The sequence below is a fragment of the Capra hircus genome, chromosome 6 (assembly GCF_001704415.2).
Source record: "Capra hircus breed San Clemente chromosome 6, ASM170441v1, whole genome shotgun sequence".
NCBI classification, from domain to species: domain Eukaryota; kingdom Metazoa; phylum Chordata; class Mammalia; order Artiodactyla; family Bovidae; genus Capra; species Capra hircus.
Window position 1 is genome coordinate 89,346,517 of NC_030813.1, and position 72,089 is coordinate 89,418,605.

Genomic DNA, 72,089 nt, shown 5'->3' on the forward strand with positions numbered 1-72,089 from the left:
GTGTGCTCATTTGCTCAGTTATGTCTGACTCCTTGTGACCCCATGGACTGGAGCCCTCCAGGTTCCTCTGTCCTGTCCATGGGATTTTCCAGGCAAGAATACTGGAGTGGGTTGCCATTTCCTTCTCCAGGGAATCTTCCTGACCCAGGGATAGAACCCATGTCTCTTGAGTCTGCTCCACTGGCAAGCAGATTCTTTACTACTGCACCCCGTGCAAGACTGCACCCCAGAGGCAAGGACTGAAGAAATTAAGAGAATAAAGTGTTAGTAACTGCCTCCTTTCTGCTCTATTTTCCCCAGCTACCTACAAGTGGCTCAAAGAGTGCCCTAAGCCTGAGCTTCAGTTTCTCCAAGCTTTTAAGTTAATACTGGCAGGATGAATAAAAATATAAGCATCAAACCAACAAAGCACTTTTCTTGAACCACATATTCTCTCGCCTTGCATTCTGTTGGCAACCTCAGCTTCTGGTCATTTCCTTTTCCTATCAAGTACATTCCCCTACTTGTTCTTTTTATGTATTAACTGAGATTGAATTTCTAGGTACCTCCTTAATTTTCCCCTTGTATTCTGTCTACCTTTGACTCGTCAGAACATCCTCCAGCTTAATTCTAACATAACTTTGAATTTTTTTTAATTGGACCCTAAAAGACAAAGAACATGACAGCCCAAGACAGAGACAGTCTAAGATAGTCTGATTCTATGTTGAGTAGACATAGGTGAGGAATAGTTAATGGAATTTGGGTAAGCTGTACTGGATTCCACAACTTACAAAACAGAAATTCAAATTCAGAGCTGCCCTATATGTGTTTATTACCCTTTGTATTCAAGTTAGGACATTTCTGAGTAATTCTAAAAGTCCCCTACCTATCTATCTACTCTGTTATTTATCTGTCATTTATCCATCATGGGTCACGTGTATTACCTATTGTGTTAAAACTTACTTTTTCTTATGATAAAATATAACACAGTATACCATCTTAATGATTTTCAGGTTTACAGTTCAGTGGCGTTAAGTGTGTTCATGTTATTGTGAAACCACCATCCCTATAATCACTAGAACAATCGCATCTTCCCAAATTGAAACTCTGTACCTGGTAGGCAGTAACTCTCCATTTGCCCTTCTCCTCCAGCCCCTGGTAGCCATCATTCAATCTTCCCACTGCTATGAGTTGGACGACTTTAGGTGCTTACCATCAGTGGAATCACACAATATCTGCCCTTTGTGACTGGCTTCTGTGACTTAGCACTATCTCCACAGGTTCATCTCTGTTGTACCGTGTGTCAAAATTTCTTATCTTTTTAAGACTGAATGATATTCCATTGTATGTACATACATTTTATTCAAACATTTATCTATAGATGGACATTGGGTCACATCCTCCTTTTGGCTATTGTGAACAATCCTATGAATGTAAATTGTGAATAATGCTATGAGTGTTGGTGCACCTGTTCAAGTTCCTGCCTTCAATTCTTTAGGGAATATACCTAGAAGTGGAATTTATGGATCCAGTGATAATTCTGTCTTTTGAGGAAACACCCAACAGCTTTTCCCCATAGCGGCACCATTTTACCTTCCCACCAGCAATGCATAGGATTTCAATTTCTCCAGATTCTCACCAATCCATAATTTCTTTTCCTTCACCCCTCCTTTCCTTCCTTACTTTATCCCTTTTTCCTTTTCCTTTCTCCTTTCTCTCTCCTTTTCTTTCCTTCACCCTCCCTCCCTTCCTTTCTTTTTCTTTTCTTTCTTTCCCCTCTTCTTTCTGTAGCCAGCTTCATCAGTATGAAAGGATATCTCAGGTTGATTTTGATTTCAATTTCCCTAACAATTAATGATATTGAGCATCTTTACCTGTGCTTATTGGCCATTATTCTCTTTGGAGAAATGTCTAAGTCCTTTGCTCATTTTTAAATTGAGTTGTTTTTTTTTAACTGTTGTTGAGATATAAGAGTTCTGCATATAACCTAGATATTAACTGTTTATCAGATACATGATTTGCAAATATTTTCTCTCAATTCCATGGGCTTCCTTTTCACTCTGTTGATAGTGTTCTTAGATGCTCAAGTGTTTAATTTTTATGAAATCCAATGACCTCTTTTTTTATTTTGTTGTTTGTGCCTTTGGTATCATATGTGTTATAACTTTTGTGATACTAGATCTTTCCCCAATTTGATTTAAAGGATTCATATTACCTAATGTTCTGACTTTAAGGGAAATATACTTCTATGAAGAAGAAAAATCTTGAGAGTCAAAATGCAAAGAATACCTGGATCCATGTGGGGATTGTTTTCTTACTCATGAATGGATGTTATATGATACAAAGTCCAAGGACTCATAAGAAGAATGTTGAATTACTAAATAAGCTCTCTGAGTGGCTCAGTCTCTCCCGAAATTCCCCTCCCAAGAATCACTGTGATAAATAAATAAATAAACAAATAAGTTGGTAGGAGCCACAAACACAAGGTGAAAGTCACTCAGTCATGTCTGACTCTTTGCAACCCCAAGGACTATACAGTCCATGGAATTATCCAGGCCAGAATACTGGAGTGGGTAGTCTTTCCCTTCTCCAGGGGATCTTCCTGACCCAGGGATCGAACCCAGGTCTTCCACATTGCAGGCAGATTTTTTTTACCAAATGAGCCACAAGGGAAGCCCAGTTGTGAATAGAGTATCAAAAAAAAAAAAAAAGCCACAGAAAAATGGGTATTAACCTACATAAAGATTTGAAAAGCATTTACAGTTTTGAGTTGGGCTTAGAATGAACCTATTCTTAAGTCTACATTGCAATAGTCATAAAATTTCCCAGGATTCTGCAGTGCTGAGCTTTTCCTCTTGAAGCTTAAAGAGGTCGTAGCTACTGAGAGGATGTACTGCTAAAGTTATTTCTGAATTCTGAATTTCTATGAAAATAGAAAACAAATAATGCCAGATGTTTTATGCGAGCACTGTATTATTGCAAAAGTTAGTGATAAAATTGTTTTTAATAAAATATTTGCTTACTTTCAGTGTAAATAACTATTTATTCTTCCAAAGATAGTAATTGTTGTGTTTCATTTTACATTGAAAAAGAACCATCTGTATTTATTAGCTACTTCACTACTCAGAGATAAGTGTATGGCCACTAAAAGCTGTATATAGATATACTAAAAACTATAATGAAAACATCACATTAAGTTTCCATGGAACCTCTTTTCACAGGGACCCAGGGTCCATATAGCATTAAGCAAAATGATTGTTCAAAATATAAGAAAGATAGTCCTTACCCTATGGATTTTTAGTGTAACAGGCTTACAATCTTTGCAGTCCTCACAATAGAATGTAAATTAAGCACATGTGTTGCATTCAAAGGCTTAATTGAATAAATTAATAAATTACCAATTAGATCTTATCTAACTGGTAAATTTATGATCTCATTCTAATACAACACTTTGAAAAGGTAATAAAATATCATTTTTCAATTGACAAGACTAAAATTCAGAAAGTCTAAGAAACTTGCTGAAGATTACCTCAAATCAAGATTTGAATTTAGGTCTTTTGGTCCCTAAGTCAATCCTCTATCTTCATTACATCACAAGATCTTATTAAACTCATTCAAATCATTTTCACAAGAATTCATTATGAAACATCTATTATTAATCTCTGTGCTGGAAACTTTAGGTAATCTTATTTATGAGTGAGTAAGATGCAGCCCTGGGATTTCTTTGAAAGGAATGATGCTAAAGCTGAAACTCCAGTACTTTGGTCACCTCATGTGAAGAGTTGACTCACTGGAAAAGACTCTGATGCTGGGAGGGATTGGGGGCAGGAGGAGAAGGGGACGACAGAGGATGAGATGGCTGGATGGCATCACTGATTCAATGGACGTGAGTCTGAGTGAATTCTGGGAGTTGGTGATGGACAGGGAGGCCTGGTGTGCTGCGATTCATGGGGTCGCAAAGAGTCGGACATGACTGAGCGACTGAGCTGAACTGAACTGAAGATGCAATTATTTTCTTAGGAAGTATTGGGTAGAAAGTAGCTACAGCCACTGTTATTTGCCATAAGTACAGTCAAGTGTCCTCAATAAAGGACAGAAATGGTATAGACCTAACAGAAGCAGAAGATATTAAGAAGAGGTGGCAAGAATACACAGAACAACTATACAAAAAAGATCTTCACGACCAAGATAATCACGATGGTATGATCACTCACCTAGAGCCAGACATGCTGGAATGTGAAGTCAAGTGGGCCTTAGAAAGCATCACTAGGAACAAAGCTAGTGGAGGTGATGGAATTCCAGTTGAGCTATTTCAAATCCTGGAAGATGATGCTGTGAAAGTGCTGCACTTAATATGCCAGCAAATTTGGAAAACTCAGCAGTGGCCACAGGACTGGAAAAGGTCAGTTTTCATTCCAATCCTAAAGAAAGGTAATGTCAAAGAATGCTCAAACTAACGCACAATTGCATTCATCTCACATGCTAATAAAGTAATGCTCAAAATTCTCTAAGCCAGGCTTCAATAGTATATGAACCGTGAACTTCCAAATGTTCAAGCTGGTTTTAGAAAAGGCAGAGGAACCAGAGATCAAACTGCCAACATCTGCTGGATTATCAAAAAAGCAAGAGAGTTCCAGAAAAACATCTATTTCTGCTTTATTGACTGTGCCAAAGCCTTTGACTGTGTGGATCACAACAAACTATAGAAAATTCTTAGAGATGGGAATACCAGACCACCTGATCTGCCTCTTGAGAAATCTGTATGCAGGTCAGGAAGCAGCAGTTAGAACTGAATATGGAAAAACAGACTGGTTTCAAATCAGGAAAAGAGTACGTCAAGGATGTATATTGTCACCCTGCTTATTTAACTTCCATGCAGAGTACATCATGAGAAACATTGGGCTTGATGAAGCACAAGCTGGAATCAAGATTGAAGAGAGAAATATCAATAACCTCTGATATGCAGATGACACCACCCTTATGGCAGAAAGCAGAGAAGAACTAAAGAGCCTCTTGATGAAAGTGAAAAAGTTGGCTTAAAACTCCACATTCAGAAAACTAAGATCATGGCATCTGGTCCCATCACTTCATGGCAAATAGATGGGGAAACAGTGAAAACAGTAGCTGACTTTATATTTGGGGGGCTCCAAAATAACTGCAGATGGTGACTGTAGCCATGAAATTAAAAGACACTTGCTCCTTGGAAGGAAAGTTATGACCAACCTAGATAGCATATTCAAAAGCAGGGACTTTACTTTGCCAACAAAGATCTGTCTAGTCAAGGCTATGATTTTTCCAGCAGTCATGTATGGATGTGAGAGTTGGACTATAAAGAAAGCTGAGTGCCAAAGAATTGATGCTTTTGAACTGTGGTGTTGGAGAAGACTATTGAGAGTCCCTTGGACTGCAAGGAGGTCCAACCAGTTCATCCTAAAGGAAATAAGTCCTGAATATTCATTGGAAGGATTGATGTTGAAGCTGAAACTCCAATACTTTGGCCACCTGATATGAATAACTGACTCATTTGAAAAGACCCTGATGCTGGGAAAGTCTGAGGCAGGAGGAGAAGGGGACAACAGAGGCTGAGATGGTTGGATGGCATCACTAACTCAATGGACATGAGTTTGAGTAAACTCTGAGAGTTGGTGATGGCCAGGGAGGCCTGGCATGCTGCAGTCCACAGGGTTGCAAAGAGTTGGACATAACTGAGCAACTGAACTGAATTGACTGTAGCCATTACCTTTATAACCAGATGTCAGCTAGAACCCTCCTGTCCTTGGGCATCTGGTTAAACTTAACCTAAATACAACGTGCAAGACTTTGTTAGAGTCCAGAATCTACTGTACCAATTTTGGGAGATTCCAGAACTTACTCATTCTGCTGTGTTCACTGGGGAGAAAACTCCAAGTCCTCACCAGATTACATCCCCAAACATACACCCTCAAGCTCCATACCATCTCTATACTTAGAAACCTATCATACATAGTAATACTTGGCAGGGGGGGGAAGGGGCCCAATGAAGATTATGTAGTCATCTACATCTCACTGCTTCATTTCTTCCACTCTCTTTCCCTCTCTCTTTTCAAGCTTTTATGCTTTCTCACATGTAATAATTTCACTCACATTTAGTACCATTTGGAAAACTCAGCTATGCTTCTGTTTGCTCATCTTCCATTTGTGTTTATGTCAAAAATTACAATTTTATTTTTACAGGGAATCCTGGTAAGCAAAATATTTTGTTTTCACTATATTTTCCTTTCTTTCTTTCTCTCTCCCTCATCCTCACTGTCTGAGGACAGTGTATTTACGTCAAATGAGAAAATTAATATTTCATTTAACTGCAACATAATCATACTCAACAGTCTATAACTAGTATCTATGGGAAAGTACTGGAATTAATTATGATGGAATGTCATTAGGAATTGGTGTAACTATTAGAAATGAAATTATATGGTAAACAGGTCAAGATCATATTTTACTGCCATTGTTGTGGCAGTGACTGTGGTGGTTATTATCTATTGATATTCTGTTTTACTAAATCACTTTTGAAAGTGTGGACTTCTTTTATAACGTCTTTAGGTGTTATTTTTAAAGAGAATTTTCAGTCTCTAATTCAATTCTTAAGTAGTAATAACTATTTTCTTATAATAGAAACTAGAATGAAATATATTAAGAGCCCATGACATGTGCCAAATGTTGTGAGGGCTGCTGCTGCTACTGCTAAGTCACTTCAGTCGTGTCCGACTCTGTGCGACCCCATAGATGGCAGCCCACCAGGCTCCCCCGTCCCTGGGATTCTCCAGGCAAGAACACTGGAGTGGTTTGCCATTTCCTTCTCCAATGCATGAACGTGAAAGTGAAGTCGCTCAGTCATGTCCGACTCCTAGCGACCCCATGGACTGCAGCCTACCAGGCTCCTCTGTCCGTGGGATTTTCTAGGCAAGAGTACTGGAGTGGCTTGCCATTGTCTTCTCTGTGTGAGGGCTACAAAGCACATAAAATAAACAAAACATATATTTACTTCCTTTAGGGATTTTGCCAAGCATTGAGTCATGGAGATACAGAGTTGAGAGGGTTGTTAATAATCGTCTAGTCACTTGTTTTTGGAAAAACAATCCAAAGAAACGAAACTCTAAAAATTGCAAATAATTTGTCTCTTGCTTGGGAAGTGTGACTTGTGTCAGCCTAAGATAATTCTTCCTGTGTGTTTGCGTAAATCCTCTCTAAGCAATAACCTATGTTTACAGCAGTAGTAAAGGTGATTGTGGGTAACAAAGTATTGAGACAAGAGCAGGACTTAGTCTGCAATGATTTGATTATTAGTATATGTTATGGCTTTGGGATCATGAAAACAAGTTAGGCAACCAAGAGGAACACCTACACTTCCTCTTTTTTTTTTTTTTTTCTTGGTATTCTTTTTTGCTAACTCTAGTCAAAAGGCAGAATTTGCCTTTGTTGGTCTGAAATCAAGGCATATAGAATTAGAGATCAGTTGGATGATAAGAAAAAGCAGAACTAGTTCACTTAAGAGACTTCTGAAAGTCTTTCATTTCTGGAGATAAAATTCAAATGCTGGGGATAATAATACATTCTAAATAAAGGTTCTATTGCTACTTGATGTTTTTGAAAAAATAAAATGAATTTGGGTCTATTTGAAAACAAAGCTGGGTGCATTTAGTGTGTGTGTTAGTTGCTTCAGTGGTGTCAGACTCTTTGCAACCCCCTGGACTGTAGCCAACCAGGCTTCTCTGTCCACAGGATTCTCCAGGTAAGAATACTGCAGTGTGTTGCCATTTTCTACACTCCAGGATAGCAAAAAAAAAAAAAAAAAGTAGAAAGAAGAGGAGAGAGAAGCTACCTATCTTTGCAAAGCCAATAGAACTGGAAACCACCTGGAAGAGGCTCTGATCTTGGCAAACCTCAGGGCAAAAGAGTAGGAGAATATAGCACTTCTGCCACCTTGGGTGTGGTAGCTATGACAATAAGTGCAAGGAATTCCCTTAGCAGATCATTTCCAAGAACGCATTCAGGTTATTGTAAGTTGTTAAAATTTGTATCACTGATCTGTCACTTAAAGAGCTGCTTTAGGAAATAGTCATCTTATTCATCAATGTCTGCAAAGAACTGGAGGAGGAATGGAAGATAACTATTATTCTATTCATTCTGTTCACCAGAAAGACACAAAATTAGCAACATTGCTCATCCACAGGCCAAGCGGAACTTAGTAGAAGAGCAGAATAAAAATCAATAACAATCACTCTCTGTGGTATAACTGTTCAGAAACAGAGCAATAGGAGATCCATCTAAGTATAGACAAGCAATGAACACAGCCATCAGAGTGGCAAAAATAAAGAGACAGAGAAGCCCAAGTCTTGGTAAAGATCTGGAGCAGCTAGAATGCTCAAATCCCGTTGATGGAAGTATAAATGGCACAGTTTGAAAATCTGTTTGACGGCATCTCCTAAAGCTGACATACACATGATTTATAACCCAATAAATGTTGTCTTAGGTAACCTCAATAGAACTTTGCACATGTGTTCCTAAAAAAAAGATGTGGTAGTATGTTCACAGCAATACTATTTGTAACGGTGCTAAATTGGAAATTATTGATAAGTCTATAGCCATAAAATACATGTCAGTTATGATATTTTCACATATTCTACAGTGTTAGTGCATTGAAAATAAACTATCTACAATTATACACAAAAATATAGATGAATCTTACAGCCATATTTTTTGTTGAGTTATAAAAACCAGACACAGTAACCTATATACTAAACAATTGCACTTATATGGAGAATAAAAATAGGCAAAAAGCAATGTGCGTTTTTAGAAGTCAGAATTACAATACCCCTTGAGACACAGGATGTAATTAGAAGGGAACATGAAAGAAGACTCTGTACTGGTAACCTTCTGTGTCTTAATCCGGGAGCTAGTTCAGTTTAAACTTAGTAATAAATATGTGCACTTTTTGGTACATATGTTACACCTCAATGAAAAAAATCTTTAAACAATAATGAGTAAACATTCTGTGAGGAAGTATAGAATAAGGGAATTAAAAGGGAAGAGAGTTCACTGTGGAATGTGGACCTAGGCAATAGAATTGAGGGTTACTGTATGTGGAAGGGATGATGAACAGTGTCTTAATTCAGAGATAGCAATGTGGGCTACAGCTGAAGATGTGCTCATAAATGTGTGCATTATTTCAGATCCTCTGAGAAGCAGATGCAGTCAGGGTTAGATATGAAAGAAATGTGTTAGGCTAAATGCATTTGAGAGAAAACGGAGTGAGCTGAAGGAGACGGGGAGGGTCATCACACCATGTGCAGGTCTGATCCAGGGTGACTTGGGGAATGCAGGTATGTTTGATGGAGGCATTTTGGACTGTAGTGTTGGGCAAAGGAAATTTGGTAAGGTCTTTGCAGAATCTTAGAGTCAAAGTCACCTGTCAAAGATCTGCCTCTCCTAGGAAAGGGTCTAACTTAGCATTTCTGCCATCTATATTTCAAGGTGTTTTAGAATAGGTAAATAAACGTGTATAATATTGAGGAGTAAGTCTTGAGAATTAGAAGTGAAATAAATTGTAAAATTTTTCTACTAAGATTCACTTGAAGTTAAAATGAAACTAGTGCTTGCAAATGGTCTCAATAAAAGTTTCATTCTTCTGCAATTGCTATCTGGAATATAGAACAAATGCTATATATCAATAAGACAAAGACAAGCAATTCATTAGAAAAATAAGAGAACGTGAATAGGTAATTCACAGAAACTTAGCAGATATTTAGTTTCATTAGTTATCAAAGAAAAGCAAATTTAAACTACAATGAGATAGTATTTCATATCCATCAGGTGGGTCCCAAATTGGTAAAACTGGCAACACTGACTTTTGGTGAGGATGTGGGGAACTGAGAACTTGGAAATGGCTGAACAGAGTGTGGACTTCCCTGGTGGCTCAGATGGTAAAAGAATCCGTCTGCAATGTGGGAGACCTGGGTTTGATCCCTGCATTGGGAAGGTCCTCTGGAGAAGAGAACGGCTACTCACTCCAGTATTCTTGCCTGGAGAATTCCAAGGACAGAGGAGCCTGGCAGGCTATAGTTCATGGGGTTGCAAAGAGTCAGACACAACTAAACCCCTCACTGAAGGGAGTGTAAATGTACAGAATCATCTTGGAAATCACTTTGGCAATACTGGGTTGAAACTGAAGATATGTATTATCATTTCTTTCTGCCTTAAGGAAATTCTCAGCCATGTACATGAGAAATGATGTATGAGAATGCTCCTAAAACACTGCTCGTATTAGTAAAACGTGGAGACAACTACTGTCCCTCAATAGTAAACAGTGCCATTATACAGAGTAACTACTCCCTCTATTAAATACTTGGATTAATTTGGATTAAAACAGACTTTTGAATTAAAAAACTGATATGTTCAGTACAATGCCTTTCATGTAAATGTTAAGGCTCCAAATAATGGTATTGCATCTATTATTTAGAAATATGCATTACAGGAAAGGTTCTGTTGAAGAAAATTTAATCAATAGCCAATCTAAAATAGAAATGGAAAATTTTACAGAAGCCAACCTTAGGATTTTAATCCAGAGACAATCTTTCAGAAAACTCTGATGACTGTTCTGAAAACATAAGAGGGGTGGCTATTATTTATGTGATTTTGATGAAGGTGTGTATGCAATCAAGCTCATATCTTGGTAGAAAGTTACTACCATTTGCAAGGAACATCTTAGCTAATAGTTATAGTGTTTTAGTTTTAGTATGGAAAGATGCAGGATACTTGTTTCTGAAAATATCTGTCTGAGGTCCTGTTCTGCCAGTTTTCCTAGAACACTAAGTGCCTCATATTGATCTTCACCATGAATTGCTTTCAGGATTACTGTAGGTCAGTGACCACAGTGGTTAGTGACTTGCTTCTTAGAGAATTGGAGGGTGGGCAATATTATTTATTTTACAACCCTCTTTTCTGGTTTTCATTTCAACCGAGGTTTGGGAAGCATTTTGTGCCAAATTTGTCTCACAGTGCTGGAATGCTCATCCCCAGGTCAGGCAAAGATTTCGTTAATAGTGACCCAGTGTGCTATTATTGCACTAAGCCCTGTTAACTATAGCCAAAATTCTCTGGACTGCCTGTCTTCCTAGTCTATTATGGTCCAGGAAAAGGCCCCCTCTTGTTGCTTCTTCCCATATCTAGAGTTTCACTATTACTATCATCTATCTCAGTGCTGTGTTGTGCTGTGTTTAGTTGCTTAGTCATGTCCGACTCTTTGTGACCCCATGAACTGTAGCCCACCAGGTTCCTCTGTCCATGGGGATTCTCCAAGCAAGAATACTAGAGTGGGTTGCCATGCCCTTCTCCAGGGGATCTTCCCAATCCCAGTCTCCTGCATTGCAGGTGGATTCTTTACCATCTGAACCACCAGGGTAGCCCAAGAATACCGAGTGAGTAGCCTATCCCTTCGGAGAAGGCAATGGCACCCCACTCCAGTACTCTTGCCTGGAAAATCCCATGGACGGAGGAGCCTGGTAGGCTGCAGTCCATGGGGTCGCTAGGAGTCGGACATGACTGAGCGACTTCACTTTCCATTTTCACTTTCATGCATTGGAGGAGGAAATGGCAACCCACTCCAGTGTTCTTGCCTGGACAATCCCAGGGACGGGGGAGCCTGGTGGGCTGCCGTCTATGGAGTCGCACAGAGTCGGACACGACTGAAGTGACGCAGCAGCAGCAGCAGCAGCAGCAGCAGCCTATCCCTTCCTTCTCCAGGAAAACTTCCCAACCCAGGAATCTAACTCGGGTCTCCTGCATTGCAGGCAGATTCTTTGCCAGATGAGCTACCAGAAAAGACCCTTACAGGACTATATATTTGATCAATCATTTCAAGTCACCTAATCAACATTATGGAGAATGAAATGGCAACCCACTCCAGTATTCTTGCCTGGGAAATCCCATGGACAAGAAGGAGGAGCCTGGTGGGCTACAGTCCATGGGGTCATAAGAGTCAGACATGACTTAGCATCTAAATAACAACAAATTAACATTAATTTTATATGAGGCTTAGTCACAAATTTTGATAATGCAAGAAGCATTAATCTTATAAAATAGGCAGAATACTAACAGTAAAGCTAGTAATATTAATAAGGTCATAAGTATTAACACTAAGAACTTCCCGTCTGACCAGTCTGTTTTGCACCAACCACTATCTTTAAAGGAAATGATATATTGGCATTGTTCACCAAAGTTCACCAAAGAGGTTTGAGCATAGAAGGCGAGTGGTAGGTCATTGTGACCCTTTGTAAAACTGAGAAAGAAATGTTATCTTCTAAAGGAGTTCCATGGCTGGTGCCAGAAGAAGAAAAGTGGAAATTTGTGGCTGAGCAGGTATTTTTGCTACTGGGGAGGTCTGGTTAATGCATAAACCAGATGAATAACGCACACTAGAGAGGAGGGAGGAGACTGAAATGGGCAGAGAAAAAAATTTATGTTAAGTTTTTCTTGTCTTGCCTTAACATAGGAATTTTATTTCATTAGTTCAGAGCATTAATGAGAATGACACTATTATAGGAGTTTGGCAGCGAAAGGGAAAAAGGATTACCCAGTAGGATTTTGGTACCTATATCATTTTTTACATTAAAAAAGGTCTAAAGCTAGGGGCTGGTGCACTGGGAATACCCAGAGAGATGGTATGTGGAGGGAGGTGGCGGGGGGGGGGTTCAGGATTGGGAACTCATGTACATCCGTGGTGGGTTCATGTTGATGTATGGCAAAACCGACGCAGTATTGTGAAGTAAAATAAAGTTAAAAAAAAAAAAAGGTTTAAAGCTAATATAATATGTTAATATTGCTTAATTTCAGAAGTGATTAGTTAATGGTTACACGTTTATTTTTTTTACTTTCATTTTTAAAGATTTTAGAATTGAATGTGTGAAGGCTTAATATGCTTGTGGAATTTCTTTCTCTTAGTGGGGAAAAAGAAGGGAATTTAATTAATTCTTTCATCAAAAATCCCTTTGAGCTTTTATTTGCCAAACTTCCTTCTTCCTCATTATGGGATTTAGTTAACCTCAAACCATATTTACTTCTGTGGTTTCATTCTGAAAAAGAAAATTTGGCTGGTTTAGAAAAAAACCTTCCATTAACCTAGATTCTAAGCTAGAGATTCTCAGAGGAAATTATTTTCTCTGGCACAGCTGAAGAGAAAAGCCAAAGCATTTTTATGCTAACACAGCTTCTGGTGAAATGCCATACAGGTCACCAAGTCTGTGATCCTTCATGTCATCCCCAATGTTGGCCTTGAAACTAGCCCTGTCCCAGCTAACGCTTGGACCAGAATGGAAACATTCTGAGAGTGTGTGTGATGCTCTCCTGCGATTAATAATTATTTTCACATACTGCTTTTACTTGTTCCCAAGTTTTTCAAAAGTGCTTTCACACTTTTACTCTGAGTGGCTATCTCATTGTTTATAAGACAAAGGAAGTCAGCCAGGTTGCTATTTTTGATGGTACAGTGCATGCTAACATAAGCTTTTTGGCTTATACAATAAATTTATATTTTATAAAACGGAAATTTTCTTAAAGGCAGAAGTGTGTCCAAGTGTGCACTTGGGATGGAAAACCAAGGCTTTTTTTCCATCTGTAAAATCTTATGATCTGTACAATGTCTTATACTTTTAATGAGATTGAATAAAGTTTCCTCCATATTTATCATGATAGTTACGTTAAACAAACATGAGAAGTATGATTTTGCAGACATAAAAATAATATCTAATTTGTATTATTTGAAGTACTTGTGATTGAAGAAATGCTCCTGAAAATTATTTTTCATTTTCATATATTTTTTCACAAAGCCTTTAGAAATGGAATGTAGTTGATTTTGTTAACTAGTAAATCACTGAAAAATAAAAATTTAGAAATATGAGTGTGGTTATCAGTTTGTTTTAAATCACTGCTAAGTTGCTTCAGTCGTGTCTGACTCTGTGCGACCCCATAGACGGCAGCCCCCCAGGCTCCCCCGTCCCTGGGATGCTCCAGGCGAGAGTACTGGAGTGGGCTGCTTTTAAATCACTAGAGAAACATTAAAAGCATACTACTTTTGCTTTTTGAATATCAGCTTCACAGGAGCTCAGTGGTAAAAATCCACCTGCCAAGCAAGAGATGCAGACTCAATCCCTGTGTCAGGAAGATGCCTTGGAGAAGGAAATGGTAACCCACTGCAGTACTCTTGTCTGGGAAATCCCATGGAGGAGTCTGGCAGGCTACAGTCCATGGCTTCACAAAAGAGTCAAACAGACCTAGTGACTAAACACCAAGAACGATACATGTTGAGTCAAAACAAATAAAACTTTTGCTCCTGAATAGTATTTAACTTCACGTGGTAAAACATCATAAATGATGATTTTTTTTTCCCTATATTTTAAACTTATAAAATTTTATTTTAATAATGCATCTTTATTTAATCTGTGCTTTGTGATAGCCTAGAGGGGTGGGATGGGATGGGAGGGAGGTTCAAGAGGGAGGGGATATATGTATACCCATAGTTGATTTATGTTGATGTAGGGCAGAAACTGATGTAATGTTGTAAAGCAATTATCCTCCAATTAAAAACAAATTTATTAAAAAAAAAGAATATATTTTCTATAAAAACTCAAAAAATAATGTACAGTCAGTATTTTAAAATTTGTCTTTATTTTCTTTTTTAGCTTCTTGCTTATAAACCATGTTATTTATCTTTAAAACATGACAAGTTTAAGAACTTTTAAAAATTATTTCACTCAAATTATGGTTTTTAGAAGAGAGGGGTCTGTATTAGTCACTTTTGAAATTTTCATACCATTTGTTGAGCCTCCCTCCCTGAAATAAAAATTTCAGATAGACTTGGAGTCATCTGAGCCTCAGATGATGAAGCAAAGTGGTAGAAATTGCCCCACAATTTATGGATGACCTAGTAAATGAATCAGCTGAGGGTGCTCAGCTTCTCCTGTAGGAGTTTGTCTGTAATCTGTTGAAATTCCAATCCGAGCAACAGATGGAGTCTGAGGAATACTCATGGCTCCAAAAGGGTGTTGGCTTCTTCTCCATACTTAAGACCTGTCATTTTGAAGTGAAGATGACACTATTTCCCATTTTTAACAAATCCTGTAAGTTGTCATACTGATGTACCATTTGAATAAGGATATGAAAAAGCAGATAAATCCAAACTATCTTACACACAGTAAAAAGCATCCTTATAAAGTGTAGTTTTTGATGAGTTTTGATAAAGCTATCAACCCATCTAGCCACTAATGATCCTGAGTGTGTTTTTCACGTGCTTATTGACCAATTATATACTTTCTTCTATGAAGTACTTGTTCAAAAATTGTCCCTTTTTGTTATTAAATGATCTTATTGTTGAGCTGTATGAGTTTTTAAAGATTTCAATTATGGATCTTACCAGATAAATGCAACACAAATGCTTTCTCCCTGTTTATGTCTTAAATTTTCATTTTCTTAGAAGTGTTTGAAAAGCAGCAGATTCGAATTTCAATAGGGTCAAATTGAACAATTTTTTCAAAAGTTCGTATTAGTACTTTTATAATCTTGCCTTAAACACCTTTGCCTAATCCAAAGTCTGAAAAATTTATTTTGTGTTTTCTTCTAGAAATTGGATAATTTTAGCTTTTATGTTTAGGTATACGACATTTTATGTTAATTTTTGTGTTTGGTGTGAAGCAAAAAACAATATTCATTTTATTCCATGTGGACATTCAGTTGTTCCAGCACCATTTATTGAAAAAAAGGTAATTTATGGAGTTACTTTAGCATCTGCAGAAAATCAGTTGGTCTGAAGGTTAAGAACTCATTCCTAGGAATTAGACTTTCTGAGTTTAAATTCTGTCTCAGTTCTATATCATGGTGATCTTGAGTGAACTTATTCTTTTTATTCCAGGCATAAAAGCTAAGAGCTAAGATCAAAGGTCTTAGTAATATAATTTACCCAAGATTACACATTAGTGGCAGAGCAGAGACTTGAACCCAAATCATTTGATCTTCTGTCCATAACTCATTGAACTCTAGTACATTGACTTCCATTTTTTTCCAGCTTTATTGAGATATAATTGACATAAAACATTTAAGGTGTAAAATATGTTGACTTGATATACTTATATATTACAAAATGATCACCACCATAGCTTTAGCTAACACAGCCATCCTTCAGCATAATGACCATTTCTTGTGATAAGAATATTGAAGATCTACACTTTCAGCAATTTTCAAGTGTATAATGTTCTTACTGTTTAGTCTCTAAGTCATTTCCGACTCTTTTGTGACCCCATGGAATGTAGCCAGCCAGGCTCCTTTGTCTAGGATTTCCCAGGCAAGAATACTATTTCCTTCTCGATTGCCATTTCCTTCTGCTGAGGATCTTCCCGACCCAGGGGTGGGACCTGTTTCTCCTGCACTGGCAGGGAAATTCATTACCACTGAGCCACCTGGAAAGCCCCCTCAAGTGTATAATACAGTATTACTAACTATAGTCACCATACTGTATACCAGATCCCCAGAAATTATTTGCCTTATAACTAGAAATTTGTACCTTTAATCAACATCTTCCCATTTTCCCCATCCCAGGTCTTGGTAATTACCACTCTATTCTGTTTCTTTGGCTTTTTAAGGTTTCACATAGAAATGATATTACACAGTGTTTGTACTTCTCTACCTGATTTATTTCACTTACCATAATGCTCTCAAGTTTTATCCATGTTGTTGTAAATGGCAATTGTCATGGCTAAATAATATTCTTTTATATATGTTCCACATCTTCTTTATTCATTCATCCTGAATGAATGAAACAACTTTAGGTTGTTTCCATATTTTGGCTATTGTGAATAGTCCTGAAATGAACATGGAAGTGCAGGTACCTCTTAAAGATCCTATTTTTATTTCCTTTGGATATATACTCAGAAATAGGATTGTTGGATAATATAGTAGCTTTATTTTTAATTTTTTGAAGAGCTTCCTTTTCTCCAGATTCTTGCCAATATTTGTTATCTCTTGTGTTTTTTATGATAACCACATTAATCGGTATAAGGTGATATTTCATCCTCATTTTGATTTGCATTCCCCTGATGGTTAATGGTGTTGAGAACCTTTTCATGTACCTGTTGGCCTTTAGTATGTCTTCTTTGGAAAAAATGTCTATTCAGGTCCTTTGCCATTTTTAAAAAAATGATTATTTTGTTGCTATTGTTGAGTTCTTTCTATATTTTAGATGTTAGCCTCTTATCAGATGCATGATTTGCAAATATTTTCTCTCCTTTAGTAGACTACTTTGGTTTTTTGTGATGTAGTCCCATTTATTTGTTTTTGCTTTTTTTCTTGTGCTTTTGGTACCATATTAAAAATAATCATTGTCAAGACAAACGTCCAAGGATTTTCCCCCTTTGTTTTGACATGTGGTATTTCATTTTCATTTGATTCAAGATATATTTAGATTTTTCCTTTTATTTCTACTTTGAACCATTGTTTACTCAAAAGTGTGTTGTTTAACACACTTTTATACAACTATGAGGACGTAGTTGTATATTTCCCAGATTTCTTCCTGTTACTGATTTCTAGTTTTGTACCATTGTGGTTGGAAAACTTACTTGGTATGATTTCAACCTTCTTACAATTTCTAAGACTTGTGACTCATCAATATGATCTCTCTTGGTGGATGTTCTGCATGACTTTGAAAAGAATGTATGTTCTATTCGATAAAATGTTCTATATTTATATCTGTTTGGCTCAATTGGCCTAAAGTATAGTCCAAATCCAATGTTTCTCTGTTGATTTTCTGTCTGGATGACTTATCGATTGTTAAAAGTGTGGTATTAAAGTTCACAATATTACTATATTTTTGTCTATTTCCCCCTTCAGATTTCTTAGAATTTGCTTAATATATTTAGGTGTTCTGATGCTGGGGTATATATATATTTACAATTGTTATACTTTCTTGATGAACTGAGTGCTTTGTCATCATATCAATACAATGAGCTTCTTTGTCTTTTATTGCTATTTTAGGCTTAAAGTTTATTTTGTCTGATATAAGTATGGCTATTCCTGCTCTCTTTAGGGCTCCACTTGAATGAAATATTTTTTTCTATCCCCTTACTTTAAGTCTGTGTGTGTCCTTAAAACTGAAGTGAATTTCCTGTAGGCAGCGTGCAACTGTCTTTGTTTTGATCCATCTAGCCACACTTATGTCTTTTGATTTAAGAATTATAATTTGTTTACATTTAAAGTAATTATTGACAGCTCAAAACTTACTAATCTCATTATATTAATTGCTTTCTGATTGTTTTATAGGTTCCTTGTTCCTTTATTTCTCTCTTGCTGTGTTCCTTTCTGGATTGGTAATTTCCATAGTGGTATGTGCATTGATTCCCTTCTATCTTTTTTAAAAAATTAATTAATTTACTTTAATTGAAGGATAATTAGTTTACAATATTGTAGTGGTTTATCTCTTTTTTAAATCCATTTAAAAATCTGCTTTTACATAGAGTAAATTCTTATTTTATCAAAGTACTACATAAAGCATCTTATAAATAGTAGTTTATTTTATGTTGATAACAATTGAACTTCAATCACATACAGGGACCAGAGTAGGCAGCAGTAGTGGCTGGAGCCAGTGGTGTGCTACAGATGCCTCTGTGGTGATAGGGAGTGGTTGCAAACACATATGCAGTGGTGGGAACCGGAGCGTGCAGAAATGGCCCAGGCCAACTGCGGGTAGACTGACAGATGTAGGGACCCTGGCTGTCAGTAAGCAGTACCACGGCTACTGGGTTTCACCATGGGTTTATGGCATGAAAACCAACGATGAAGGTCAAGCTAAGGGCATGCACGTGCACAGGTGAAGTTGCTGGCTGATGATGAGCACAGTGATGCTGCCCAGAGACAGAAGATAGGGCTTGATCCAGGCCCCCAAACAGCTCGGGGACCCTAGCTGTTGACATGGTCTCTCATGGCACTACAGTCTCTCCCCAGGCAGGCACATGGCAGTGGAATCTGATGGTAGGTGTCAGGCCAGTGGTGTACAAGAGCATAGATGTACATGCACCATGAAGAAGGTCAGTTACGGGGTTCTAAGCTGGTGTCTTCCATTCTCACAGATTCAGAGGACTGGGTTGGCTGCCAGTGTGGTTTCTGGGTTCCAGTAGGGGCAGTAGGGAGAGAGCAGGAAGGGCCTTAGGTGACTGGCACCAGTGAACACAAATACTTGTGCTGCAAATGCTGGTAAGTTCGGCAGGAGGTCTACAGCAGTTCTTCTGGCCATTGGTTTTTTCCCAGCGGTAAATGACGCTGGGTTTGTCTGCAAAGCAGGTCACTGTGAACTATGATTGTTCCCTCTGTGGGCTGCTACTGGCAGCCTCTGCTTTTCTTCCTGTTCCTAGCCGTCTCTATATGTCTCAGCATTAACAGTCTGGGTGGAGTAAGACGGAAGTGGGACTTTTGTGCCAAGCCCCAAAAGCTGGAGAAGCTGGTTGCTCACTGTGCTTTCCTGGTGAGGGGAAATTTTTTAACTGGGGAGGTCCCTCTTGGCCCTGAGCCAGCTTGAGAGATGGGGAAAAGCAGGCAAAGCAAAACTGTCTTCCTTCTTGTTTGTTCCACTGCGTTTGTCGAAGTTTCTTAAACGGACTCCAGGGCTCCCCCAGAGCTGTTTTAATTTGTGACTAGCTGCTGAATTTTTAATTTTGTGGGAGGGAGGCTGGGGTGTCCTAGGCTGCCTTTTTGGTGAAATCACTTCTACACTGATTTTTTAAAAAGCCACAAGTCTTTTGAATTCTTTCTGTAACTGTTGGAAAACATTCACACTTCAACAAATTGACTTTTTACACGCGTGTAAAAGGAAAACAAGAAGCCTACCAAACAATCTACCATTTTTTGAGAATAAATCTGCTCTTTGCAATTCCTATAAGAGAGCTTCTAGCCAAAAATATTCACTTCAGAATTTCCAGAATAGATTGCTCACTTAAAAAATGCTCATTTCAGTTTATCTCTTGTTTTGTGTATATTTGTCTCATAGCTTAAGATGATCAGTTCAAAATAGATTCAGATGATCAAACATTCAGAACAAATAAATGAAATTGGTGTGCTAGAAGTAGTACGGCCTTTCAAATGCTAAATCAAAGCAGAGGAGTTGGAATATCAGAAGCCATTCCAGAGAATTTCACAAAAAGAGAAGAAACTGAGAGATTTCTTACTGAGATTTCTCTTTTATTCTTGAATTTTCAGTTTGACTTCCTTCTATGAAATCAAGATACTGAGTTGTCATACTCCCTTAGATAATCATTTTCAAGAAGCTTTTGTTGTGTGTGTATGGTGTGGAATGAAATCGTACTACAAGCAAATTTGGCTTGGCAAAGCCTGTAAGAGGCACAGCATAGTGTTTTTTCATTTGAGTTTCTACTTCTCTTTGAAATATATGAATCCAAAAATGTAAACATCAGGGGACTTCCCTGGTGGTCCAGTGGTTAAGAACCCACCTTGCAATGCAGGGCATGCAGGTTTGATCCTTGGTCCGAGATCAAGAGATCAAGGTCTTGGTCCGAGATCAAGATCTCACATGCTCCGAGACAAGCAAGCCTGGACACCACAACTACTGAAGCAGGCACAGTTGAGTCCACACATCACAAAGAAAGGCCCATGTGATGCAACAAAGATCCTGTGTGCCACAACTAAGACCCGATGCAGCCAAACAAATAAATACATTAAAAAAAAGTTTAAACATCAGGCCAGAGCATTTCGAAAACTTTCCTCTTTCAAAGATAAAGTATTATGTGAGGAAACATTGAAAGAAAAGCGATGACAAACCTAGGCAGTATATTAAAAAGCAGCAACACTACTTTGTCCAGGAAGGTATGTAAACCTATATGTATAGTCACAACTATGGTTTTTCCAGTAGTCATATACAGATGTGAGAATTGGACAATAAAAAAAGCTGAGAACCAAAGAATTGATGCTTTCGAACTGTGGTGCTGAAGAAGACTCTTGAGAGTCCCTTGGACTGCAAGGAGATCAAACCAGTCACTCCTAAAGGAAATATTCAGGGGAATATTCATTGGAAGGACTGATGAAGAAGCTGAAGCTCCAATACTTTGGCCACTCGATGGGAAGAGCTGACTCATTGGAAAAGACTTTGATGCAGGAGAGGTTTGAAGGCAGGAGGAGAAGGGGATGACAGGATGAGATGGTTGGATGGCATCACCATCTCAATGGACATGACTTTGAACAAGCTCTGGGAGATGGTGAAGGACACGGAATCCTGGTGTGCTGTAGTCCATGGGGTTGCAAGGAGCTGGACATGACTGAGTGACTGAACAACAAAAGGAAACATTGTGAGCATGCATAACTATGCTTGACTCTTTGCAACTCCTTGGACTATAGCTGGCCAGGCTCCTCTGCCCATTAAATTTTTCAAGCAGGAATACTGGCTGAGGTGTCATTTTCTACTGTATGGGATCTTCCCAACCCAGGGATGAAACCCACATCTCCTGCTTTGGTAGGCAGATTCTTTTACCATTGAGACACGTAGGAAGCCCTATTGCCTCTCTTAAAACAAAGCACAGAACCTCTTTGGCCAGATGTTAGGAATCAAAGAGTAAAGAGAGGTTTATCTGATTCCAAGTGCCTGACCCTGTCTTCCTGAGTTTCCCTTACTGCGTCCTTCTCACACTGACTCCCACCAGTGCTGTCAAGCTGGCTTCCTCAGTTCATGGAACTTCCTTTTATGTTAGATCTCTACATGGAAAACCCCTATTTTTGTGTTTTCCTTAATATAATTGAGATCTACTGACACATTTTTAAAAGTTATCAAATAGAACAAAGAAAAAGTACACATAGGAAATAATGTTCCAGAAACACATTAGTTCATAAAGTTTTATTTAACTCCATAGACACCCTTGCTTGAACTTCTTACTCCCTACAGTAGATCTGTCTCTAGGTGAAGGCTGGGTATAACCTGTGGCCTAATCTCTAGGATTCTTCCTGAGGCACTTTGACCTTGCATTGTCAAACTGAAGAGACAGAGTCCCAGTCAGTAGTCCACAAAATTATTTCCCACTCATTTACAGTTCTCTGTTTGAGAAATGGGTGGACCCAACGGGCACCAAAAGAGATTAGAGCTTTATATATACCCACCCCATACAGCCATCAAACTCCATATGATCACACTTACAGCAACAACATACTTCAAAACTCCATACACTAGATAGCCATAATCATGCAGCTTAATCATTTATTAAACTCCACCTTATACCAGGCAGTATGCTAGGTGCTTTACCTGCTATTCTACTTAAGGCAAGAACTACATGATATTTGAAGTATTAGTTCTTAAATACTTATAATAAGGTCTTATTTTACCTGCAAAGTTTTCACTAACTTTTTTAGAACAAAAAGTTAGAAAAATTTTGTGTGTGTGCACAGTGTACATAACATAAAATTTACCAGTGTAACCATTTTTGTAAAGTTCAGTTGCATTGGTACATTCACATTATTGTGAAACTATCACCTCTATCCAACTCCACAATGTTTTTATCGGCCCAAACTGAAGCTTTGTACCAATGAAACAGCAACTCACCATTTCATCCAGTCCCTGGAGATGCCATTTCCTTTCTGTCTCTATGAACTCGATTAATCTAGATACCTTGTATAAGTGGAATCATATCATTTTTGCCCTTTTGTGACTGCCTTATTTCACTTATCATAGTGTCTTCAAGTTTCACCCGTGTTGTGACATGTGTCAGCATGCTACAGCACCACGTAGCATGTTTCGCCACCCTAAAACATCCCCTGTATTTCACCTATTGAAACCACTCACCTTCCCCACAGAAAGCCCCTGGCAAACACCGCTCTTTTTACTGTTTATTTTTCCTCTTCCAGAATGTCATGAAAATAGAAATAATACAGTATTATTTCAGAGTGACTTCTTTCACTTGGCAACATGGATGTCAAATGCATCCATGTCCTTGTGTGGTTCATTCTTTCTATCACTGAATAGTATTCTATCAAATGGATTCATCAGCTTATTTATGCGCTTGCCTATTAAAGCTTTCTTGTTTGTTTCCATTTCTGGCATGTAGAGATAAAACTGCTATAAACATTCAAGTGTTTTTTCTTTTTAAGACATAGGTTTTTCAGTCAGTTGGGTGAATACCCCAGAGTGTGACGGCTGGATAATATGGTAAGTCTATGTTTAGCCTTGTAAGGAACTAGCAAACTGTAATCCAAAGTGCCGTATCATTTTGCATTCCCACCACCAATGAATGAGAGTTCCTCCTGTTCCTTATCTTTGCCAGTGTTTTGAGTTTTAGCCATTCTAAGAGGTGTATAGTGGTATTCATTGTTGTTTTAATTTGCAATGGATGGCATCACGGACTCAAATGGACATGAGTTTGAGCAAACTCTGGGAGATGGCGAAGGACAGGGAAGCCTGGTGTGCTGCAGTCTATGACGTCACAAAAAGTCAGACATCACCTAGCGACTGAACAACAACAGGAATGACAATGACAATGATATATCACGTGGAGCATCTTTTCTTATGGTTATTGGTCATCTCTGTATCTTCTATATTAGAATGTCTGTACAGATTTTTTTTCTTTGCCCATTTTTTGAATTGGGTTACTTGTTTTCTTATTGATGAGTTTTAAGAGTTCTTAGTATGTTTGGGATATAAGTCATAAAAGCCTCATGAAAGTCACTCAGTTATGTCCAACTCTTTGTGACCCCAAGGACTATACACACCATGGAATTATCCAGGTCAGAATACTGGAGTGGGTAGCTTTTCCCTTCTCCAGGGGATCTTCCCAACCCAGGGATTGAACCCAGGTCTCCCACATTATAGGCAGATTTTTTTTTACCAGCTGAGCTACAAGGAAGCCCTAAAAAGCCTCATAAATAATCTTTAATTAATTAAAATCTAGATATAGTGGGCAACTACAATTTAAAAATTCATGGTGCAAGTTTTTTAGAATACAGAGATGAGACAGAGCTCTTTTTCATACGGGGCTTATAATAAAGAGGACATAAGAGGAATAAGAAAAAATAGAAACAGCTCTTTAAGGGAGAATATACTACTACCACATAGTAATGTAGTCAAAAAATTATACTAGAGTTTACAGGAAAACAAGAGGGCTAAAGGGAGTTTGATAATCTAGTATCAATAGGAAGAGATGCTAAGACAGAGGAATAAAAAACAACTATTTTGAAGGTGGTAGAAATAGGAAACAAATAAAACTTAAAGGATCGTACTTAAGAGCTGAAAGAAGAGAGAGAAGTGTGTTGTGATCAGAGGAAAACTGGGACTTTTTATCATTTGAATGGTTTCCTGCTTTTCTGTATGAATAACAAATAAATGTCATTTGGAAAATAAAAACACTCATTAATCATAAAATAATTATGCAGTTGAATTTAATTAAGTATAATGATACTGGTATGCCTAACAGAAAACTTACTAAGACACAAAGCAGTATAGTTGAAGTTTCAAAGTGTTCAACCCCAACTGGGCTAGGTTTCCTCTCAGCATAGGCACTGAGAATTTTCTATGAGCAGGATTGCTGCAATTTTAGACTGTGACTGGAAAGTACCTTTTTCCTCCCTCAAATTCCCCATCTACTCCTTTATGCCTGAAATTCTTTAGTGAGCATAACTGCCCTTTGACCCCATTAAACAATTGGATTAAAATGCCAAAAACAGTATTTCTGTCACCCAACCAGATATAAACTTTTACAGAAAGATGTGTGTGACTGAGATCAGGCTTCTTTTTTTCAGAGCAAAAGTATTTTAATAAAAGGAACATGCTAGAAGGAAAATGGAGAGATTTGGAGAAGACAGTTTGAAGAGGAAGACAAAGTTTCCTCCTCACAACTTGCTCTTAAACATCCTTGACATTAACTTCTGTGGCCACCCACTGCTTTGGTTTCATCGTAATGCTTCATGTTTTCATGTAAGAACATATGGCTAGTTATCTATAGTATCAGATGAAGTCACCAGAATTTCAAAGGCAAACATACTTTACCCACTAATTATCCTGTGCAAAACAAGAGATAAGCAGATAGAATACACAGGTGTGGCTTTACATTATATTTTATACTGACTAAACTTACAGAAAATAGGTTCCTTAAGTAATGATGTCTTCCTTTAGGCTAATTCCCAGTATAGAGTTCCAGGAAATATTGCTCTTGTAGAAGTCACTTAGCTTTCTCTATGATCCTGCAACAGGGGCAAATAATTGATAATTCCTAAAAGTTCATTTCTGGTGCTTTTGGCTGTCTCTCTTTTCCATAGATTCACTTGCTATTAAGGTAGAGAATCTTATTTTTATAGGACCCTAGAAGGAAGTAGAAACCTGTGGAAATATCTAAACATTTTTATATACTGCTTTTTCATCTGTGTTTTTAAAGAGAACACCAAATAGTATATTTTCTTTGATGTTAAGACAGTTTTGTTGCATGGTCAAGATGGCAAAATGATTATGAAAAACTGAGGGAAATTGTGAGATGTGAGCCAGACAGTAAGAAAAGATCATTGTGTACCAGGATGCCAGACTTGCTATAGGAACTCCTATTTTTGTGTGTTCCTGTATTTATTTTCACTTTACAGTTTTCTGTTGTTTTTAAAAAATGCAGAATTATTTTTTAAAACAGATACATGTACATCTGTACAATTTTGGGGCCATTCCTCTGTGCGTTCTGGTGGTAAGACTATCCATCTGATTATTCAGGAGAGTCAGTTGTATTTGCTATATCTGAAAAAGACAGTAAAGATCTTTATTAGTGCTCCCAGCCCCTAGTACATCTAATCTCACATTAGGTATGGCTATGCCCCTAATGTATCTTTTCTGTTTTTGAGAATGGATTAAGAATAGAGGTTGTGGGGGTGGTTTTGTTTATGCTGATGGTTGCCATAACAACCAACAATAACACATAGGGTCACGTCTCTGCTGCTGAATACTTAGATATCCTTGAGGAAATTCTCAACCTCAAAAGAAAATGGTTTCAGGAAGAATAGAAAGGACAGAATACACTTTAGCATATACTAATACAAGTTAGAAAACATTTTTTTTTTTACTAGAAAGAACCAGCATCCAAAGCTTCTAAGCCATTGAATAAAGCACACAAAGGGCTTGTTATCTACAGATGTAACAGAGAGTTTTCCTGTTTATGCAACTTATAAATGACTGAGGCTTCCACCCCTCTCTCTGACTTTGAATTTTTTCTCCCATTCACCTTGCATTGATTCACTCTACTTTAATTTTGGAAGAGTCTGCAATGCAGATGAGCAATTGAAGGGGCATAACTCATTAGCAAAATTGGCTTGTCAGGTAGCCCTCAAAGTGTACCTTTTTCTTAATTTGGGTCTAAAGCCCAGTAACAGGTCAATGAATTGGCTAGGTTTACAGTTTGAGTCAACCTTCTAAGATGGTTCAGGCTTCCCTGGTGGCTCAGCCCTTAATGAATCTGCCTGCAATGAGGGAGACCTGGGTTTGATCCCTGGGTTGGGAAGATCCCCTGGAGAAAGGAACGGCTACCCACTCTAGTATTCTGGCTGGGAGAATTCTATGGACTGTAGAGTCCATGAGGTCACAAAGAATTGGACACGACTGAATGACTTGCACCTTCGCTTTCTAAGATGGTTCAGTTTCTAGTCTTTCCCATATCAGCTGGTCCACCACTAAGTTGTGCTTTCAACCTGGTGAAGGCAAATACATGGAAACTGAGAATGTACTACTAATTCTTCAGTTTCTCTTGTCCTGTGGCTCACAGATTCCTGCCTTCCTGGCAGAAGGGAGACACCTCATGAGAGGCTAAGAAAGCATCATGGAGGAAGTGACATTTAGACAGAATCTCAAGGGGTAAGTAGGAATTTGTGATGTGAGTGCATTGATAATAGAAGGGATCAACAGTGTCATGGGAGAATGTACAACATCTTAGGAACTGTTAAAAAAAAATTGGTGTGGCTAGGGTATTAGCAGGGACAGATGGCTGCAATCACCATCTACAGTGATTTTGGAGCCCCCCCCCCCCCACCATCTACAGTGATTTTGGAGCAGAAGATAAAAGTCTTCCGCTGTTTACACTGTTTCCCCATCTATTTCCCATGAAGTGATGGGACCAGATGCCATGATCTTCGTTTTCTGAATGCTGAGCTTTAAGCCGACTTTTTCTCTCTCCTCTTTCATCTTCATCAGGAGGCTCTTTAGTTCCTCTTCACTTTCTGCCATAAGGGTGGTGTCATCTGCATACCTGAGGTTATTGATATTTCTCCCGGCAATCTTGATTCCTTGTGCTTCTTTCACCCCAGCGTTTCTCATGATGTACTCTGCATGGAAGTTAAATAAGCAGGGGGACAATATACAGCCTTGATGTACTCCTTTTCCTATTTGGAACCAGTCTGTTGTTCCATGTCCAGTTTTAACTGTTTCTTCCTGACCTGCATATAGGTTTCTCAAGAGGCAGGTCAGGTGGTCTGGTATTCCCATCTCTTTCAGAATTTTCCACAGTTTATTGTGATCCATGCAGTCAAAGGCTTTGACATAGTCAATAAAGCAGAAATAGATCTTTTTCTGGAACTCTCTTGCTTTTCTGTTGATCCAGCGGATGTTGGCAATTTGATCTCTGGTTCCTCTGCCTTTTCTAAAACCAGCTTGAACATCTGGAAGTTTACGGTTCACGTACTGCTGAAGCCTGGCTTGGAGAATTTTGAGCATTACTTTACTAGCGTGTGAGATGAATGCAATTGTGTGTTTGAGCATTCTTTGGCATTGCCTTTCTTTGGGATTGGAATGAAAACTGACCTTTTCCAGTCCTGTGGCCACGGCTGAGTTTTCCAAATGTGCTGGCATATTGAGTGCAGCACTTTTGCAGCATCATCTTTGAGGATTTGAAATAGCTCAACTGGGATTCCATCATCTCCACTAGCTTTGTTTGTAGTGATGCTTCCTAAGGCCCGCTTAACTTCACATTCCAGGGTGTCTGGCTCTGGGTGAGTGATCACACCATCGTGATTAACTGGGTTGTGAAGCTCTAGAATGCAAATAAGGGAGTTAGTTTTTTTAGTAAAATTATCATCTTGACATCTATTTTTTTAGATATATTTTTAATTCAAAATTAAAAGGGCAAAAAGAGAAAACTAGATATTTTATCAGTATTAGATATTTTGTCGGTAACAAATTACTTTGCCTTATCTCACCACTGATCACAATTGACACCTTGATCTAATGGGAGGGTAGAAAGCTGTTTAATCTTGTGGGTTTCTATATAAGGTTTTAAAAAGGAAGTAAGATGATCACTTTTAGTTCTTTAATTTTAACTGGTGATGGTAGTCAGCTGTACTCAAGGAAGGAGAGTTGATTGCAAGAAAATCATGTGTTGAAAACTGTAGAAATATTTGGGGAGGGATAATAGAATCCTGAATGGCAGTGGAAGTGGAAATATGCAGGAGAAGAGATTTGAAAAGCATATGTTGGTATCTGTTTCTTCTGAGAGATCAATAAAAACTAAATGAGAGAGACTAAAAGGAAATGCCTTGGTTCCCTTTTAAGGCTATTGGTAATGTTAACCATAGCAATTTTAATAAAGACAGAAGTCATATTGTCATAAAATTGGGAGCAAATGAAAGAGAAATTGATAGAGAAAAAAACATTATAAAACTGGTTGTGAGGGAAGGAGCAAGACTGGCTGATGACCAAAGGGAGTTGTAAGGTCAAGAGGAGTTTTGGTAAAGATGGAACTTTGAATAGATTTACGTGAGAAAAGCAAGGAATAAATTAATTGGAGAACTAAGATAACTGATGAAGTAAAGTCCCAGAGAAATTAAAGAACAGGATTCAAGTTAAAAATTACCCACGTGGATGGTGTTTCAGATACCAAATCCCTGCTATGACAGGAAATAAAGTAAGGGTAGGGGCTGGTATAGCTAGATGGAGAGATGAGAAAAGGGCAGTTAACTGTATGGTCTCTTGAGGTAAAAATGAAGATCATTTGCCAAAAATGAGAGGGGGAGTCATGGTAGGTGGGGGGCTTAATGGTTGCTATTGCCTTTATTCACTTTCCTTCTGATAACCAGACCTTGATTTCCCTCTAAGAAACCACTTCAACCCCCCTCCAACCCCCATTCTGAGTCCATGTACTTTATGAAAGTTGAATCCACTCTAGGCACTTGACTTAGGTCTGGTCAATCAGAATTCACGTTCTGCAAAAATGCTTGACTCAGGGACATATTTGAACCTTAATGGAACAAAAAGGGAAATTTTGCTGGGAAATACACTGGATGAAATTAGGAAGATACAGGAAGTGAAATCACCTGGCCATCAACTTGCAAGTACATGGAACCCAAGAATGGAGCCAGCATCAGGAGGGTGGGGCCAAGAAACCAGGCTTGGTGACTGACAGCGGTTGGGTCCTGGGTTCGGCTAGACTTGACACTAACTCTTAACTGAGATATTTAGTTAAGCAGCAAATAAATTCCCTTTTCTCAGGAAGTTAGTTTGGTTGAATTTTCTGACACATAAAACAGATAAATTATAACTGAGTAGGAAAGCTGGAAACAGTGATTATAGGGGTGAGTAAAAGAGATGCCAAGGGGAAGAAGAAATTATTCACAGGCAGAAATAAGGCACCCATTCATTATGCCTGATATTATCTTTAAGTTTTCCATAAATTTCCAAAGTAAAAAAAAAAAAAAGATCTTAACTGCAGTTCTCAGGAAGACTTGGGTTTCTAAATCTCCTCTTATGAAATAATGTAATCTACAACAATATCAGATTTGCTGAGCTTCCCATTTCACTTTATACTTGTAAAAGAAGGTGTTTCATTGTTTATTTAAATATTAAAAAAATAAATAAACATTATGAGACATATTATGGTTTTCACATATGAAATCAACAAGCCCACAGAATTTGCCTTGGCAGTTAGTTATGGTCGTACTACAAAGTGTGATGGTTCCAGCTTACCCCACTCCTAATATCAATTCCCACATCTGTCTTCTTTTCTCCCTCCTTCCCACAAATGTACTTTGATTGCTTACCTAAGAGCTAGCCATTTGATCAAGGACAATGGATAAAATGAAATGCAAGCAGACACAGTCTTCCAAGACACTTTGGGACTTGGGACATAGTCATGAGATTCACAGTTTGTCAATCAGCAAGCTAGTAATAAAGCCCCCTCTCCCCCTCAAAAGATTACAGCCATGAAATTAAAAGACACTTACTTCTTGGAAGGAAAGTTATGACCAACCTAGACAGCATATTAAAAAGCAGAGACATTACTTTGTCAACAAAGGTCCATCTAGTCAAGGCTATGGTTTTTCCTATCATCATGTATGAATGTGAGAGTTGGACTATAAAGAAACCTGAGTGCTGAAGAATTGATGCTTTTGAACTGTGGTGTTGGAGAAGACTCTTGAGAGTCCCTTGGACTGCAAGGAGATCCAACCAGTGCATCCTAAAGGAGATCAGTCCTGGGTGTTCATTGGAAGGACTGATGTTGAAGCTGAAACTCCAATATTTTGGCTACCTCATGCAAAGGGCTGACTCATTTGAAAAGACCCTGATGCTGGGAAAGATTGAGTGCAGGAGGAGAAGGGGAAGACAGAGGATCAGATGATTGGCTGGTATCACTGACTCAATGGACATGAGTTTGGGTGAACTCCGGGAGTTGGTGATGGACAGGGAAGCCTGGCGTGCTGAGGTTCATCAGGTCACAAAGAGTCGGACACAACTGAGCGACTGAACTGAGCTGAAGCTAGTAATAACACACACAACATATTGCAACTATTAAAGTATTGTAAAGAAAACACATCTTCTTCTGCATGTACAAGAAACAAAAGTTTAAAAGACAATACTTACTTTTACCATGTGCAAACCACTCTGACATTTTTGTTCCCATTCTATTTCCTTTTTTAAAAAAATGCTGATTGTAATTTCCTATGTTTACTTCATAACCTACTACCATGGGGAGATTTGGCTTAGTCAGAAAAGTTAGAGAACTCTTCCCTAAGGAAATGATGATTGAGCTGAAGTCAACAGATGAGTAAGAGTTAGTTAGGTTAAGGAAGGGAAAAAAGAGTCATTAGAGGATTTAGCAAGTGCAAAACCAAGGGGCAAGAGGAAGTGGATGTGTACTTGGGACTGAGGAAAGCCAGTGTTTGGTTGCAGTGCCTTGTGAAGGGAACTGATGCCTTATGATGTGAAAGACAGATGGCCAACACCAGAAAGGATCCTTCAAGCCATGCTGTGGACTGTTGCCTTCGAGAACAATATAATGGCATTGAAGACTTATTCTTTGAAAATATTGTATGAGCTAACTGTACAAAAAATGTGTAGAACACTTAGGGTGAGGGAAAACCTTAGCTTACATTTGAGTAGATGTCAGTTTATATGGAGAGAAGTATCTTTTTAGCACTAAAAAGTAATTCCTAATGTGACATAAACAGATGCTTATAGTTCTAATTCCCAAACACCTAGGGAAGTTTATTGATAATATAGATTCCTGTGTTCTACTTGCAAAAATCTTGATTTGATGAGTGTTTTTAGGAATCTGGTATGCATACATATTTTAAAGTCCCATGGAAATTCTGATGTGCAGTGAAGATATATTAATAGAACTATTAAGGGGGTGCCTCTCTTCTTTATTCTATACTCATTTCCATGAGTGACCCTATCCAGTTCTTTAACTGTAAATGCCATCCCAAATTTATATAATTTAAGCCAAACTTCTCTGCTGAACTACATATGACTATATGCAGCTGTTCAATATTTTACGTCTTTACTTGGGTGATCCAATTGGAATTTATAACCTTAGAAAGATCAACATAAAACTTTAAATCCCAAGCCACTTCCCATCCAGTCTTCTTCCTGTGTTTCCCTGTCTCTGTGATGGTAACTCCATGCTTCCACTTGATCAAGCTAATCTCAGAGCCATCCTTAGTACATCATGTATTTCTTGCCACACAGTCAATTCACTAGCAAGTCTTGTCAGCTCTACCTTTCAAAGACACCTTTACCTAATGACTTTTCACCAGCTTCAAGGCTTCCACTACAAATGGAACCATCATTATCTCGTGCCTGAACTGTTGTAAAATCCTATGCACTGGTCTCCTTTCATCTTTGTTTGTTCTATTTCACACTGTGCAGGGTAAACCCTGAAAAAGACAGGTAATTTAACTCTTCTGTTAAAAAATCTTCCAAATAGCTTTATAATTCAGCTAGAGGAAATTCAAAGTTCTCATATCCTACAAGGCACAAACCTTTCAACCTCACCATCTCAAACTGCTTTTACTAGCAATTACAGCCATACTGATCCTTAAATATGTCATAGAACTCCTGTCTTAGGATCTTTGCACCTGATAGTCTCTCTGCCTGGAACACTATTTCTCCTAGAACTAGCAAATTTGTCCGTCACTTCTTTCAGTGTTTTGCTGAAATATAGTTATGATAGACTCCTTCTTAAATCACTCTATATAATTTGTATATATACACATTATGTATATTGTGTGTGTATATATATATATATACACAAACTTGTCAATTATGTATATATTTGTTTATGTTAACATATTTATATATGTATGTATACATATATATAATTTGTCAACAGTCACTCTCAATAGTGACTGATCCTTGAGAGGGAAACTTTGGCCTATTGCTGTATCTTCAGTAACAGGAGAATTTCTTGGTAGAATCTCAATAAATATTTGAGGAATGAATGAATGGCATAGAAAAAGAAGAGACAGTGAGACAGACATGGAGGAGTGGATGGAGATAGGTTTCAAGAGCATGAAATGTTCACAGTGGCATCTCTGGACCACCTGCCTGCCATTAGAAATGGTCAACCCCCATCCTCCTTGGCAGGCAAGGTTGTGTATATGCAAACTGAACTTTAGGAGAGACAGGAAGACTATCAGGTAGAGTTACCTGTATTGACTCTGCTGTCAGATAGTCTGATCCTGAACTCCAGTTCTACCACATTCCTGTGTGACTTTAGTCAAGTCACCCAACCTCTTCAAACCTGTATACAGTCAGTCAGTCAGTTCAGTTGCTCAGTAGTATCCAACTCTTTGCGACCCCATGAATTGCAGTACACCAGGCCTCCCTGTCCATCACCAACTCCAGAGTTCACTCAAACTCATGTCCACTGAGTCAGTGATGCCATCCAGCCATCTCATCCTTGGTCATCCCCTTCTCCTCCTGCCCCCAATCCCTCCCAGCATCAGGGTCTTTTCCAATGAGTCAACTCTTTGCATGAGGTGGCCAAAATACTGTAGTTTCAGCTTCAGCATCAGTCCTTCTAATGAACACCCAGGACTGATGTTCTTTAGGATGGACTGGTTGGACCTCCTTGCAGTCCAAGGGACTCTCAAGAGTCTCCTCCAACATCAAAGTTCAAAAGCATCAATTCTTCGGCATTCAGTTTTCTTCACAGTCCAACTCTCACATCCATACATGATCACTGGAAAAACATAGCCTTGACTAGATAGACCTTTGTTGGCAAAGTAATGTCTCTGCTTTTCAATATGCTATCTAGGTTGGTCATAACTTTTTCTTCAAGGAGTAAACCTCTTTTAATTTCGTGGCTGCAGTCACCATCTGCAGTGATTCTGGAGCCCAAAAAAATAAAGTCTGACATTTACCCCTAAAGGAACTACGTGAATTCTTGAGGAGAGGATTAAATGAAGATAATTCATACATTGTATTGGCACAAAGAAGTTATCCTCAAATAGTAACTATTGTTCATTATCATATGGTAAAAGAGTAGAATGGGGCTAGTGAGTGGTGGGATAATGAAAGAAAGAGCAAAGAAGAGGATCAGAAGCTTCAAGATGTTGGGCTTACTCTGCAGCAGATATTTAGATAACAAAAGTCTTTCTCACCTGTTAAAATGCTTATTTAAAGTATGAGGTTTTGAATAGAACACCAGTTGTCACAATCTTTCTAGTGTTGACCTAGTGAGAACTTTAGATTTCATGAATAGAGGTAAGGAAGGTACAATCAGTTCAAATGTCAGATGAAAAGAGGAAGGTAGTTGAGAAAAACAAAAAAACTGATTTAGCAGAGGATTTAGTGCGTCATGTTACACCACATCCTGTTATTTTTGTAGGCTGTTAACCAGTATCATGTATCCCAGCAGCACAAGGACAGTTAAGACTAGTTTTACTCGACATCAGCAACCATTGCCAGGGACAAGCACCTTCTGCTTTAGTCGATATGGCCATCAAATGATCTAGAAAAATACAAGCAAGGAATCTCTTGATAACCAGCATTCAGAGAAATGGTAGATGAATTATAGCATCATGTAGATATAGAACTTTATTTCTACATTCAATCACAATAATAAAAAGACCCAAAATTCTGTAAGATGTTTTTATATACTAACTCTGCTATGTCTCTCGTTTCTTATTTCCCCAATATACTGCTGCTGCTGCTGCTGCTGCTGCTAAGTCGCTTCAGTCGTGTCCAACTCTGTGCGACCCCATAGACGGGAGCCCACCACACTCCCCCATCCCTGGGATTCTCCAGGCAAGAATACTGGAGTGGGTTGCCATTTCCTTCTCCAATGCATGAAAGAGAAAAGTGAAAATGAAGTAGCTCAGTTGTGTCCGACTTCGCAACCCCATGGACTGCAGCCTACCAGGCTCCTCCATCCATGGGATTTTCCAGGCAAGAGTACTGGAGTGGGGTGCCATTGCCTTCTCTACCCCAATATATGGCACCTTTAATGGATTTGTAAAACTCCTAATTTGGAGCAGGAAATGGCAACCCACTCCAGTGTTCTTGCCTTGAAAATTGTATGAATGGAAGAACCTGACAGGTTACACTCCATGGGGTTACAAAGAGTCGGACATGACTAAGAGACTGAACATGCAAATCTCCTATTAGCTCATATCCAGTGGTGTCATTTAAGGTTTCCATGGTTCAAAAGAGTGCTTAAATAGATTAAGAGCCAGTTCACAATTTTAATATGTATCAAAACATTAAATGCTAAAATATATATCACAGGTATCAATATGATCAAGGCAATCAGATTGGTGAAAACTCTCTCAGAAATGGCTGATCACAGACACGGAAATGTACAATTGGGCATTAATGTTGTTTTTAATTGGGGCTCTATGATTTGGCGCTGCAACATCTCATACTACAAAGTCAACAGACAGGCCATTCTTACCTCTCTCTAATGCCAGGGGTTTTCTACAAACCCCAATAACTAGATACGTTGATGAGTAACAAATGAATCCTTAAGTCAGACACTGAAGCCAAAAATACTCATTGTTGGACATGAAACAATTTTTTCATTGTAAAATTCAACATTTAAATCACATCAGCTATGGGACTCCAGGGAAATGTCTCCCCTCTGAAGATGGCTGGAATGAAGTTCATGGAAAGTCTCCATCTAAGCATGTCCACCATAGAGGAAAAGGGCCTTTACCACCCCATCTTGAGATGCGCTGCTGTAGTTTGCATAAAAGAGCCATCAGCCAACAGATGCTGGGCCAGGATGAAGTCTGGAACCAGCCTTAGCGCTAAGTGGACCAGCACCTCAGGAAGGTCTTTCTGAGATAAGAAGGGACAAAGAAAGAGGTGAATGAGGCGGTCTTAATGATAAATAAGGAGGAAATTTTCTGGTCCTTTTTGACTCCTTACACAAGGCAAACTGTTGGCCTAGACATTGAGGAAGAACAAGAAAAAGGCTAGCATGAAACACACTGCCACAGCACATTATCTTTATACAGTGCTGTTCTGAATCCTGATAAATCAAATATAACCAGGGCAACTTAATTGCCTGGAGACAAACACACCCAAAAATGGTTTAGGGGTGAAGGATGATGTAAATTCATCAGTCATTTCTAGGGAATAGCAGATTTTGTAACTTAATAGCATCTAACACACCAAATGCCTACCTAACTTAGTATAGCCATGATGCTTATGTTGAAGATTTTCAACGTTGTATATTACAGGGGCTCACATGATGTCTCAGGCATAAGAGAGGAGTTGCATCTCCCCATCTCAGATATACTATCTGTTGGTAGCATTAGCGGGAGCATCCTTCCCATGGCTGCCACACTGCAACATAAGAGGTTCTATGAACTGAGAGAAGCAAAAGGTCATATTGACCCATCCTATATCTGCTGGTCTTGACAGTACCACCAAGAGATGATGGGGCATCTCTTAAACCACCTTTAAATATATATTTAAAAGATAAGGAGACTAGGTTTTGTGGGAACTATCCAGCATATCAGGGGAGGAAGATCCCTAGGCTAACCTATAAATCAGGGCCAGTGATCACCAAATTTTAAAAGCAAGCCCCAAAGAGGAAATTTTTTCTCTAGCTAGAAGCCTCAGCTTTTTCTCAGCTTTCAGGTAGGCTTCTATGAAGTTTGGGCTATAGTTCAGGCTCAGTAATTGGATAGGTCTTAACATTCATGGCAGAATTGCTGAAGTATCAAAAACTGTGCTTGTAGTTACAGAATTATATCTTTCAGGTGCGGGCTCAATCTTCCCTGGTAGCTTAGATGGTAGAGCGTCTGACTATAATGTGGGAGACCTGGGTTTGATCCTTAGGTCTGGAAGATCCCCTGGAGAAGGAAATGGCAACCCACTCCAGTACTCTTGCCTGGAAAATCCCATGGATGGAGGAGCCTACATGGTCTGTAGTCTGGTAGGCTACAGACCATGGGGTCACAAAGAGTCGGACATGACTGAGCAACTTCACTGGTTCAATCATCCTAGAGAAATACAGGCAGAATAATTAAATGAGAAGGACACTGATGCAAATCTGTTGCAAATGTCTTCCTATAGAAGTTGTTCAGTGACCAAAGATTTTCTGGCGTACTGCTGTCCATGAGGTTGCAAAGAATCGGACATGACTGAGTGACTGAATTGAACTGATAGAAGTTTTTCAGTGACCAAAGATTATCAATACCTCTGAGACTCTGGCCTGGATATTTAGAATTTGGAGAAGAGAAGGAAAGAAAATGGAAGAGAAAGAAAGTGAACAAAAGAAGGGATATGGATATTTAATTCTTAAAATACTCACCAAATATCAGGGAGAAGTAGAAACCTCTTAGGAGTGGATACTGAAAAAGCTGTTTCTGAGGATAGTGGAGAGAGGAGCAACAAAGCAGATTCTGTTAGATAAAGTTGTCTAAGAAAATATGAGATCAAATGCTAGCAGCAGCTAAGTGCTTCTGTGGAGATATACTTGAATTGAGAATGTGAGTGACCATCCCATTTCTCTGTTCTTCAGCAGGAGTAATTAGAAATTAGGAGAAGCAAGAGGGGGAAGTAGTATTAGACCCTTAAAATAGGGACTAAAGAAGACCACAAAATCAGTCCTGGGATCTCAGCTCATATCTTGGTTATAGGTTCTGAAGTCATGACAGCGTGTTAAAGGCATGCCTTCCACATTAAAAGCTTTGAGGGTTGTGGGTTCCTTCCCTAAGTGGAGGGTACATATACTCAGTTCTTGAAAGACCAAAATCCAGTGGCATGCTTGTGTCTCTGCTAACTCCACAAAGCAACTTAGTTATCTATCTGAGGAACCACTGTTTAGAACTAAGAACACGGCCTCTCAGAAACAGTTAGAAAGGTGCCGTAGGGATAGAAAAGGTTTCATCTAATGACAAATTAGACTCTGAACCACTAAAGTCTTTTCCCTAACTATATGCCCCTATCAGTTAAAAAGCAGAGGATAGAAGGACCTTTCCTGATTTTGCCCTTCCTATCATTGAAATTATGAGGGAACAGTCTTACTTCTCATACAAAGATAGTGATCAAAAGATTTGTATAATGCATTCATAAATTGGCAACAATAGACCTTTGCGGTTTGAGTTCTGGTGTTTTTCAAGGGGGGTGCCTTATAGAGAGACTGTAATTCTTTGAAGAAATTGTAAAATTGTAACATTAAAGGAAGAGATGGCCATGGGTACCTCATTGCAAGGGCGTTCAGTGTGAACTGTAACGACATTGACAAGACTATTTTTATCTTCTCTAAGGTCCTGATACCATATCACCAGAGTAGTCTAAGGAAAAATTAATCACATTGGCTGCTAGAAGTTAGAGGTGAGGAGAAAGGAAAAGTGTTAATAATTCCATTTTATCTTGAGTATCTTCATAGAAGGCCCCTCAAATTGAGTCTAAACAGTTTTTAATTAAGGAAGCTTCATTACCTGTGGATAGTAGGGTATATTGAAGGGAAATTCATGACAAAGGCTACCGTACTTTCCGTACGTGAAATGAATGTTGGCTATTCTCAAGGCAAATAAGACATCAAAATGTTAAATGACACATGGAAGTGCTAATAGAAATCTTGGATAACTGCTTAGTTGGAGATTAATGATTTAAAACATCTGTTAAAAAGTTACTGGCTAACGGTTGCCTGGCTGCTGTTTCTAAGTCGTGTCTAACTCTTTGCAACACTACGGACTGTAGCCCATCAGGCAGCTAGAAGAGTTATAAGATCCCACGATCCCAATGCCTCACTAACTGAAAAAGAAGTCTGGAAAAAGGCACGTGAATGTCTGTTGAGTATGATACTCTTCTTAAAAATGCTTTTTATTTAACTGCCCCAGGTCTTAGTTGTGGCACAAGTGATCTTCAGTCTTTGCTGTGGGCATGTGGGTGAGTGCATGCTCAGTTGCTTCGGTCGTGCCTGACTCTTTGCGACCCTATGGGCTGTAACCAACCAGGCTTCTCTGTCCATGGGATTCTCCAGGCAAGAATACTGGAGTGGGTTTCCATGCCCTCTTCCAGGGGATCTTCCCCACCCAGGGATTAAACTCGTGTATCTTATATCTCTTGCATTGGCAGGCAGATTCTTTGCCACTAGCACCACCTGAGAAGCTCATGGCATGTAGGATCTTTTTTTTTTCAGTTGTTCTGTGGGAACTGTTAGTTGTGGCATATGGGACCTAGTTCCCTAAGTAGATTTCAAACATGGGCCCCCTATATTGGGAGAGTGGAGTCTTAGCCATTGGACCACTAGGAAAGTTTTGAGTCTGACTCTGTTAATTGTCTATCTAAAGCTGAGTAAAAAGCTGTCCCCCATGTCAAGCAAGGCTAATGTTTTGACTTGCTACAAAATTGGTGTTCATACTTGAGACACTATTATCATGCGTGCACCAACAGGTGATAAGAAACAGGGGAAACCCACTTTGTCTTCTCAGTGGAATTTCTTTTGCATTTAAATAGATGTTTCAGGAAATGTTATCAGAAGTCCTCAGTAGGTTTCAGCACCTCATGAACTGGGTGCTTTGTGGTGAAATCCAGCTAGAGGAGGTACTGTAACCCAAGCAACACGTAGGGGCAGTGAAAGCAGACATATCTTGCTTCAGCTGCAGCAGTTTTCATAAAAGCATCCACTGTTCAGCATGGCAAGTGGGTGGCAGCAATGAAAGCCGTGGTGTCTGTGACCAGAGAGGAAGCTTGGATTGTCTTCATCAGCCCCATGCTGCTGTGTGTTGAGGATATTCTTCTTGACGAACATCTTCTGATCCTGCCAGAAATTTTGTTACCTCCCAGTATCTTTTTAACACATTTATTTTTTTGCTTATATTGTGATTTGTTCTTTGTAACTAATGACATTATTATCTTCTGCTAGATGTTAGGATCACTCTGGGAATTTTTTTTTTTTTTTTTTTTTGCCTTCTAGGTGTACAGAGAATAGTAGCATTTGTTTTGCAGGATATTATAAAAAATTACTTAAAAATTGATATGAACTAATGTGCCAGATTCTAGAGAAGATGAGAAAGCTTGGGTAATGCAGAAAGAAGGAAATGACTTAAATATGAAGATAAGGGAATTCCTTGGTGGTCCAGCATTTAGAACACCATGCTTTCACTGCTGAGGGCCCAGGTTCGATTCCTGGTCAGGGGACTAAAAATCCCACAAACCAGGTGGTGCAGCCAAAAATAAATACATGAATGTTTAAAGTTAAAAAAACAAAATAAAAAAACATGAGGATAAATCCAGTACTTTGACACCAGAGACCACTGTATATTGGGGTCCTCAAGGCACTGTTCTAGACCATGATTTCTTTCCAGATCTCTCACCAGGTAGATTCCATATGTAGTTCTCTGTGCTGATGTCTCCCATACAACAGTTACAGCACAGATACTTCCCTGAGTTCCACACTGATATACAGCTACCTCCTTGACAATTCCACTTGGATATTTCACAGGTATTTGAATTTTTTTCTGCTTAAGAGAGAATTCTTAATTCTACTACCATCTAAACATGTTCCTTCCCCAGTCTTTCCCCAGTTCCTTCCCCATCAATAAATGGCATCTCAACACACTCAATTATTTTCATTAAACAACTAGGAATAATTCTTGAAATTTTGTTTGTTCATTCTCTGAGTCATGTTTAACTCTTTGTGACCCCACGGACTGCAGAATGCCAAGCTTCCCTATCCTTCATTATCTCCCTGAGTTTGCTCAAACTCATGTTCATCGACTCAGTTACACCACCCAACCTTCTCTTCTTCTCTTGTCCCCTTCTCCTTTCCCAGCATCAGGGGCTTTTCCAGTGAGTCATCTCTTCATGTCAGGTGGCCAAAGTATTGGAGCTTCAGCTTCAGCATCAGTCCTTCCAACAAATATTCAGGACTGATTTTCTTTGGGATGGACTGATTGGATCTCCTAGCAGTCCAAGGGACCCTCAAGAGTCTTCTCCATTGCCACAATTCAGAAGTATCAATTCTTTGGCTCTCAGTCTTCTTTATGACTCAACTCTCACATTCATACATGAGTAGTGGAAAAACCAAAGCTTTGACTAGATGGACCTTTGCAGGCAAAGTGATGTCACTGTTTTTTAATACACTGTCTAGGTTTGTCATAACTGTTCTTCCAAGGAGCAAGCATCTTTTAATTTCATGACTCTAATCACGGTCTGTGTTGATTTTGAAGCCCAAGAAAATGAAATCTAATGCCATTTTCACATTTTCCCCATCTATTTGCTATGAAGAGATAGGACCAGATGCTATGATCTTCATTTTTTGAATATTGAGTTTTAAAAAAGTTTTTTCACTCTGCTCTTTCACCTTTATCAAGAGGTTCTTTAGCTCTTCTTCACTTTAGTTGGCTGTATCCAACTCATGAAGTATATACATGAAGCATATATTCATTATCTTCTGACATTTCTACATCTCTGCTGATAACATCCTAGTCTACGCATCAAGATTACTCACCTAGACCAGGCATTGACAAACTTTTTCTATAGAGGATAAAATAGTACATATTTTCACTTTGCAGGTCATACAGTTCCTATCACAATTATTCAAATATTGCCATTGTAGCTGGAAAATAGTTCAGTTCAGTTCAGTTGCTCAGTCGTGTCCGACTCTTTGCAATCCCATGAATCAAAACACGCCAGGCCTCCCTGTCCATCACCAACTCCCGGAGATCACTCAACTCACGTCCATCGAGTCGGTGATCCTATCCACCCATCTCATCCTCTGTCGTCCCCTTTTCCTCCTGCCCCCAATCCCTCCCAACATCAGAGTCTTTTCCAAACAGTTAACTCTTCACATGAGGTGGCCAAAGTACTGGAGTTTCAGCTTTAGCATCATTCCTTCCAAAGAACACCCAGGACTGATCTCCTTTAGAATGGACTGGTTGGATCTCCTTGCAGTCCAAGGGACTCTCAAGAGTCTTCTCCAACACCACAGTTCAAAAGCATCAATTCTTTGGCACTCAGCTTTCTTCACAGTCCAACTCTCACATCTATACGTGACCACAGGAAAAACCATAGCCTTGACTAGACGGACCTTTGTTGACAAAGTAATGTCTCTGCTTTTGAATATGCTATCTAGGTTAGTCATAACTTTTCCACGGAGTAAGCATCTTTTAATTTCATGGCTGCAGTCACCATCTGCAGTGATTTTGGAGCCCCCCAAAATAAAGTCTGACACTGTTTCCACGGTTTCCCCATCTATTTCCCATGAGGTGATGGGACCATATGCCATGATTTTCATTTTCTGAATGTTGAGCTTTAAGCCAACTTTTTCTCTCTCCTCTTTCACTTTCATCAAGAGACTTTTTATTTCTTCTTCACTTTCTGCCATAAGGGTGGTATCACCTGCATATCTGAGGTTATTGATATTTCTCCCAGCAATCTTGATTCCAGCTTGTGCTTCTTCCAGTCCAGAGTTTCTCATGATGTACTCTGCATATAAGTTAAATAAGCAGGGTGACAATATACAGTCTGACATACTCCTTTTCCTATTTGGAATCAGTCTGTTGTTCCATGTCCAGTTCTAACTGTCGCTTCCTGACCTGAATACAGATTTCTCAAGAGGCAGGTCAGGTGATCTGTTATTCCCATCTCTCAGAATTCTCCACAGTTTATTGTGATCCACACAGTCAAAGGCTTTGGCATAGTCAATAAAGCAGAAATAGATGTTTTTCTGGAACTCTCTTGCTTTTCCGATGGTCCAACAGATGTTGGCAAATTGATCTGTGGTTCCTCTGCCTTTTCTAAAAACAACTTGAACATCTGGACATTCATGGTTCACATATTGCTAAAGCCTGGCTTGGAGAATTTTGAGCATTACTTTACTAGCATGTGAGATGAGTGCAATTGTGCAGTAGTTTGAGCATTCTTTGGTATTGCCTTTCTTTGGGATTGGAATGAAAACTGACCTTTTCCAATCCTGTGGCCACTTCTGAGTTTTCCAAATTTGCTGGCATATTGAGTGCAGCACTTTCACAGCATCATCTTTCAGGATTTGAAATAGCTCAACTGGAATGCCATCACCTCCACTATCTTTTTTCGTAGTGATGCTTTCTAAGGCCCACTTGACTTCACATTCCAGGATGTCTGGCTCTAGGTGAGTGATCACACCACCGTGATTATCTTGGTGGTGAAGTTCTTTTTTGTACAGTTCTTCTGTGTAGTTGCCACCTCTTCTTAATATCTTCTGCTTCTGTTAGGTCCATACCATTTCTGTCCTTTATCGAGCCCATCTTTGCATGAAATATTCCCTTGATATCTCTAATTTTCTTGAAGGAATCTCTAGTCTTTCCCATTCTGTTCCTTTCCTCTATTTCTTTGCATTGATCGCTGAAGAAGGCTTTCTTATCTCTTCTTGCTATTCTTTGGAACTCTGCATTCAGATGCTTATATCTTTCCTTTTCTCCTTTGCTTTTGCCTCTCTTCTTTTCACAGCTATTTGTAAGGCCTCCCCAGACAGCCCTTTTGCTTTTTTGCATTTCTTTTCCATGGGGATGGTCTTGATCCCTGTCTCCTGTACAATGTCACGAACCTCTGTCCATAGTTCATCAGGCACTCTGTCTATCAGATCTAGGCCCTTAAATCTGTTTCTCACTTCCACTGTATAATCATAAGGGATTTGATTTAGGTCATCCCTGAATGGTCTAGCGGTTTTCCCTACTTTCTTCAATTTCAGTCTGAATTTGGCAATAAGGAGCTCATGATCTGAGCCACAGTCAGCTCCTGGTCTTGGTTTTGTTGACTGTATACAGCTTCTCCATCTTTGGATGCAAAGAATATAATCAATCTGATTTCGGTGTTGACCATCTGGTGATGTCCATGTGTAGAGTCTTCTCTTGTGTTGTTGGAAGAGGGTGTTTTCTATGACCAGTGTGTTTTCTTGGCAAAACTCTATTAGTCTTTGCCCTGTTTCATTCCGCAGTCCAAGGCCAAATTTGCCTGTTACTCCAGGTGTTTCTTGACTTCCTACTTTTGCATTCCAGTCCCCTAGAATGAAAAGGACATCTTTTTTGGGTGTTAGTTCTAAAAGGTCTTGTAGGTCTTCATAAAACCGTTCAACTTCAGCTTCTTCAGCATTACTGGTTGGGGCATAGACTTGGATAACTGTGATATTGAATGGCCGCAGTAGTAGATGTAATGGTCTTCTGAGTTAAATTCACCCATTCCAGTCCATTTTAGTTCACTGATTCCTAGAATGTCTATGTTCACTCTTGCCATCTCTTGTTTGACTACTTCCAATTTGCCTTGATTCATCGACCTGACATTCCAGGTTCCTATGCAATATTGCTCTTTACAGCATCGGACCTTGCTTCTATCACCAGTCACATCCACTGCTGGGTATTGGTTTTGCTTTGGCTCCATCCCTTCATTCTTTCTAGAGTTGTTTCTCCACTGATCTCCAGTAGCATATTCAGCACCTACCGACCTGGGGAGTTCCTCTTTCAGTATCCCATCATTTTGCCTTTTCCCACTGTTCATGGGGTTCTCAAGGCAAGAATACTGAAGTAGTTTTCCATTCCCTTCTCCAGTGGATCACATTCTGTCAGACCTCTCCACCATGACCCGCCTGTCTTGGGTGGCCCCACAGGGCATGGCTTAGTTAGACAAGGCTGTGGTCTAGTGTGATTAGATTGTCTAGTTTTCTGTGATTATGGTTTCAGTGTGTCTGCCCTCTGATGCCCTCTAGCAACACCTACTGTCTTTCTTGGGTTTCTCTTACCTTGGACATGGGGTATCTCTTCACAGGCTGCTCCAGCAAAGTACAGCCACTGCTCCTTACCTTGGACAAGGGGTATCTCCTCATCACTGCCCCTCCTGACCTTGAATGTGGACTAGCTCCTCTCGGCCCTCCTGCGTCCATGCAGCCACCCCTCCTTGGACGTGGGGTTGCTCCTCTCAGCCACTGCCCATGACCTCAGGTGTGGGGTAGCTCTTCTTGGCTGTTCCTGCTCCATGGCAGCCTGGCACTCTCGGCTGCTGCCCCTAACCTCGGACGTCGGGTAGCTCCTCTCGGCTGCACTTGTGTGCCATCGCAGCCGCCCATGCAAAAAGTCAGTGTTGACTGTGTTTCAATAAAACTTGATTTAAAAAAAAAAAACAGGAGGCAGGCCCATGGATGATAATTTGCCTACCTTTTATATAAACTGTTATAATTATCTTCAAATTGTGTTCTGTGTCCAAATTTTATGCTACTATGGTTCCGTGCAAGAACCAAAAGTTTGTAAAAACATAAAGCAGATCATATCTTCTTGCCACATAAAATCCTTGAAAGACATTTCAGTGCAAGTAAAATAAAATATAAACTCTTTACCTTGGCCTAGAAATTCTTGCATGACATGACACTTGTTTATCTATCTGACCACACATATAGTGATCTTCCCTTTATAACTAAACTCCAGCCACTACCAACCTTTTTAAAATTTTTATTTATTTATTTTAATTGGAGGATAATTACTTTATAGTATTGTGATGGTTTTTGCCATACATCAACATGAGTTGGCCATAGGCATACATGCGTCCTCTTTAAAAACAACAACAACAACAACAAGGTCTTTCCTTCCCCTGATCTTATTGCTCTTTCTGCTTGGAGTCCTCTTCTGTTGATTGGTTACAGGACTGTGTCACTTTTATGCTTTTGGTGTCAGCTTAAATGTTAACACTTTGATGCCCACTATTTTAATATAAATATTCCCAGTCTATATTATTTTTATCAAGTTATGAAATTTACTCAACCTCTGTTACAGCATCTATCACAAACTCTATCTTGTTTCTTTGTCTGTTTTATTTTAACCTCTCCTACTAGATTATAAACTGACCAGCCCTATTCATCACTATATGTTAAACTCCTAGTACAGTGCAGGTTTCAACAAATACAAATTGAGTATATGGATGAACAAATTGGAAGTAAACAAAGTCAGGTACAAATATAAGTATCTGAAAATAGGGACATCTGAATTAAGAAAATTTCTACCAGGGAGAGAAAGAGAGAAAGAACACTCAAAGAGACCAAACCAAGGAAATTTCAAACTATTGTTGAAGGGAACAGTAGAAAGAGCTGACCAAAAATAAATAAATAAATAAACAAACAAACAAAAGCTTTTACATGGCATTTAGTCAGCAGAAGGAACTTGGAGAATGCGGGGTGCTGTCATCTGAATGGCTATATGACTCCAAAAAAATCTGCATAGCACATATGGTGTGTGTGTGTGCTTAGTCACTCAGTCATGGCCAACTCTTTGTGACCCTTTGCACTGTAGCTCACCAGACTCCTCTATCCATGGAATTCTCCAGGCAAGAAAACTGGAGTGGGTTGCCATTTCCTTCTCTGGGGGATCTTCTTGAGAACTGAACCTTTGTCTCCTACGTCTCCTGCACTGCAGATGATTCTTTACTCACTTAACCATCAAGAAAATCATCAGCATATATAGTAGCCATTACTTTTATTATTGTTCTTGGCTGATATTTTATTATTATCAAACTCTATAAAGAGCTCCAGTACTTTGGCCACCTCATGCGAAGAGTTGACTCATTGGAAAAGACTTTGATGCTGGGAGGGACTAGGGGCAGAAGAAGGGGACGACAGAGGATGAGATGGTTGAATGGCATCACTGACTCAATGGACACAAGTCTGAGTGAACTCCAGGAGCTGGTAATGGACAGGGAGGCCTGGCGTGCTGCAATTCATGCGATTGCAAAGAGTCAGACATGACTGAGCAACTGAAATGGACTGAACTGAACTGATTCTCTGTATCCTTGGTGAAAGAAGCCAAAAGGCCATTCCAAACATGAGTCAGCTAGAGTCTCTTTTTTGTTATCTAGTATTTTTAAAGAGTACTTTTCAAACAGTATGCACAGAAATCTCCTGAAGTTTGTTAAATACAGATTGATGGCAACTCCTCCCCCCATCATGTGCCCCATTTTGATTTAATAGTTCTAGGGCAGGGCCCAAGAATTTTTTTACTTATTGTTTTATTGGGATATACTTCATAAAATTCGTGTGCTGTAAAATTCATCCATTTAAAGTGTACACTTTTGGTGGTTTTGAATATGTTCACAAACTTGTGCAACCATCACCACTAATTCCAAAATATTTTCATCACCCCCAAAAGAAAGTCCATCCCCACTTGCAGTCACTCTTCCTTTCTCCCTTTTCCTAGTCCCTGGAAACCACTAATATTTCTGTCTTTTGGATTTGCCTATTCTGGATTTAGAAAAGGCAGAGGAACCAGAGATCAAATTGCCAACATCTGTTGTATCATAGAAAAAGCAAAAGAATTCCAGAAAAGCATCTACTTCTGCTTTATTAACTATGCCAAAGGCTTTGACTGTGTGGATCACAACAAACTGGAAAATTCTTAAAGAGATGGGAATACCAGATCACCTGACCTGCCTCCTGAGAAATCTATATGCAGGTCAAGAAGCAACAGTTAGAACTGGACGTGGAATAACAGACTGGTTCCAAATTGGGGAAGGAGTATGTCAAGGCTATATATTGCCACCCTGCTTATTTAACTTATATGCAGAGTACATCATGAAAAATGCTGGACTGGATGAAACATAAGCTGCAATCAAATTACTGGGAGAAATATCAATAACCTCAGATATGCAGATGACACCACTCTTATGGCAGAAAGCAAAGAGGAACTGAAGAGCCTCTTGATGAAAGTGAGAGAGGAGAGTGAAAAAGCTGGCTTAAAATTCAATATTCAAAAAACGAAGACCATGGCATCTGGTCCCATCACTTCATGGTAAATAGATGGGGAAACAATGGAAACAGTGAAAGACTTTATTTTGGGGGGCTCCAAAATCACTGCAGATAGTGCCTGCAGCCATGAAATTAAAAGACACTTTCTCCTTAGAAGGAAAGTTATGACCAACCTAGATAGCATATTAAAAAGCAGAGACATTACGTTGCTGAGAAAGGTCCATCTAGTCAAAGGTTTGGTTTTTCCAGTATTCATGTATGGATATGAGAGTTGGACCATAATGAAAGCTGAGTGCCAAAGAATTGATGCTTTTGAACTGCGGTGTTGGAGAAGACTCTTGAGAGTTCCTTGGACTGCAAGATCGAACCAATTAGTCCTAAAGGAAATCAGTCCTGAATATTCATTGGAAAGGCTGATGCTGAAGTTGAAGGTCCTTTACTTTGGCCACCTGATGTGAAGAACTAACTCAATGGGAAAGATCCTTATGCTGGGAAAGATTGAAGGCAGGAGAAGGGGGCAAGAGGATGAGATGGTTGGATGGCATCACCAACTCAATGGACTTGAGTTTGAGCAAGCTCCCGGAATTGGTAATGGACAAGGAAGCCTGGAATGCCACAGTTCATGGGGTCGCAAAAAGTCGGACACGACAGAACAACTGAACTGACTGTAGATTTTAGTTTTCATTTTTTTAAAGCACTAACAATGTTGAACATTTTTTCATGTGCTTATTGGCCATTTGTATATCTTCTTTAAAGAAATGTGTTTTTGAATACTTTGTCCATTTTTAATTGGATTATTTGTCTCTTTATCATTAAGTTGTAAGAGCTATTTGAATATTCTGTCTACTAGATGCTTATCATACATACAATTTGCAAATATTTTCTCCCATTATATGGACTGTCTTTTCATTGTATTTATTAATATATCCCTTGAAACACAAAAGGCTTTCATTTTAATGAAATCTAGTTTGTCTACTTTCTTTGGTTGTTAGTCCTTTTGGTGTCTTATCTAAGGAGCCATTGCCTAATCCAAGAACATAAAGACTAACACCTTGGGAATCTCAGTTTTCTTCTAGAATTATAGTTTTAGCACTTATCTTTAGGTCCCTTATTTTATTCAGGCCTGTATTATTGTTGTTCTGCTTGAATCCAACTTTTCTAACAGTTCACAAAATCCTTACCCAGTTCTGTTTTATGATCTTAAAGTTATCAGGGAAACTGTACTTGTCAAAGTTAACATTATATTAAGACACATCAGATTCTCCAGGAATTTTACATAATTTCTGGAGCACTTATAAATCCATACAAGACATCAGAATGCTTAGTATGACTTCTTATTTGACAATACTTCTCAGGTAATTTCTTGAATCCACCTAATTGGTTTAATATCTCCTTTTTTATAAGGAAAAATTGATTTTAAGAATTTTGTCAAAAATATCAAGACATCTGGTCAGATAAGATCATGAGTCACTGTACAAATAATACTTTGTCATTCATTTAACCAAAACGATAATAAAGACTTTGTAAGCAAATATGGACAGTTACATAACTGTAAGACCTAGCTTGTTTAAGTAATCAAAGACTTAATATGAAACACAGGAAATTAAGCCTCTCACCTTCTGAGATGACCCATATCTGTCTGTGGAGTGTGTTTCTCCCAGGGCCATTCTCATCTTTTGAAATGGACCACACTCTGTGTATAAAATGGGTGTCTCTCTAAATGAATCCATTTCTTACCTTAAAAAAAATAAACACAGAAAATTATTTTGACAAGGAACAAAATCTTTGTTTTCTAGGCAAATTACTTGAAAGGTTTAAAAAAAACTTTGTTTACAATGTTTTATTAAAAGCAGATTAATATTCTAAGATTTGAGTCAATAGAGAATTCTATAGTACATTTGATTAGATTCAAATATTCTGTATCAAATTTTTATATCCCAAACAGCTTCTCTGATTACTTATCAGGTTAGCATAAAAACATACTCAGAGATGCAACACAGAAGAAAAAGTTATAACTTGGCCCTGAATTTTTTTCCCTAGGATAATCTCTTCCACAAAGACTGCTTTTTATATATAAACTTGCCCTGTAACTAGTCTTGGATCACAGAGAGTGTTAAGGACAGCTTAAGAAATCTAGACATTTTTTATTCTACTATCATCATAGACCAAAAAATCACTCACCAAGTGGATGTTCAGGTTAGATGGAGATGTCTTTGAACCTTTTCACTTAGAGATTGCCTTTAAACTTAGAGATTATCTTTTTCCAACTTCCTTTCAGAAATGTGTTTTTTCCTCTTCTTGTAACTGTCTGCTTTTCTACATTTCCACATTTACAAGGCCATCCACTGTGGTTTTGTTTCTTAAGACCTAAAGATGGTTCCAACAGAATCCAACACTGTTACAAAATGACACAGCAATTTTTCTTTCCTCAGTAAAACTCAATATTTGTACCCTGGACAGTTATAGAATTCAAGGCATAAAAGAGCTGATTATGGGAAAACTTCACCCTTAGCCATGACATGGTGTGGCATATTATCAATATACAATGAAGAAGGAAAAAATGAAATGAGCATAATTATACATATAATGAAAATCTCTTGCCACTGACAGAGGTAAAGTTAACAAGTTTTAAGTTAAGGAAATGAGACAGTCCTTCTAGAATCTGGCAAACAAACTTGAGAGATAGAAAGGCTGAAAGGGACAGAGAGTAAAAAACAGTTAATGTTTAGGTACACTCCCAGATGAATGAACATATTAACTTTCTGAACCCATGAAGTTACCCTGGAAGACTCTTTCTTAAATATCACCTTATGCAACTTTACTAACATAAAGTAATCAGAGATAATAGTTTACACTACTTAGCTCTTTATAAAAAGCTTTCCAAGTTTTCCTTTCCTAGCCATGATGGAGCGACTGTTCTGCCAAAAACAGTTAAAAACTAAACACAATTTATTATATTTAAAGTATACATGAAAATCATACAACTAAAAAAATAAATAATTTGATGTTAAAATGGGCAGGGAACTTGAATAAACATTTTTTTTTTCCAAATAAGAGATACAAATAGCCAAGAAATACATGAAAACATGGTTAACAACACTGATCATCAAGGAAATGCGAATAAGAACCACAAGGAGCTAACACTTCACACCTGCTAAAATGGTTATTACAAAAAGACAAAAGATAACAAGCATTAGCAGGATCTGGGAAAACAAAACTCTTTTGTACTATTAGTGGGAATGTAAATTGATGGAGCCACTATGTAAAACAGTTTGGAGCCTCCTCAAAACGTTAAAAATACAACTACCATATGATCCAGCAATCCTAGTTCTGCCAAAGGAGATGAAATCACTATCTCAAAGAAATATCTGCATAACTCCTGTTCACTGCAGCATTGTTCATAATAGCCAGGATATAGAAACGGCTTGTTTGTGTTCACTGACAGAAGAATGGATAAAAAATGTGATATATAATGTGATACATATGTACATACACACAGACACTGCAGTATTATTCAGCCATAAGAAAGAAAGGAAATTCTGCCATTTGTGACATGGAAGGACTCAAGAACATTATGCTAAGTGAAATAAGTCGGCCAAAGTAAGGTAAATACTGTATAATATCACTTACCCTATGGAATCTACAAAAAGCCAAACTCAGAGAAACTGAGAGTTGAATGGTGGTTATCATGGTTTCGGTGCGTGGGTGGAGGAAGGGGGGAGATGTTGGTAAAGGGTACAAATTTCCAGTTACAAGATAAATATGAAAGATCTAATATACAGAAAAAAGAAAAGAAAAAAGAGAAATAGAATTAGAAAACTACAAAATTTACCAGAACTAATGAGTGAATTCAGTAAGATTTTAGGATACAAAGTCAATGTGTTTAAATCTATTTTTCTGTATTCCAGTAGCAAATAATTATAAATTTAAAATTTAAATATCATTTACAATAAAATATTTAATAAATTTTGCAATATATATATAAGAATTCTGTACTGTAAATTATAAAACATAGAAGAAAAGATCTAAAAACTGAAAAGATGTCAATATCATGTTCACAGATTAGGAGACTAAATGTTGTAGACATAAAAATTAACCCAAAATTGACACATATATTCAGTATAATATCAAACAAGAATTCTGAAAAGCTCATTATTGAAAAAATGACATATCCTTTATAATATTTATGTAAGTAAGTAAAGGAATTATCACTATCCATACAATTATGAAAAAGAAGACCAGAGTTGAAGGAATCACACTATTTGATTTCAAGACTTACAAAAGTACATTAATGAGGACACTTTGATTGGTATAAGGAAAGAGGAGTAGGTCCATGAAATCAAATACATACAAATATAGACACACATAGATATCACTAATTGAATTTTGATAAAGGTTCCTAGGAAATTCAATGGGAAAACATTTCAAAAACTTGCTGGAATAAATGGATATCTACGTGGGAGCAAAATTGAAGCAATAAATTTCATCCACTACTTTGAACAATTCATAAAATTTAATTTGACTTGGTCCATATACATAAACATAAAAGCTCACAAAAAAGAATGAGAAAATGCCATTTTCAGCAACATGGATGGGCCATGAGATGGGTCATACTGAGTGAAGTAAATCAGACAGAAAAGGACAAATATGATATCATTTACAGGTGGAATTAAAAGATGCTTACTCCTTGGAAGGAAAGTTATGACCAACCTAGACAGCATATTTAAAAGCAGAGACATTACTTTGCCACTAAAGGCCCATCTAGTCAAGTCTAGGTTTTTTCCAGTAGTCATATGCGGATGTGAGACTTGGACTATAAAGAAAGCTGAGAGCAGAAGAATTGATGCTTTTGAACTGTGGTGTTGGAGAAGACTCTTGAGAGTCCCCTGGACTGCAAGGAGATCCAGCCAGATCATCTTAAAGGAGATCAGTCCTGGGTGTTCATTGGAAGGACTGATGTTGAAGCTGAAACTCCAATACTTGGCCACCTGATGAAAAGAGCTGACTCATTTGAAAAGACCCTGATGCTGGGAAAGATTGAGGGCAGGAGGAGAAGGGGACGACAGATGATGAGATGGTTGGGTGGCATCACCGACTCAATGGACAAGTTTGGGTAGACTCTGGCAGTTGGTGATGGACAGGGAGACCTGGCGTGCTGTGGTGCATGGTGTCACAAAGAGTCGGACATGGCTGAGAGACTGAACTGAACTGATAGGTGGAAGCTTTAAAAAATAGTACAATGAACTGATTTACAAAACAGAAATAGAGTAACAGATATCGGAAACAATCTTATGGTCACCAAGATGGAAAGGAGGGAGGGAAAACTGGGAGATTGGGATTGACATATACACATGAATATTTATAAAATAGATAACTAATAAGGACCTATTGTATAGTATAGGGAAATCTTCTCAATACTCTGTAATTACCTATATTGGAAAAGAATCTTAAGAAAGAGTGGATATATGCATATGTATAATTGATTCACTTAGTACAGCAGAAGGTAACACAACATTATAAGTCAGTTATACTCAAAAAATGCTAAAAGGGTAAAGCTTCTAGAAGAAAACACAGGAGAATATGTTTCAACCTTGGAGTGATAATGATTTCTTAGAGAGGTCATACAAAGAATTATTAATCGTTGAAGAAAAATGGTGGCACAGTGGTAAAGAATCCACCTGCAACTGAGATGCAGGAGACACGGGTTCAATTCCTGGGTGGGGAAAATCCCCTGGAGAAGGGCATGGCAACCCACTCCAGTACTTTGGCCTGGAAATCCATGGACAGAGGACCCTGGCGGACTACAGCCCACGGGGTCACAAAGAGTCAGACATGACTGAGCAGGCAAACACAAAGAAAAATATGGTTGAATTGAATTTCATCAGAATTTAAAATTTCTGTCCCTTAAAGACATTCTTAAGAAAATAAAAACTTAAACTGTAGACTGGATGAAACTGTCGCATTATATTGATCAATCAAAGGACTTGTACTAGAATATAAAATTAACTTCTACAAATGAATAATAAAAAGACACACTAATTAAGAACAAAATAGCCAAAATATTCAAAAATATATTGCACAAATGAAAACTTACAAGTAACAAGTCACCTGGAAAAGTGTTTGGCATCACTAATAATCACGAAATAGTAATTAACAATACAATGAGTTTCCATTAAATGTCTCTCCCAGGAAATTCCCTGGCAGTCCAGTGGTTGAGATTTCATGCTTTCACTTTCAAGGGCACAGGTTTAATCCCTGATGGGGAAATTAGGATCTTACAAGCCTTGTGGCACCATCAAAATACTTTTTAATAAAAAATAAAAATTAATTAATGTCTCTACCAGAAGCTAAAATTAAAAAAATATATATATGGATGTGGAATAATCAGAACACTGTTACTTTACTGGTGGGAATATAAAAAACAATTTAGAAGTTTTTTATGAAGCTGACTATATACATATCCTATGACTTAGCAATTCCACTCCTATGTACTAATCCAAAAAATAAAAATATTTATTTTATTCATCTATTCCTGTGTTAAAAAAAAGTCAAAATCTAATGACTTCAAACAATAGCTGCTTTTTGTCTCAGAATTATCTGAGCTGATTCAACTCAATCAGGTAGTTCTTTGCTCCATATAGGTGGAGTTGTAGTCTTTTGAAACTTGACTGTGCTGAAATGCATAAGATAATCATTTATATGGATGTCAACTGGTGCTTGTTTTAGCTGGGAACCCAACTGTGGGCATCAAATGGAGTGCCTGGATTCTCTTTCCTGTGGTCTCTGCACATAGTTTGAGCCTCTCACAGCAGAGTGGTTGAGTTCATAGAGGGAACTTTCCAGAAGACAATGGTGGACACAGCAGATAAATACTCACAAGTTACATAGCAACACTTCTGCCAAATTATATTGATCCAAAGCATTCACAGAAACAGTTCAGATTCAAGGGTATGAAAAATAGGTGCCATATTAAAATGAGAGAAACAGCAGTAATTTATGACCATCTTTATTCTGAGAACACACAAAAATATTTATACAGTGACTGTGTGGATCACAATAAACTGTGGAAAATTCTAAAACAGATGGGAATACCAGACCACCTAACCTGCCTCTGGAAAAACCTATATGCAGGTCAGGAAGCAACAGTTAGAACTGGACATGGAACAAAAGACTGGTTCCAAATAGGAAAAGAGTACATCAAGGCTGTATATTGTCACCCTGCTTATTTAACTTCTATGCAGAGTACATCATGAGAAACGCTGGGCTGGAAGAAGCACAAGCTGGAATCAAGATTGCCGGGAGAAATATCAATAACCTCAGATATGCAGATGACACCACCTTTATGGCAGAAAGTGAAGAGGAGCTAAAAAGCCTCTTGATGAAAGTGAAAGAGGAGAGTGAAAAGTTGGCTTAAAGCTCAATATTCAGAAAACGAAGATCATGGCATCTGGTCCCATCACTTCATGGGAAATAGACGGGGAAACAGTGGAAACAGTGTCAGACTTTATTTTTGTGGGCTCCAAAATCACTGCAGATGGTGATTGCAGCCATGAAATTAAAAGACACTTACTCCTTGGAAGAAAAGTTATGACCAACCTAGATAGCATATTGAAAAGCAGAGACATTACTTTGCCAACAAAGGTCCGTCTAGTCAAGGCTATGGTTTTCCTGTGGTCATGTATGGATGTGAGAGTTGGACTGTGAAGAAAGCTGAATGCCAAAGAATTGATGCTTTTGAACTGTGGTGTTGGAGAAGGCTCTTGAGAGTCCCTTGGACTTCAAAGAGTTCCAACCAGTCCATCCTAAAGGAGATCAGTCCTGGGTGTTCTTTGGAAGGAATGATGCTAAAGCTGAAACTCCAATACTTTGGCCACCTCATGCGAAGAGTTGACTCATTGGAAAAGAGTCTGATGCTGGGAAGGATTGGGGGCAGGAGGAGAAGGGGACGACAGAGGATGAGATGGATGGATGGCACCACCGACGCGATGGACGTGAGTTTAAGTGAACTCTGGGAGTTGGTGATGGACAGGGAGGCCTGGAGTGCTGCAATTCATGGGGTCACAAAGAGTCAGACACGACTGAGCGACTGAACTGACTGAACTGATGGACACTTTACTCATAAAGCCAAATTGTTAACTCCAACTAAAAATGACCCAGTTGTCCATTCAGAGATGAATGGGTGAACAAATTTTGGTATATTTGTACACCTGAATCTCATTTGAATTATTTAAGGAACATTCAACTGAATGAAAAGGAATAAGCTACTAATATTGACAATAACACAGATATATATCACAAATATTAAGTCAAGCAAAAGAAACAAGGCACAAAAGAATATGTATGGAATGACTTTATTCATGTGAAATTTAAGTACAACCAAACTAAAAATAAGAGTAATGGGTTCCTCTGAAGAAGAGAGACTGAATGGAAAAGAGCACAGATTTTCTGAGGTGATGAAATGTTCTATATCTTGATTACTTCTCTACATATTTCAAAACTCATTGAACTGTACACTTAAGATGTATGCATTTCACATGTAAATTTTATCTCAATTTTTTTTTAATTTTTATTTTTACTTTATTTTGCTTTACAATACTGTATTGGTTTTGCCATACATTGACATGAATCAGCCACGGGTGTACATGAGTTCCCAATCCTGAACCCCCCTCCCACCTCCCACCCCATATCATCTCTCTGGATCATCCCCGTGCACCAGCCCCAAGCATCCTGTGTCCTGTATTGAACATAGACTGGTGATTTTTTTCTTACGTGATAGTACACAGAAATATAGAAAATAAGAGCTACCCTCTTTCTTCTTATCAACAGTCATATGAAGAAAAAGATGGTCTTGGTATTTTCACTTAAAGAAGATAAGTTAAGATGTCACAGAAAGTTAGTGGCATTGATACATAAGTAGAATCTAGATAGGGCACCAATCATGGTTAAAAAACACTTTTTTCTGTTCAAAACTTTTTTGTAATAAAAAAAGCTTATTTTTTAAGTAGTTTCAGGTTCACAGAAAATTGAGGAAAGTACAGAAATTTCCTGCCTCTACACAAGCAAAGCTTTCCCCATTAACAAATTCTCCCATCAGAGTGGTGCATTTATTACAATTGATGAACTTACATTGGTACATCATTATCACTCAGAATTCTTGGTCTACAATGAGATTCACTCTTGGTATTAAATACATTTTAGGTATGGACTAATGCATAATGATAAGTATCCATCCCTACAATATCATACAGAGTATTTTCTCTGCCCTGAAAATCCTCTATGCTATATCTATTTATCCCTACCCAGCCCCTCAACCTCTGTCAACCACTAATCTTTTTACTGTCTCCATAGTTTTGTCTTTTCCAGAATGTAATATTGTTGTTCAGTTGCTAAGTCATCTTTGCAACCCCATGGACTGCAGCATGCCAAGCTTCCCTGTCCATCACCATCTCCCAGAGTTTGTTCAAATCCACATCCATTGAGTTGGTGATGCCATCCGACCATCTCATCTTCTGTCGCCCCTGCTCTTTCTGCCCTCAATCTTTCCAAGCATCAGGGTCTTTTCCAATGAGTTGGCTCTTTGTATCAGGTGGCCAAAGTAATGGAGTTTCAGCTTCAGCATCAGTCTTTCCAATGAGCATTCAGGGTTAATTTTCTTTAGGTTTGACTGGTTTGATCTCCTTGCAGTCCAAGGGACTCTCAAGAGTCTTCTCCAGCACCACAGTTTGAAAGCATCAGTTCTTCAGCACTCAGCCTTCTTTATGGTCCAGCTCTCACATCCATACATGACTACTGGAAAAACAATGGCTTTGACTATTATGGATCTTTGTTGGCAAAGTGATGTCTCTGATTTTTAATATGCTGTTTAGGTTTGTCATAATTTCCTTCCAAGGAGCAAACGTCTTTTAATTTCATGGCTGCAGTCACCATTCAAAGTGATTTAAAAGCTGCAGAGTCCAAGAAAATAAAATCTGTCACTATTTCCACTTCCCCCATCAATTTGCCATGAAAATTCTGTGGAAAATTCTTAGAGATGGGAATACCAGACCATCTTACCTGCCTCCTGCGAACCTGTTTGCAAGTCAAGAAGCAACAGTTAGAACCGGACATGGAACAACAGATTGGTTCCAAATTGGGAAAGGAATACATCAAGACTGTGTGTTGTCACCTTGCTTATCTAACTTATATGCAGAGTAGATCATGTGAAATGCTGGGCTGGATGAATCACAAGCTGAAATCAAGATTGCTGGGAGAAATATCAATAACCTCAGATATGCAGATGACACCATCCTTATGACAAGGCAAAGAGGAATTAAAGAGCCTTTTGATGAAGGTGAAAAAGGAGAGTGAAAAAGTTGGCTTAAAACTTAGCATCCAAAACATGAAGATCTGGCATCCGGTCCCAACACTTCATGGCAAATAAATGGGGAAACAATGGAAGTAGTGACAGACTTTATTTTCTTCAGCTCCAAAATCACTGCCATGAAATTAAAAGATGCTTGTTCTTTGGAAGAACAGCTATGAAAAACCTAAACAACATATTAAAAAGCAGAGACATTGTTAAAAAGCATTGCCAACATAGGTCCATATAGTCAAAGCTATGGTTTTTCCAGTAGTCATATATAGATGTGAGATCTGGACAATAAACAAGACTGAGTGCTGAAGAATTGATGCCTTTGAGCTGTGGTGCTAGAGAAGACTCTTGAGAGTTCCTTGGACAGCAAGGAGATCAAACAAGTCAATCCTCAAGGAAATCAACCCCTTGATTTCCTTGGAAGGGATGATGCTGAAGCTAAGCTCCACTACTTTGGCCACCTGATGCAAAGAGCCAACTCATTGGAAAAGACCCTTACGCTGAGAAAGATTGAGGAAAGGAGGAGAAGGGAGTGAAAGAAGTGAGGTGGTTGGATGTTATCACCAACTTAATGGACATGAGTTTGAGCAAATTCTGGGAGATGGTGCAGGACAGGGAAGACTGGTGTGCTTCAGTCCATGGGGTCACAAAGAGTCAGACACGACTGAGCAACTGAACAACAACAATTTGTCATGAAGTGATGGTTTGCCTTCTTCTTCTCCAGTGAGAATATCTTATAGTGGAATATACAGTATGTATGGTTTTTCAGGTTAGCTTCTTTCACGTAATAGGCATTTAAGTTTCCTTATTTTTGTAGGTTGATAGATAATTTCCTTTAAGCACTGAATAATATTCCATTGTCTGTCTATATCATACTTTATCCATTTGTCTATTGAAGGACATCTTGGTTGGTTCCAAGTTTTGACAATCACAAATAAAGCTGCTGTATATACCTGTGTGCAAGTTTTTGTGTAGACATAGTTTTTGACTTCTTTAGGTAATGGAGAATGATTGAGAGATTGTAAACAGAGAATATGTTTTGTTTTATAAGAACCTACCAAACTATCTTCCAAGCTGGTTATGCCATTTTGCATTCCCAAGCCCAATGAGCGGGTGTTCCTGTTACTCAACGTCCTCACCAGCATTTGGTGGTGTCAGTGTCTGGATCTTGATCATTTTAATAGATGTGTAGTGGTATTTCACTCTTGTTGTCTTAATTTGCATTTCCTTGAGGATATACAATATAGAATATCTTTTAATAATATTTAGTATCGTATTATTTGCTATCTGTATATCTTCTTTGGTAAAGTTTTGTAAAACCTTTTTTCCTATTTTTTAATCATGCTTTTTGTGTTCTTATTTTTGAGTTTCAAGAATTCTTTGGGTATTTTTGACAATTGTCTTTCATCAAATATGTTTTTCACAAATATTTTCTCCTAGTCCGTGGTCTGACTTTTCATTCTCTTGGTAGGGTCTTTTGGAGAAAGAAAGTTTTCATTTTAATGAAGTCCAGATTGTCAATTCTTCCCTTAATTAACTGTACTCCCTCAATCTAAGTTATGATTTTATTTGCAAACCATCATGGAAAGCTAATTGGATATACTTCATATAAAACTTTCAAAACTTTCATTTGTTATTAAAAAATTACTTGTGCATAATCATATTGTAAGCAAAAGCAGCTTTATTCTATTTCTAATATCTTAGCCACTATTATTTTTTCTTTACTATGACATAGTCCTTGGTCATAGCATTTACCAGTTTAGTTCTCAAATTTAAACTAGGGAAAAATGAAAGTTGTTCCCAAGGAACATTCTGTTCCAAAGAAAATTACTTCCATCTGATTTACTAAAACTGAAAAATTTTTTTAAACCAAAATGATTCAAAGCAAAACATTTTATTAATGGTCTGGTCAGTTTACTCTCCAGAGGAAGCCATGCTTTAAAATCCCAACAGGTTAGTAAGCTACTCATAGTCCATAATTAGCCAGAATTTCTAGGATTTTTGTGACTTTTGGTTTGGCATTGCAACACCTCTTATGTCACTGGGCTCAATTTCCTAATTCCCAATTCTTATGAAAATAATATTTCAAAAATTCATAAAAGTGGTTATTTATAATAAGGTTTATGGAAAATTTTGTGATAAACGTCACTATATAGTCCATTCCTCGTTTTCTGTTTTGAATTTTGTTTTGTTGGTGTTGCTACTGTTCGTTTTGGTCCCTTTGGCCTGTTATAACAAAGTCCCATAGACTAGGTAGCTCATAAAAAACAGAAATTGCTTACAGCTATGGACATTGGGAAGGTCAGGATCCAGGTCCTGAAAGATTCAGTGTCTGGTGAGATCTTGTTTTCTGGTTCATAGATGGTGCCTTCTCATTGTGTTATCATCACATGATGAAAAGGAGTAAGGAAGCGATGTGGAGCCTCTCTTATGTGCACACTAAACCCATTCGTGATAGATCAGCCCTCCTCACCTTCCAAAGGCCCGACCTCCTAATACCATCATATTCAGGATTAGGACCCCATGGGCTGCAGCACGCCAGGCCTCCCTGTCCATCACCAGCTCCCGGAGCTCACTCAAACTCATGTACATCGAGTCAGTGATACCATCCAACCATCTCATCCTCTGTCAACCCCTTCTCCTCCTGCCTTCAGTCTTTCCCAGCATCAGGGTCTTTTCAAATGAGTCAGTTTTTCGCATCAGGTGGCCAAAGTATTACTTGTCAAATGTTGAGTCTTTCACTATTTGTTCAAGTAGTGACAAGAGAGGCCAACAGAGAGTTCTGATTCTCTAGGAAGTACATAAATTACACACATATAAGCACATCACAATTATTCTTATTAAAACAGCAATCAATTATGTTCTAATATATATTAAATAAAAATGAATGATATTGTAAGTTCATGCAGAAGTGGATGTTCTCCTTGAAAATGTTACGAAGATAATGGTGGGCAAAAGCAGTATAGTAAATGACCATTATTAAGTGCAATCTTAGAAGTCTAACTTCCACAAAGGATCTCTGTAGTATCAAAAAAAGGAAGTTATTTAAACTAGATGATCCCTTCTAAGATTTTCTTTTCTTACTGAGCCCAGACCAAATTTCTGAAAACTTCCCATTTCTGAGAAGCCCAAAGCTTTTGACAACATTTAACATTTTAATGCTTATCTTTTCTTTATTTTCCGTGTGGTCATCTCTTGTCAAAGAAATTTCTGGCAGGCCAGGATTGCAAGGCTGAACAAAAATAACTAGCTACCCGATATGCCCAGGAGGTGGCAAGGAAAAGCCCACCTACTGTTACTTGGCGCCTTGCTTAGTCTAGACTCAATCAAAATTCAGTACTCATTTACTCCTTTCTCAAGCAGATTTAATTGTAAATGGGTAGCAGGAAAATTATATAATGAACAAAAGTAGGAAAAACATTCTTGACATACAGTAATTCTGGGGCAACTTTGAAGCCAAGTTAATCCCTAAATGACGCTCCTTTTTCCTTGGTCTGTCAAGCCCAATGTGGAAGGAGACAAACTGCATTGATATTGCCAAGTTAACCCCAAAGTACCTGGCCTTTTCCTTTTCTTTTGTTACTTGCGTGCAAACAAGTAACTCTATTTTCCACTTCAGCTCTTACTGATTGATAAACTGATATCTTAGATGTGCTTAACTTGATAATGATATGTCTACATATTTTCTTACTGCAATATATACCATTTCTGAAGGCAATGGTACCCCACTCCAGTACTCTTGCCTGGAAAATCCCATGGACAGAGGAGCCTGGTAGGCTGTAGTCCATGGGGTCGCTAAGAGTAGGACACGACTGAGTGACTTCATTTTCACTTTTTATTTTCATGCATTGGAGAAGGAAATGGCAACCCACTCCACCCACACCAGTGGTCTTGCCTGGAGAATCCGAGGGATGGGTAGCCTGGTGGGCTGCCGTCTATGGGGTTGCACAGAGTCGGACATGACTGAAGTAACTTAGCAAAGGTAATATAAAGAATAGTAGACATTAAAAAAATAGAAACTTAGAAAAATATGTGAAATGGCCTGTCACAAACTAAATGGCCTAGGTCATATACTAAATCATTAAAGGCCTCTCTGATTTGTTGGAAGAGATCAATTTAGAATAAAATCCCCATACTGTTAACATTCAACACAGTATAATCTAGTCAGAATCTTCCCTGATCACTTATCTCCAACAATCACTAAGCTACACAAAACATGTATGTTGGTCAATACTTTTGTTGAGTATATTTTTTCTTTTAATATCAAATATCTTGCTGGTTTCTGAATATTCTTTTGAATAGTTCGGAGTCCAAAGACTGAAAATACCATCTGAACAGTCTCTAAGCAGAAACAATTTCCAACATCGAGAAAAGCCAATTCCAAATAGATAAGTGCAAATGATTAATGACAGTAAACCACCCTATTCTTTCCTCATTAACTTTAAGATCTACTTGTAACTTAACACTACAAAATTTAAAAGTTATCAATATTTGCCATCAAATGTTCATAGACTGCTTGCTACTGAACTGGGAACTTATGGGAGGTCATGGGAGAAATACAAAACATCAGGGCTGATTTTAAAGTTTATGGTTAACTTGGGAGAGACAAGAGAAAAATTATGGAATAATTAATAATTAACTCTGTCTTAGGAGATAGGTTTACAAGTACATTAATTGTTCAAAGATCAAAAGTGGAAGGAATACATTTCCATTGGCTTTGTCATATAAACTTTCTCTGAGAAGCTAAGACTTTGAACTGGTCATGAAGAAAGAAAAGGACTTAGAAAGCAGGCAGCAGTTTTTGACTGGTTAGCCTGAAAGCCTCTTGGATGTTTGACATCATTGTGACCTCAGGAGTAGATAAACTGTGGATTTCAACAGCTTAAAATGTGGTTATTAGGCAATAAAGTAAAGAGGTTAACCAGATGTGGAGAGCCACAGGGTGTTTGCCAGTACTATGAAGAAAGTGCTTGGTAATCTGGAAACTATTAAAATTTTCGTGAGATGGGTTCTCTAGTGCTTGACTTCCAATCTTAAATTTTCTATTTCTTAACTCTCCGGCCTTTCTATCCCAAGTTGAAAAATGATAAGAAAATATTTCTTACCTGCCTCTGAGAAGCAATATGAGGCTCAAAAGATCTTCAATGTGTTTTGAGAGCTGCAAACCATTAAGAATGACTTAATTCCTCTCACATACCTCTGTGGTGTTAGGACTAAAGGTTGGTCTTGACCAGCAGTCAACCTTTCAGGCTATCAGGATGTCATTTTGTGGATTGTTTTGTTATACCTTGAGAGAAAAGTAACACAGTGTCTTTCTCTACTACCTGCACGTGGGTGCAGGCAGGCCAAAATGGCTTCCCTTTAGACTCACAATAAAGAAGCAATTACTTTTTGAAGAGCTCTGCCTCCTGTGGTACTGGGTGTCATTGTCAACTGCAGGGAGTCTTCAGACCAGCCACATTCCTATGTGCCTTTGCACAAGGTCTGCATCGGGAATGCCTAGACAGGAGCCAGAATGGGCAATGCGCCTGAATGATTTCAGTGAGAACTTAGGTTAAGTTACCTGCTGCTTCTTGGCAACCCAACAGCCAATTTCTAGTGAGGACTTCCTATTACCTACTTTCTAGCTATAGAAATATTTATTTTTGCCTTATACTCTGTAAGCAATTCAAGGTAAGTTGATTCAGGGTGCAAACCAGGTGAAGCATACAATCTGTAAGAGTGTTCAGAGGAAATGGAAATTATATCTCATGACCCTTCTATGATCTTACCATTTGATGCCAAAACAAATTCATATGTTCCTTTATACTTAAAACAGCTTATTTGGATCTGAAACACACACACACACACATAAGTACATTTTTTAACCTATTTGAGTCATTAAACAATTTCCTCCCACAAAATCTTATACTGTCTGTGTCCCCCCCCCCCACCGCCCCGTGGTTAAGTTGCATTTAATTATCCAAGATTTTTAATTACATTTTTGAAGTTTTATCTGATCCACATCAGTGAAGCTTTTGTCTTTAGATACAGTCTGATGGCATCACCGACTCGATGGACATGAGTTTGAGTGAACTCCAGGAGTTGATGATGGACAGGGAGGCTTGGCGTGCTGCAGTTCATGGGGTCGCAAAGAATCAGACACAAATGAGTGACTGAACTGAACTGAATGTCTAAAAGGGCTTCCCTGGTAGCTCAGATGGTAAAGAAACTGCCTACAATGCATGAGACCAGGTTCAATCCCTGAGTGGGGAAGATCCCCTGGAGAAGGGAATGACAACCCACTGCAGATTCTTGCCTGGAGAATTACATGGACAGAGGAGCCTGGCAGACTTCAATCCATGGGGTGGCAAGGAATCAGAAAAAACAGTGACTAACACACACACAAAATGTCTAAAAAGGCAATATAATAAGTCTGAAGCTATTTTCCCAGATCACCACTCCCTAGAAGGATGAAGGATTTGCATTAGTTGAGTCAAGTATAATGCTGATGGGATCAGGAAGCTACACAGGATAGAGAAGGTTCCATTTAATTTCCCACAAAATGAGGTCAAACTTCTCAGCCCTCCTTAACTATGGAATTTCCTACGTTTTCTTCTAGACTAAAAGTTCTAAAAGTCTATGACACCTCCTCCCTGCTCACCAATGGACGTGATAGCCTACCAAGGAAGATGTGTGGAGGTGTTAAGAAAATTTTCCAGGGTCATGGGAGACAAGCAAAAGAATTTTGTTCCATGACTGGTTTCTGATTTTCATCATGCTCCCTGATTGCCTTGGCTTGCCAACTGTGAGGACACAAGTCTTGAGAACAATCCAGAATAGGATCTAGTGAGATTTCCATGAAAGGAAGTCTACACGCCATTCCAATATTGTTGCCATGCCTGCTATGAAACTGAACATGTGAAAGACCCAGCCGTTAAAACTTCAGAGTTCTATGGACTTCCCTGGCAGTTTAGTGGTTAAGACCACACTATCAGTGCAGGGGATATGAGTTCAATTCCTGGTCAGGGAACTAAGATCCCACATGCCACATGGTGCAGCCAAAAATGAAAACAAGCAAAAAAGCTAACTGCTTCCACAGAGGAGATAAAAAGCTACCTCGCCCACAGCTTCAGGGAGCAGCTGTAGGCTCACTGGGACTAGAGCAGGATTGTGGAAACAGGCTTGGTCACACCACTAATTATGAAGCTGGATGGTTCCAGAAGCCTGTGTGTGTGAGTCATCCTCCCATCTCATGAAGTTAGTTGAGTGAAGTGAGTGGGGTGCCATCTCACTGCCAAACTGATTCAGATCCCTAGAACCAAACTTCCAGATGAGCCCCTTAAACTCATCAGACTCCAGGGCTTCTCCAAACTGGGTCAATTACACATCTGGCTAGGTCTGGAGCCATACCAAGAGGATGGGCTCTGGGGCATTGCTGTAGTCTGCACTCATCCCAACCCCAACCAAGACCATAGAGTCTTCCAATTCCATAGTGTACTGAACTGCTGAAAGCAAGGCATTTTTTCTCAGGGCAATTTGGTGGGTGAGTTTTTTGATGATTTTTGTTAAACCACCTTGACATGCATGTTTGCAAAACTATGTATAAAATTCCCAGAAAGTGGACTTGCTTTTGCAGCCTATTCCTTCCACTGACTTCAAGTGGGAGTACAGATACTTTCATCATCTTATCTTGGCTTCTAACTGCTGGCTGAAGTCCAGAGAATTACAAACTAATCTGAGGAAGCTAGAATGGTTTGCCGGCAAGCAGGAGTGAAAGGTTTTTCAGTATGGTGTCGTTTGAGACACAGCTTACATTAACTAAATAGTAATAATTATTACAGTTATAATAATAATTAGAAAAGGGTTCAGAAAATTTTCTAAAATCTAACCTGTCAACTAAACTTCCCTGCAGGTTCAGTGGTTAAGACTCCATGCTGCCAAAGCAGGCTTGCGGTTGGATCCCTGATCGGGAACAAAGATACGGCATGTCCGTCCCACAACCCCCGCCCCCTCGCCCCGGGCAGAGCCAAATTAATTTTAAAAAAGAAAAAAGAAAGAAAAACAAAACAAAAACAACCCCTCTCCCCCTAAAGAACACTTCCAGTGGCTTACTTTGTGCCTTTCTGTTTAGATGAAGATGAGGGGCATCTCTGAAAAGACACCTGTCATCCTGGAGAAACTGGCTTTAGCTAGCCCGGGCTGGCCCGGGTGGACAAAATCTCCGCAGGACTGCTTCTTACTTCCAGCGAAAGCAGCATCCGCTCCAGCCACCGCTGAGCGACCTAACAGATCCACCGCGGGCTGCTCCTCCCAACCACCCTCCTCAAACCCCGCTCCTCCAGCCCCCACTCCACCCGGCCCCCTCTCCCCGCCCCCCTTAGTTCAGGGAATTTCCCAAGCATCCTAAAGGTTGAGTTTCCTGCCTGGAGGAAGGGGCCAGGGCATATAAAAGGTATGCTGAAGACCCGAGGCAGTCACAAGCGCTCTGGAGCTTCGAATCCCGCGCCTTCTCCCTCCTTCGGAACCCTCTGCAGTCCTCTCTTCGCCACTATGAGACTGCTATCCAGCCGCGCCGCCCGCCTCTCCGGCCCCTCGGGCTCCCTGTGCGCGCTGCTCGCGCTGCTGCTGCTGACGCCGCCCGTGCCCCTCGCCAGCGGTGAGAGCGCGAGACCAGCCGAGCGCACCCGGCGGGTGGAGCGGAGCGGCGTCCCGGGCGTGGGGAAGTGTCCCAGGCGGGCGGGCTGGGAAAGAGCTCTCCCAGCAACCTGCCCTATAACGGTGTCTCTCCTACCCTAGCTGGTCCTGTCGCGGCCGTTGTGAGAGAGCTGCGTTGTGTGTGTTTAACCACCACACCGGGAATTCATCCCAAAATGGTCAGTGATCTGCAGGTGACCGCCGCGGGACCGCAGTGCTCCAAGGTGGAAGTGGTGTAAGTCCTAGTGCGCGGCGCTGTCCACCGTGACCTTTGCAAGAAGGAAGGTTTCCCCCCACCCCACCATCCCGCCTTAGTCTTCAGCCCCCACGTTCATGGGGGCATCTTCGTTTTCTCTCTGCAGAGCCACCTTGAAGAATGGAAGGGAAGTCTGTCTGGACCCAGAAGCTCCTTTGATCAAGAAGATCGTCCAGAAAATATTGGACAGGTATCTGTCACTTTGCTCTTTCTGGTTCCTTAATCTGTCTTGGAGTGTGGATTTGTCAAAGTCCTTACCCTATGTCTGAGATTTGGCGACCACATTCCAGACCATGTTTAAAATAAAAAGAATGTTCCGGAGAAGGGAAAGTTATTCTCCAAAGTCCTGGGAAAACTCTTATCATGAGTCTCAACATGAATTACCTAAGAGGTTACACAGAACTCACTACTGAGATGTATTTTTTTTGTTAAGGACTCTACCGTCTGCTTTTTATTGATCCTAAACCCTGGTTTGAAAACAAGTTGGGGTAGACAGATGTGTGGAAATTTGGTTAAATTGATATAATTCTTTTTTCAACAGTGGAAAGAACAATTAAAAGAAAGGACCGTGCGTTGGAAGAATTGCCCAGTTCTTCAGCAGAATTTTCTGGGGACCTCTGGACCCACTGAAGACAAGAAGCAAGAGCTCATTTTCTCCAATGAGTTAGGTTTCTGTATGAATTCCCCACTATGAAAGAGAGAAAGGAAGAGGGAATCTATGCTTGTCCTTGCAGCTTTCTGCTCAGTTTATGTCCTGTTTAGCATAGTATTTTCTGCTCCTTATTTGCTGTTATTTTAACTGCTATGCTATTCAAATCTTTAAGAGTTGACTAAATTGCGAATCTAGGAATCGCTGATTGTTACTCCTTTCAAGGTGACTACTGTTGTTTCTAGAATGTAGTTCTTATACTGCCATGGAAAAAGCTGTGTGAGAGTGAATGGAATTTCATTGGAATGCTGTATATGGAGATATATTGTTATCCTCACTCTCTTATGAAATAGGAACTACTTTAGTATTGTTTTTTGTGGAATATATTAGAGAATTTTCTTACTCTTGACCCTGGGAAGATATTTAAGTTATACTGCATTAGAAATCTGAGTGTTATACAGTTATCTGTGTAGAATATATTTCCTTATTTAGAATTTCTAAATATATGAGTTCTATAAGGACTAATATATTCTTGTTCTATAAATTTAGACATTTGATGTCTTCCTAGTATGGCATAATGTCATGACTTACTCATTAAACCTTTGATTTTATGTGGTATTTATTTGCTATTTTATTAGAAGTATTATATTTCTAGCCACCAAGTATGTATTTTGGATTAATAAAGAAGCTAGGAACTAGGTAAATTCCTTATTTCTAGCTTTTATAGAAATACATCCCTTTAGATTTTTAAGAGTAAAGGTAATCTTAACAATGATCTATACTTTGAAAGTTCTGAAAACGTATTCAAGATCTTTGAATATAAACTCATTACGTAGTTTAAAAAAAATGCACAGCCTTGCTAAAATTTGCAGACACATGTACTGTATCTTTTTAAGTATTCGACCATTTTGTTACAAAGAATTACATATGCATCACAATTACTATGTTAAAATTGTACTTTTTAAATGTATCTCAATGGTTTATAGTGCTTCTTTTGTCCTTTGGAAAAAAATAAAAGATTTATAAAATTTATTCAAGTTCATAGTTTATTGTACTGTTACAACAATGTCATTCCTCCTTAATTCTACATTGCACATGTGCTTGCTAAGGCACTTTAGTCATGTTTGACTTTTTGAGACCCTTTGGACTATAGCCTGCCAGGCTCCTCTGTCCATGGGGTTTTCCAGGCAAGAATACTGCAGTAGGTTGCCATGCCCTCCTCCAGGGATTATCCCAACCCAGGGATCAAACCTGCATCTCCTGTGTTTCCTGCCTTGCAGGTGGATTCTTTACCTGCTAAGTTACTGGGGAGGCCCCCAGTTCCACATTACCAAACTGTAAAAATTAACCATGCTCTTCTCTGACTAGCAGACAGGACCCTCATTTCCCAATGTCCTTGTGTTAGTTCAACCTATCTCCAGGCTCACTTCCCTGCCAGTTCCTTCATAGCACCAACAACCTTTGGGCTCTTTAGAAAACACAATATGTAAGACTTCCTTACCTTAAATCCTTTACTGATTCCCTATTTCCTAAACATGAAATACAAGTTGCAAAGCATGACAAACCAGGTTCTGTCTTATGACTCCTGATTACTACTTCAAAGTCATTTTTCGGTAGCATAATTGCAGTCAAGAATTTAGTTTCCCTACTGGGCATGTTGCTTCCAGGTCTATGCCTTTGGTAGGACCTCTCCCTGGAAAGGCCTTCATATTTTTCTTCCTTAGAAGGAAGCTTATTCACCCTTCAAAGTTCTATTCAAACAATACTTCCTTCATGAAGTTTTCCTTGGCACTACCAGCAGAATTCATGGTTTCCATTTTGATGTTCCCATAGTGTCTTCTAAGTATTTGAATTCACGGGAATAGCCAATAGTGCATTGCTTTTAGTTGCATAAAAGGATTTTTACCCTACTCTACTAGAGTTCTCCCAGAGCATCTGCCACATTTCATTCGTCTCTGTATCTTCAATACCTGATACAGATTGACTTAATTAAATAAGTTATCTTGGAACTCAGGTTGTAGATAGTATCCTAAAATCAATCACCTGGCTCATTGTAAGTGATGAATATATTGTAATTCCTTTACCCTTTTTTCCTGTCTTGTCTACAAATAATCCAACGAGAGCTTTGGTAAGCATAGTCCCTTCAACCTATAACACAGAACCCTCACTTTCACCTGACTAACTCCCATCCTTCTTCCAAAGGCAGTTTACCTGTCACGGCCTCTCCGACCCTTCTCTCCCACTTAGATTAAAGCCCCTTTTATATCCTGTCATATGACTGTTCTTTCCCTTCATAATAGTTTGTCACCAACATTACTGTAGAGCCTATGGAGACTATACAAATGTGGTCATTTATTTAGTGTCTATTTCAACTTCACTGTAAACTTTATAAGAGGAAGACTATATTTATCATATTCGCTTCTGTTCTTAAGATAGTGACTAACGCATAGTAACACATAGGGTTTAAACAGGTTAGTGAACTAAGCAAATCCCACTGTCTCGCTGGTATTGAAATAGCAATTTAACATATATAGCTCATTCTGAAGAAAAGCAAGAAAACAAAAGAGAGCAACTAATCCAATTAGTATACATACACACAAACTTCAATTGGATTAATATGTTATATATGCTTACATTAATATGTTATATATGCCAAAGCTTTTGACTGTGTGGATTACAATCAACTGTGGAAAATTCTGAAAGAGATGGGAATACCAGACCACCTGACCTGCCTCTTGAGAAACCTATATGCAGGTCAGGAAGCAACAGTTAGAACTGGACATAGAACAACAGACTGGTTCCAAATAGGAAAAGGAGTATGCCAAGGCTGTATATTGTCATCCTGCTTATTTAACTTATATGCAGAGTACATCATGAGAAACACTGGGCTGGATGAAGCACAAGCTGGAATCAAGATTGCCGGGAGAAATATCAATAACCTCAATATGCAGATGATACCACCCTTATGGCAGAAAGTGAAAAGGAACTCAAAAGCCTCTTGATGAAAGTGAAAGAGGAGAGTGAAAAAGTTGGCTTAAAGCTCAACATTCAGAAAACGAAGATCATGGCATCTGGTCCCATCACTTCATGGCAAATAGATGGGGAAACAGTAGAAACAGTGTCAGACTTTATTTTTGAGGGGCTCCAAAATCACTGCAGATGGTGATTGCAGCCATGAAATTAAAAGACGCTTACTCCTTGGAAGAAAAGTTCTGACGAACCTAGATACTGTATTGAAAAGCAGAGACATAACTTTGCCAACAAAGGTCCTTCTAGTCAAGGCTATGGTTTTTCCAGTGGTCATTTATGGATGTGAGAGTTGGACTGTGAAGAAAGCTGAGCACTGAAGAATTGATGCTTTTGAACTGTGGTGTTGGAGAAGACTCTTTGAGAGTCCCTTGGACTGCAAGGAGATCCAACCAGTCAATCCTAAAGGAGATCAGTCCTGGATGTTCATTGGAGGGACTGATGCTGAAGCTGAAACACCAATACTTTGGGCACCTCATGCAAAGAGTTGACTCATTGAAAAAGACCCTGATGCTGGGAAGGATTATGGTCAGGAGGAGAAGGGATGAAATGGCTGGATGGCATCACCAACCCGATAGACATGAGTCTGGGTAAACTTCAGGAGTTGGTGATGGACAAGGAGGCCTGGTGTGCTGCAATTCATGGGGTTGCAAAGAGTCGGACACAACTGAGCGACTGAACTGAACTGAACTGATGCTTATATTAACATGTATGTATGTTTAATAGTGTATACTAATATATTATTAATATGCCCATATTTCACCTAAGTAATTCTATATCTTTCCATCTCTCTAGTCTTTCCATTCTGTTGCTTTCCTCTATTTCTTTGCATTGATCACTGAAGAAGTCTTTCTTATTTCTTCTTGGTATTCTTTGGAACTCTGCATTCAGATGCTTCTATCTTTCCTTTTCTCCTTTGCTTTCGCCTCTCTCCTTTTCACAGCTATTTGTAAGGCCTCCCCAGACAGCCATTTTGCTTTTTTGCATTTCTTTTCCATGGGGATGGTCTTGATCCCTGTCTCCTGTACAATGTCACGAACCTCTGTCCATAGTTCATCAGGCACTCTAGCTATCAGATCGAGGCCCTTAAATCTATTTCTCACTTCCACTGTATAATCATAAGGGATTTGATTTAGGTCCTACCTGAATGGTCTAGTGGTTTTCCCTACTTTCTTCAATTTGAGTCTGAATTTGGTAATAAGGAGTTCATGATCTGAGCCACAGTCAGCTCCTGGTCTTGGTTTTGTTGACTGTATAGAGCTTCTCATCTTTGGCTGCAAATATAATCAATCTGATTTTGGTGTTGACCATCTGGTGATGTCCATGTGTAGAGTCTTCTCTTGTGTTGTTGGAAGAGGGTGTTCGCTATGACCAGTGCATTTTCTTGGCAAAACTCTATTAGTCTTTGTCCTGCTTCATTCCGCATTCCAAGGCCAAATTTGCCTGTTACTCCAGGTGTTTCTTGACTTCCTACTTTTGCATTCCAGTCCCCTAGAATGAAAAGGACATCTTTTTTGGGTGTTAGTTCTAAAAGGTCTTGTAGGTCTTCATAAAACCGTTCAACTTCAGCTTCTTCAGCATTACTGGTTGGGGCATAGACTTGGATTACTGTGATATTGAATGGTTTGCCTTGGAGATGAACAGAGATTATTCTGTCGTTTTTGAGATTGCATCCAAGTACTGCATTTCAGACTC

General features: G+C 38.9%; 1 protein-coding gene and 1 long non-coding RNA gene across 3 annotated transcripts; one reads left to right on the forward strand and one right to left on the reverse strand.

Moving 5' to 3' along the window:
• Positions 27,996–49,793, reverse strand: LOC108636281. 2 transcript variants are annotated; one of them, XR_001918251.1, is made up of 3 exons: positions 49,617–49,793; positions 49,052–49,172; positions 27,996–28,031 (listed from the first exon to the last, which is right to left on the reverse strand). It is a non-coding gene; the product is annotated as an uncharacterized LOC108636281 (long non-coding RNA). The 2 variants fall into 2 exon arrangements; XR_001918252.1 differs by lacking the exon at positions 27,996–28,031 and adding an exon at positions 34,195–34,226.
• LOC102181582 (C-X-C motif chemokine 6) lies at positions 66,221–68,399 on the forward strand. The gene is made up of 4 exons (XM_018049574.1): positions 66,221–66,424; positions 66,565–66,697; positions 66,825–66,908; positions 67,260–68,399. Exons 1-4 carry the CDS (start codon positions 66,223–66,225, stop codon positions 67,273–67,275), a joined length of 435 nt encoding a protein of 144 aa, XP_017905063.1. The 5' UTR covers positions 66,221–66,222; the 3' UTR covers positions 67,276–68,399.

Bases quoted from the DNA above. Each gene is read 5' to 3' on its own strand.
- LOC102181582 (XM_018049574.1), top strand. From the start codon at position 66,223: ATGCTGAAGACCCGAGGCAGTCACAAGCGCTCTGGAGCTTCGAATCCC. The intron at 66,425-66,564 runs GTGAGAGCGCGA...CTCCTACCCTAG, and splicing joins GCCCGTGCCCCTCGCCAGCG to CTGGTCCTGTCGCGGCCGTT. The intron at 66,698-66,824 runs GTAAGTCCTAGT...TTCTCTCTGCAG, and splicing joins TGCTCCAAGGTGGAAGTGGT to AGCCACCTTGAAGAATGGAA.